The sequence below is a fragment of the Amblyomma americanum genome, chromosome 8 (genome assembly GCF_052857255.1).
Source record: "Amblyomma americanum isolate KBUSLIRL-KWMA chromosome 8, ASM5285725v1, whole genome shotgun sequence".
NCBI classification, from domain to species: domain Eukaryota; kingdom Metazoa; phylum Arthropoda; class Arachnida; order Ixodida; family Ixodidae; genus Amblyomma; species Amblyomma americanum.
Window position 1 is genome coordinate 114,248,731 of NC_135504.1, and position 72,089 is coordinate 114,320,819.

A 72,089-nucleotide genomic window follows, 5' to 3' on the forward strand; every position below is an offset into this window, starting at 1 on the left:
AAAATCCGGCTTTCGCACACTATTTCTTGATTAGCAATGCTAAACGGTCAGCAAGTGTTCAGAATTTTTCAGTTTCTTAATTTAGGAAATGCATATTGTATTTCTCAGCCACTCCAGATAGCGTGTATTGTGATTTCAAAACATAGGGGTAGTCCCATTTCTAGACTACTCTACTCAGTAGATCTTTCCTAGCAGGCGCCGACTCCCAGGTATTCTCGTCCAGATATTCAGCTCGATCCTCGCAATGGCGCATGTCAAGCGGTGACGATTGGCACAGAACTTTCCCGGACATGACAGGGTGTTTTCTAAACACCTTAGTCTGCCAACGCCATAGAGCGAGTGCGGGTGATATCGCTTTAATTTTTGGGTATCGAAATGGAAGAAACACCCAACGCAACTTCTGCGTGACACCAGGCAGAATATTCGCGTTGACTATCACCACCTTCCTCTGTGCAATATTACACGAAATCAGTTCAAACTTTGGGAGCGAAAACCTCGCAACACGCATGGGTTGGGAGAATTGTGCGAAATGGTGTAGTCTAGAAATGCTACCACCTCTAAGTCCCCGATATAAAAATTCAGTATAATACCAGGGTCTAACTATCATAATAATTAGGTATTTACTTAGAGGTTGATTCGGGCCTTTATCTCCTCACTTTGTGGCCACCTCGTTGCAGAAACTGGTGCAAAATTTTGTTTCGTGAAATAGTCGTACTTCATTTCAAAACACGTCAAAAGCTTAATTTTACACAACTTGTATTTATTTAAAAAAGGTCTGGTCAAGGTAATTTTACACAACTGCGTGTGCGATTGCAGTTATATAGCCACCTGACTTTGCTGTGAGCTTCTATTCGTCCGGCGCAGTTGGCCTTGTCCGGCTTTTGTTTCTTGAGTGGTTTTCACGATCATGCTTACCGCACATATCAATGAATGTGACGGCATCTGGTTAATGAACAATGCATAGTACGTTATCCTCAGCCCCCGCGGTAATTAAATATGAAAATTAGTCGAATAAGTAGCTTTACCGGGGAAGGAAACGTAACATGGATGAAGGACCAGTTGATAGAGAGCTAGCAAAGAACAACAATAGCTTGCAACATAATAATAATTGGTTTTGGGGGAAAGGAAACGGCTCAGTATCTGTCTCATTATCGTTAGACACCTGAATCGCGCTGTAAGGGAAGGGATAAAGGAGGGAGTGAAAGAAGAAAGGAAGAAAGAGGTGCCGTAGTGGAGGGCTCCGGAATAATTTCGACCACCAGGGGATCTTTGACGCGCACTGACATCGCACAGTACAAGGGCGTCTTAGCGTGTTGCCTCCAAAAAAACGCTAAGGCTCCCGTGTGCTGTGCGATGTCAGTGCACGTTAAATATCCCCAGGTGGTCGTAATTATTCCGGTGACCTCCACTACGGCACCTCTTTCTTCCTTTCATGCAACATCTAAATGGTTTTTACTGTGTGCAGCTCGCTGCGATGGATGTTAAAGAGGGTTACTTTTTGTGCTCCCTAGACTGATTCATTACTGCCGTTCGTTACTCGTTACTCCAGATCAGTAGGGCGCTCGACTACTGATCCGGAGTTCCCGGGTTCGAACCCGACCGCGGCGGCTGCGTTTTTATGGAGGCAAAACGCTACGGCGCCCATGTGCTGTGCTATGTCAGTGCAAGTTAAAGATCCCCAGTTGGTCGAAATTATTCCGGAGTCATCCACTACGGGAACCTCTTTCTTCCTTTGTTATTTCGCTCCCTCCTTTATCCCTTCCCTTACGGCGCGGTTCAGGTGTCCAATGATATATGAGACATACTGCGTCATTTCCTCTAACCAAAAACCTATTATTCTTACTGCCGTTCAACTGAAAAAAATACGTGGCTTCTTTTTATCCCAAAAGCTAAGTTGATAGCAGGCCCGCCAGGACTAAGGATCACTGGTAGAGTTGTGAAGCCACACTTAGCTCAGCTGTTTAGTAATGCAGTGGCTGGATTGCAACAATGAAAACGGAACAAGAAAAGAAGACAGAAGTACAGATTTGTAAAAAAGGATAGAAAGAAAAGGCAGAAGAAATGAAGTACCGCAAGAAAATGAAAAGTTGGAGAGGACACGTTCCGCCTGAAGAGTACGACGCGATAACATAGCGGGTGAATTCCCATATATGCAGAATGTCATTCTATACTTTACATCCCAAGATCCCCGTGGGTCCTCATACGCCTCCTGACGCAGTGCTCTTCCCGAGCGACCAATCATTAATTTAACTGCCGCCTGCTACGGTGGCCGGGTTGCTCTCTATCCGATGGGCAGGTTGTGTTGACGCCGCACGGTTGCGTGTCCTAGGTAGACCACCTGTCTCAGGCTTCTATGTAGGCACCACCTGCCAGAGTCATGCTCGCGATTTTTTGCTGACAACGCCGACCGCGCTGATGTCGGATTTTCTGGGTAGCGGGGAATTTAATGCGGTCGCGTTTGAGGTATAAAGCGAGGAAAGATAGAAGGCAGGAGAAGGAAGGAATGAAGTTGGAAAGAATGAAGGAAAGAAGTAAGTAAGGAAGAAAGGAAGAAAGCAATATCAAGGAAGATAGCCTGGAAGGTTATGGAAGGAAGGGCAAGGAATAGGAAAAGGAAGGAAAGAAGTGATTTCTAGGTACAATCTAAGCCAAACGGCCGAGAAGCGATGGAGAGGACGAAAAAAAAACACAACACACTCTGCGTATCGGCGCAGCACAGCCGAGGTTTCTGTAGACAGAAATCTCGATGTAATAGAAGCAGTCAGTTGATTGCCGCGGCGTCTACTAGGCTGCCACTAAACGTAAAATAACCTAACGTTGCTTACGACACACCACCAAAATAATTTGCGCGAGTACAACAAAAGGCTGGTTCCACCTGCAAGTAAAACTTTCGCCAACAAAACAAATGAAACGAATTGACGCTCATGTAATCATCTGCACTTGAATAAACGCAGTCAAGTTCTTTCGTGCCCGGTTGAGAAAATTCTGATTAGCCGTAGATGGTTCTAAATGACCATAGTAAGCAAACAATACACTGAAGACGCAGCTCCACCGGTCGCAATTTTAGTTGCTTCATTCATTCTTCTGTCAGTTAATTAAAACATGAGCCCGTGGTGAAGACTTGGACAGAGTGCTCCGTTTCTCTGTTTTTTTGCATAGCGAATTTTAACAGCCGCACACTGCAAGCTTTTGTGGGGAAAGTTTTAATGACGAACAGGGCTTAGGCGGAATGTTGCACGCGTTTATCATCAGGCAAGGAAACTTACATGTCACCAGACGTAATTCATTAGTTCTGGAAATTTAGGAATGAAAAAAAATGCATCTAAGATCCGCGTTTGTTAATTCACACTTTTTTAAAACCAATTTCTTTGTAATTGTTCTAAAACTGGCCCTCTGTCCACGGTACTCTCTAGAAAGATTCGTATCCTGCACCTAGAAACGGAATCTGAAAACTGCGTTCTGCTTTGATGATAAAACTATACCTAAAGTTTGGGTTTGGAACAAAAAGCAAGCTGAACTCTATTTCTACGGCTCCAATTGGCTATTTAAATGAACTAATTTCATGAATCCGGTTATATGCCTTCAAAATAAAGCAGTTTGAATTTTAAAGTCTTCTTGCAAATAATTTATCTGTCAAGAAATACTGCGCACGTATCAGGCACTCAAAGATAAGAATGGGAAAGCAAACTGTAGGTTGACACAAACAATTGTTCCACTACATTACGAATAAAATATTCAGGGGCGGTTATCTGTTGAATAGGTGCTTGAGTGCAAACGAAGGAAAACACACAGGTGGTTGAATACTAGGATACGGTAATTTGTGCATCAGCACAATGATTTTAAACTTTCTTCTCCACCAATTCGCTTTTAATATTATTCTTAATTATTGATTTATTTCATCACCCATAGGGCCCGAGGGTAATACAGAAGGAGATGTGTTACAGGACAGAAGGTGGAGCACAAAATACAGCAGGGAATATATCAATCGAAATATAAATGCAGCTCAGAGAAAAAAAAATGAAGAAAGGTTACCTCAAGCCATTAACACCAGTTAACAGCAAATAGCACACAATACAAAAAACGCTAATAAGCAAGCATTGCATAACAATTTAAGAGAAGAGAAAAATAAAAATGGCAAAGATATGACGCACCAAGAACACTAACAATAGCTTATAGAAGAAAAAGAGTAACCTTTTTAAAAATATTGCCTGGATTCAGAGGCGTGCACCCCCCCGCATGCAATATAGATGCAAGGTTTTAGAATTTCTAAAACGCAGGTACTCTTGACGCTGTGGCCCAATAAATTCTGGCTACATCGCGCCAAAATACGAGCGCTTGTGAGAAGCTCGCAGGCAAAGCAACCTCTCCAGTGCAGTAACTCGACGTAATAGCCAAAATTTCGGCTACTGACCCCAAAGACGGGATTTCGATCGCGGCCGTGGCGTCGAATTACAATGAAGGCGGAATTCAAAACGCCCGTGTACTGTGTGAAGTCAGCGCACGTTAAAGAACACCAGGTGGTCGATATTTCTGGAACCCTTCACTACGGCATCCCTCATAGCCTGAGTCTCTATGGAACGTTAAAGACCATAAGCCATAAACCACAAACCATAAAATAGCCAAAATTCGCCGACGGTAACCGTGTTTTCGAGAGTCTAAAAACTAATGTGGATATTACTTACGGCTACACGCTTCTTAATATTTAAGGAGCTTAACAGTAACAGATTAGAGTTAACTGTTAAATATTAGTTAACCAGCCCGCTATTAAGCACGTCTTTTCTCTATTCTCATGCACTACACCGTAGAGAATGCTATGTAGAAAAAAAGCGCGCTTTAAACTCAAGTACAGCATTTTTAAAATTGTGTAAAAAGTCATGGGAAACTCACTGCATACTTTTCTCGACAGAAATATTGTTCAACTGCAATTCACGATCTGAGAGACCCTGCCAAATGCGCTCCACCCTTTCCTTTTTCTAGTTATTCCCCCCTCGTGACTTCAATCTGTGGTCACTACCTGCCCTAAGTAGACGTATTCTCTTATCACTGCCAGCACTTCTCTACCCGTTGCAAACTGCAGTTCCCTTTCGAGACTGTTGAACATTTTTTTTATTTTCTGGATAATAATTTTTAACCCGCTGCTCTACTCTGCCTCTATAACTTATTGACTATGCTTTGCAGCTCATCTGCTGAGTGACTAACAAGGAAAGGTCATCAGCGAATCGCAGACTACTGAGGTATTCTACATTAACTCTTATCCAAACTATTTCCAATTAAGACCTCGGAATACCTGCAGTAAACAGGCGGTGAATAACATTAGCGAGAATGTGTCTCCTTGCCTGACGCACTTCCTTGTTGGAATTTAACTGCTGACTTTACGGAGGACAATGGTAGCTGTGCAGTTGCTATATACATATATCTTCCAGTATTTTGACATAAGGCTCTTCTACACCCTGATTTCGCAATGCCTGTATGACTGGTGAGCTTTACACTGTGTCAAATGCTCTCACGTAATCAATGAAGTCTATATGTAGGGGTTGGTTATAATCTGCTCATTTTTTCTTTCAACTGATCGATAGTGTGAATGTAGTCTATTGTTGAGTATCCTTCGCGAACGCTTGCCTGATCATTTGGTTGATTGCTGTCTAATATTGCTCCGCCTCTGTTAGCGATTACCTTACTAAATACCTTATAGGCAACGGACAGTAAACTTATCGGTCTGTAATTTTTCAAGCCTTCTCCTTTCTTAAGGGTTAAGATGATGTTATCGGTCTCCCAACATTCTGGCACACTCGGGGTCACAAGGCACTGAGTGGGCAGGGTGGCTAGTTTTTGTAGCACAAACTCCACTCCTTCAAGAGATCTGCCGATAACCGATCCTCACCAGCTGCTTTCCCCCTTTGAATTGCTCCTAATAAGGCTTTCTTTATTTCGTGTTTCGTTACTTGCTGGATATTCCATTGCTATGTGATTCACCCTATCTCATCTAAGTGCTGATACTGCCTTTCTCATTCACCGCCCATCCATAACTACTCAAGGGTTTCATAGGAACATCGGATCTCCGTTACCATGTGCGGCCACCAGCTTGTGCTTGTTCACCGTTCGCAGGAAATTTCATCTGGCGCTTGATTTCGTACCAAGCGGTCTGGCAATACTTTATCTATTCCGATTAAAATTCTCACTCTATCTCTTTGCTGGATCCTCGCGACAGCGATGCATAGCCTTCGCTTAGGACGCGAGGCCTGCCAGATTAACCCTTCATGTTCACCCCGCTTCGGCTTCAGCGGTACGCACGGCGAGAGCTTGTCTCCAACGGCGCTGCGCTTCTGCACCGGCAGCATGTTTATAAGCCAGCGCAGAGAGGACACTACTCGTTATTGCGCCAGCTGCCTCAATCATTGTGCACCAAAAACTTACGTAATTTTTTTCACAAACCTAGCTGCTTGGAAGAAGGTCTCCGAGAAAGGCATGCTTGTTTCCTTTGTCATAGACCATTCGTACAGCTCAGCGCTAGTGGGCAGTGGGGGCTGTAGTGACCCAGCACAGGATGCGAACTTACGAGGCCCCCACATACTGAATGAACACTAGTGCCTTGCGCCCCGTGATAACTTTTCAAAACCAAAGCGAACGATCCCGAGAAAGGCATGTTTGTGTTCGTAGAGATTTTGCTTACGTGAAACAGATCGTGACCGGTGTGAAGAGGGTGGAGAGCCCGCACGGGTCCTTTCTCTCTCCTCTCCCGTCTCTCCCCTTCCACTTCTTTCTTCCTGCTTCGTCTCTCACGGTTGCAACGTCATCGCTTCCGACGCTCAGCTCGTAAAAGTGCCGACGAACCCGGGTGCTGTAAAGTGCGAAGAAGGTTTAGCATAGTTAACTTAAGTGCATCGCGCTTGGTTCTTGCCGATGTGTCGACGCTCGCCCAATAGATAAGGAACTTAGCGTTTAGCTGGACACAAAGATATTCGTTGCTTTCTTCCAGGAGAGTTACAAAAAGGTGCTACTACAAAGTGGTTTGGCATCGTTTTTCAACCTTAATTATCTTCGTCGGAAGACGCAGTTATAATGTGACTTCAGAGAAATAACGGAAAAATTGGGTTAATATTTAATTATCATCTATTCTGAAAAAAAAAATTACGAACGAGACACTTGCGGCTCAGTTGTATCTGCGTAATGAATCTCCCGTCGTTTCTTGGTGAACAGCTATGAGATGTTGAAAAGAGGGCACGAAGGCACCGTCGTTTCCATGTTCATTTGGAAGTACAGTAGCTTTAAATTTCTCGCCGCACCTAGAGCTTGAGGAACATCCTATGGAACAAGAAAATTGTTCATATCTGCTGAACGGAATGAACAGCAAAAAAAATCAATATAAGCTACAAAGTTTTTTTTCTGATTTCAGAAAGCGTCTAAGTAAAATATAAGCTTAGTCTCTAGAGTGGAACAATCGAAACAGCAAAAGTTCGTGGGGCGGACAGCTGCTTCTGCTAAACGAACGTCAGTATCAAAAAGGAAATAAGCTAAAGAAAACAAGTCGCATGTGCACGGAATGCATATGTCTGTAAACAAGTCAAAATGAGTCAGTGCGCGAAAAGAACACCAGATTTCTAAGCTAAGCAGATCATAGAATAAACGATACAACGTTGCTTAAACAAACACCACGTGCCGGGTACCGCACAGGCAAAGTATCTACAAAAAATATTGGATGAACCCATATGCGGACACAAACTACATCCACGCATAACCACTTACTATTCGTCAGTCTTCAGAGCCGCCGTGTAGACGGGAATATTTTACCGCTCTGTTTCAGACGTTTCTCTTGGTGAATGTATAGGATAAGACGCGCCGCAAAACGTGAACCGGTCGTGCAGACGTCCTTCCTTCCCGTGCTGCTGGCAATCCCAATCTGAGATCCGGCCACTTCAGTGTTCAGAACTGTTTGTTTTTTTTGTGGGGGGGGGGGGAGAAATGAAATGGCGCAGTATCTGTCTCATATATCGTTGGACACCTGAACCGCACCGTAAGGGAAGGGATAAAGGAGGGAGAGAAAGAAGAAAGGAAGAGAGATGTGCCGTAGTGGAGGGCTGCGGAATAATTTCGACCACCTGGGGATCTTTAACGGGCACGGACATCGCACAGCACACGGGCGCCTTAGCGTTTTTCCTACATAAAAACGCAGCCGCCGCGGTCGGGTTCGAACCCGGGATCTCCGGATCAGTAGCCGAGCGCCCTAACCACTGAGCCACCGCGGCGGGTTGTTCAGAACTGAAGTCCCAGGATTTGCGGTGCGCTGCGCCCGCGAGACTGCTTGGGTGGACGCCAATACTATAATCGACAGCGAAGACGACACCGTTCCTCATCCACTGCTTCGGATGATGGAAAGGTCCTTCATCTGGCAGCCGAGCACCAGCGCGGGTATTCGACGCCAACTTCAGCTGCTTTCCCAAAAGGCTACGTGGCCACTTTGTGCAGTCATTTCCACAACTAAACCTAAATCTTGCCCCATTTTCTCAACTCACAGTAATTAAACCACTCTGATAAATAATTGTAACACGTCTTAACAAACTAGTGGATACCCTTACATATAATCACACAGTTAGACGAATTAAAAATTGGCAGTGGCTTAACTTGGCTAACCCTGGAATTCGGAGAAAAGCAAGCACGCTTGCTAAGCGCCTGAGGCTCGTCCATGGCAGCTCTGTTACACGCTCGCGACAGCCGTTCTATATATACCCACACGACCACGTGGCTATGACCTGGTATCAGATGGTCTCATGACACCCCCTTCGAATGTCATCACGTGGTTTCACATCACGCCATCGGATGTTCTCAAGATGAAAGATCAACCCAAAGTTCACCCATTTTTAACGGTGAAAGGCCATCTAAAGGTCATGGATCAAGGTCAGTGGTCCAGGGTTCGGCACTATAACTGTACCACATATGGTCATACACAGCTAATGTGGTTAGGGTGATGGTCGTTCAAGGTCTTTCTCCGGACTATGCAACAACGGCTTTAACAAGCGTAGTAGAGCTTTTCACTTCAAAACAGTGAGCGATGATGTCTTGCTGCTTAGTTACTGGGCTGACGTGCAGAGCTTAGGATTAGCTTATGGAAACTTGCTTACACTGCTAATTCGGTATCTAACAGAAGATAGTGAGCAAAGGTTTCTTCTCGTTGTTTTCTTCATTTTCGTTAGTGCCTATTAACTGCGGTGCACTGAGGCAAGTCAGATAATGTACTGCGCTGTACACACACTCAACGTGAGATAGTAACAACACACGTGCTCGCGACATTTCCAGCTGAGCTCGTCTTGAGAAATGAACTGCAACTAGTTCGCCACGCTTCCCCGCGCTGCCACACGGTCCGCTCTGTAAACTGTCGTCCAGGGACCCCTTACCACGCTCTGGTAAGCAGCGAACCCCGAGAAACTCGCGGCGGGAAATGCCAGGTCTGAGGCAGACGCAATCACGCCGCGGCAAGCTTCGCCTAAGGTGGTGTACGTAGCAGGATTCAATTAGGCAAAGCACAGCAGACGCCGAAATTCGGATTCCCACTGGCGCTTGTGTCCTTAGCCTGGGCAATGGTGGGACTCCTATAATAACCCTCTCTCTTGGGGGCTGTATCGCTTGGAAACACACCGAGTGGAAGGCGGGCCTATTTGTGCCTGTCAGGTTTCCGTAATGTGCACACCGTGTGACCCGTATAAAGATCACAGTCTCTCTGTTTCGATCCTGATGGTGAAATGGTGCTGGTAGACCCGCGGAATCGTTTCTCGTGGAAGTAACTACAAAGCACGTGTCGCGAACATGTTTTCTTCGCCTGCATTCTTCCATGATTCCGCCCCATTAGCTGAGCGTGATCCCTGCAACATCACACGCGACATCTAATTGCGAAGCATGGCATGCAGGAGTCTTAGTCACAGTTTTCCTATTTTTGGTACCCGCGACATCACCCAAGGGTGGGAGGGTGTACATTCACGGCGAGAGATATGGTAAAAAAGCGAGGCGCGTCCTCATCAGAGCCCAAAAAACACCAAGACACTAAGAAAGAACGACACAGGCAAGAGCGCCAGATGAGGTTAAATGTGGTACAGCAAGCTAGAAAGTTAAGCCAGTTGGTACTCGATTTTTTTGCATCGTCAAACAGCACACAGGAAACGCCAGCAACTGAGAAGCTCTTGCCGGTGTCGTTTTTTTTAGTGTTCTGGTGTTTTTTTGTGCTCTCTTTCAGGGTGGGCAAAATGAAGTACCAAGTGGCCCAACGTTATACTTTACTGAACTTCATGTCACTCCTTTTCAACGATATTGTCCTTTTCGTTCTTTCTTAGTGTCCTGGAGTTTTTTGTGAGCTATTTGACGATGGAAAAAAAATGAAGTACCAACTGGCCCAATGTTCTACCTTGCTATCGCTGGCGTTCCTGACTGCTTTTCTGTTGACGTGGCTCAGCTACCCAGGCTGCGGGGCAGTGGCTAAGTACCTGGCGGTGTTGCGTTAGCTTGCTAAATTTCTCCTTCTTTTTGTCTGTGCCTGTTTGCTCTTGTTCTGGGGTGATTGGGTGCGGGACGAGAGCTTAATGTCGACTTCTTCTCCTGGCCAGGGGTTTTCCCCTTGGTCGGCATCTCTTCCTAAAGACCAGCTCCCACTTGATCTCTTTTTCCGCAGCGGTGTTTCAAGCATTCCAGTCGCATTAGTGCCTTCCGATGGAGGCGCTATCCGACTGAACAACCCGGAGGCAGTGCAGGCAGCCCTTCAGTCCACATCGAAGCACTTTATGCACATTACCGATGTCCGGCAGTTCGGCAGGGGTGGTGTTTTGTGCCGGTCGTCGGATAAAGACTGTATTGAAGATCTTCTAAAGTGCACGACCTTCGCCAGCCACCCGGTGAGCGCATTCATTCCGCCTCATCTAGCATGTTCCAAGGGCTTGGTCCGAGGGGTCGACTCTCGATTGAGCCCTGCGCAGACGCTTGAGAACCTCTCGCCTGCGGGAGTGATTGCTGTCCATCGCTGCAGCAGGCTGGTTGACGGAGTAAAAATTCCTACTGAGTCCGTCATTGCCACATTTGCAGGATTATTTTGCCCTTCAGAGATTAAGGTGTGGCCATTGGTTTTTCGTGTAGATGCCTTTAACTCTCGGCCCCTTCAATGTCAAAACTGCTGGCGATTTGGCCACAGCGGCAAAGCCTGCAAATCGGCCTTACGCTGCTGTGCCTGTGGGGAACGTCATTGCAGAGAGGAATGTCCTGAACAGCAAGAGAAGTGTTGTTTGTGTAGCGGTGCTCATCCTGCTGATTCGCCTGACTGTCCTGCACGAGCACAAGAAGTTCAGGTGCTCGAGCTTATAGACAAGCGCAGATGCACGCGGAGAGAGGCTTTTGCCGCAGTCAAGGAGAGAGCCTCAGCCTACTCTAGTGTGGCCGCCAAATGCCCACCCATAATGGATTCTAGTTTGTCCCAGGCTATTACAGCGGCAGTTGAGAAAGCTGTGGCAAATGCAATGGATCGCATTATGGAAACCGTGTCCATGTGCATTTCGCAGGTCATAGCTGCTCAGATGACCAATCTTCTGCAGGCGTCCACCACTCCGCTCTTGTCTTCTTTGGCTTCGGAAGCTACCCCTCCTTCTGTAGTAATCGATTCCGCTCCACAGGGCCAAAAACAATGTGAGCAACAAAAGACCTCTCAGCCCTCTCCTTCGAATAGCGTTATGGATGCATCCTCTATGGATTGTATTGATATGGAGTGTGATCTCCGCGCCCAGAAACGAAGTGGGTCTCCTCTGAATATTGCAGGTCCATCTTGCCCCCAGTCAAAGACAAAGAAAAGTCACACAAGTCAAAACGCTAAGACCAGTATTCTAGAAAAGGCAGTCGCGGCTGCGGCACTTCCGCCAAGATAGGGTTCTTAAGTGTCCTCCAGTGGAATTGTCGATCATTATTCTCAGCTTCAATAGATTTAAACTGCCTATGCAATCAGCTTCTACCAGATTTAGTTGCTTTACAGGAAACATGGCTAACTCCAAATTTCAATTATCATCTCAAGGATTACCATCCGTTCCGGCTTGACCGGTCATCACGAGGGGGAGGGTTGTTATTGCTCATATCTAAAAAGTTTTGCCACAGGGCATGCATTTCTTTTCAATATGCGGACAATGAATGTGAAATCCTTGCGGTTGACCTCAGTGTCCCAGGTCAACAGCCCTTTACGGTAGCTAATGCATATTTCCCGTCTGGTGTGCGTGACACTCGGCCCCTTGACTCACTCATGTCTAGTAGCCGATCTCAGGTTCTATTACTTGGCGACTTCAATTCGCACCATGTGACTTGGGGGTTTAAAACAGACAGCTTTGGTTCTAGGCTATTTGATTGGGCTTCTGGCAACAACTTGATCTGCAACAATTCCGGATTGCCTACGTTTGTTCGCAGTCAATGCCGCTCTGCCCTGGATTTAACTTTTTCCTCCCCAGGAGTCTCCGTTATGTCTTGGGCGCCTGTTGACTGTGCAACAAACAGTGATCATCTACCGATTAGTTTCAAGTTTGCGTGTAAATTAACTCTTCCTGAGCGACATCAGCGCACGTTAATAAATTACAATTGCTTTAAAGACACTCTAAAATCAGCCCTCCAAATCACTTCAGACACTCGCGCTCAGATAAGTGCCGAAAGCAAGGCTGCACATCTATGTTCAGTACTGGACCATGCAAGGCAAAAGTCTGAATTTTTGGTTAAGAGAACAAAGGGTGCAATCGCGAACAATTGGTGGAATTCTGAGTGCACGCGTGCATATAGACGACGGAAAGCAGCTTGGAAGAAACTTCTCATCAATCAATGCCCAAAAAATTGGCTGGATTATAAGTATGTTGCAGCAACATTTAAGCGCACTGTCGCCCGTGCAAAGGAGGAGTATAATACAAATCATTATGATTTCCTTTCCCAATCGGGAAGTAAACGAGCCTTGTTTAGTTTCATGAGGCGCAACAAGGTGATTCCTCCGACTGCCAACATTGAATCCCTCGTTCAGTCCCCTGCTGACATCGCAAAGGCCTTAGAAGATATTGCGTGTGGCCTAGAGCTTCGCTTTACATCTGCTTTACCTTCTACTATATTCACATGCACCTCAAGTGATTTCACTGAGGTCTCTATGCCTGAGCTGTCGCAAATTGTTCTGCGCTTATCCCCAGCGGCTCCTGGCCCCGATAAGGTCACTTCATCTATGCTCAAAATTTTGTTCAATGAATCTCCTGCAGACCTGTTGGCTCTAATTAACCATTCTATTAAAGGTCCTTGGATACCGCATGAGTGGCGTCTTGCTGAAATAGTTCCATTGCTTAAAAAGCAAGGGGAGGGCTTAACTTTAGACAATATACGCCCTATTTCGTTAACATCGAACCTAGTGAAATTGGTGGAAAGGGTCCTTCTCGGCCATGTCATGTCATTCATTTCAGAAAATGCTGTATTGAATCCATGTCAAATTGGTTTCAGGCCGGGTTGTTCAATTTGGTGTGCTCATACTGATCTTGAGAGTCGTATTAAATTAGCTCGCAATAGAAAACAGTTTGCTGCGCTTGTCACCTTGGATATCAGTAAAGCATACGACAGCGTGGAGCACTCGACTCTATTACTAAGATTACAGGAACTCAACTTCCCAAGCTATTTTGTAGCCTGGATTTCTGTTTTTTTAGAAAATAGAGAATTTTACTGCTGCCAAAATGGTATTTCCTCAAGGAGATTTCCACAGACAAGAGGTGTTCCGCAAGGATCAGTTCTCTCCCCTGTTCTTTTTAACATTTTTCTAAGCTCAATTCCATGCATTCAAAATGTGAAAACTTATGTGTACGCCGACGATATTGCATTTTTTGCATCAGCAGGTGACATTCACACTCTTTATCGAACCCTGCAAAATTACCTCAATGTTCTTGACAACTGGCTAGGAAGAATTCATCTGTCCCTTAATGTGAAGAAATGCGCATTGTTAGTATTTCCAGTTTCTGTTCCTGTAAACATCTGCCTGGTCTATAGAAATAACATAATACCTCAAGTTCAGACGGTGAAGTATCTCGGTGTAATATACGACTCTACTCTCTCCTGGCGGCCACAGATTGAGCAAGTTTCTGCAAAAGGATTTCGGGCCATTGGCATCCTGCGCAGGCTTTGTAGTGCTAGGTCAGGCATGAGAAGGCATACGCTTCTGATGATTTATAAAATGTACGTCCGCCCAATTTTGGAGTTCGGGTGTGTTTTATTCTCAGGAGCTCCTGCCTATAAACTTCGCCCTCTTGTGCTTTTGGAGCGTGAGGCGTTGCGCCTTTGTCTGGGGCTTCCAAAATATGTCGCCAATGCTGTTCTGCACCTTGAGGCGCGAATGCCTTCGTTATCAGCTAGGTTTCGCCTTTTAACAGTTCAAACATTTTTAAAATTGTGCGACTCCCCTCTTCACGCTTCCAGTATAATATTTCTTAGTCAACCTTCCGCCTTTTTTAGTGCTGCCTGGTCTCGATTTCATACCCCGCAGATATGTTACGTGCATCCCTCCTTGATCGCATAAATATCCATTTCACTGATGTCCGCCAAATATATAACAACTCCTCATCTGTCCAGATTGAATTCGATGACATTTTCCCATCGAATGCAAAGCTGCAGCCCTTCCCGCTTCTTCAGGGTCTATTGCTGGACCACCTAAGGTCCTTTCCCTCTCATGTTCTTATTGCTACCGATGCCTCGCAGGATCGCGAAAAGGCAGGTGTGGGAATTTTTTCACCTTCACTGGATTGGTCTTTTTCTCTCCGTCTTCCTGACTTCACTCCAATTTTTCTGGCTGAATTATTAGCAGTAATCTTAGCCTTACGAAAATTAGAATCTACCGTTTCCCAGGTCGTGGTTATGACAGACTCTCTGTCCATTTGCTCTTCCTTATCCTCGCCCACTGACTCTGGGCCATTACGCCTCTTTAAGTTCCTGATTCCGCTGCATCTAAATTCGGTAAGGTTGCTTTGGGTACCAGGTCACATGGGCTTTCACTTAAATGAGGTTGCAGATTCCTTAGCAAGAGCCTCTCTCAGCGGCCCAATTGTTGCTGTCCTACCATCGTGTGCATATACAGCTGCGGTGAGGTTTCGCAGCTACACAATATTTCAGGAATTTGCTGCCTCGGCTCTTACATCGTCTCCCGAATATCAGCATCTTCTGCATCCTTGGAGTAGCAAAGACTGGCGCTCACGCAGACTAGAGGTCTCTTTCACGCGCTTGCGTTGCCGGGTTCCCGTTCTAAATTTCTACCTTCACAGATCTGGCCTGGCAGCTTCCCCACTGTGCCCTTTTTGTGCCGAACCTGAGACAATAGATCACTTCCTGCTGTTCTGCCGCCGCTTTTCTCATTTGAGGAAGCGTCTTTTGCAAATTCCATTTCATCAACTGGGCTTGCCTGTGTCTTCCGCGGTTGTTCTTTCCATTGGCGCTTCTTTGCTTGGACGAAGCGACAGTAGTGTGCGCTCTGCTGTGCAAAATTTTCTTCAAGAAACGCAGCGACTCCCATTCTAATTTCTTTTTCCTGATCTCTGTCAGTAAGATATTGCAACATTACAGGCATTGTGTACTATTATGCACATTAGGCAATTGTCCCGTCTTCGATCTCCAAGTTAACTGAACCCCTTTCCTTCCCTCTTCCAATCTATCAGACTACATACTATTTCCACTGCTTTTCCCGTCAAAAATTTCCTGTATCCAGTAATTAACCGCCTGTGTCTTGGCCACTCCCCCGTAGTGGGTATGTGCCAGCAACGTCTGAGGCCTTCCTTCCTTCCTTCCTTCCTTGCTGAGCACCATCAGAGCTTATTCCTCTGCTCACTAGGGCGCGATAATGTGGCTCTGCAAACGGCATGAAAACTTCCAACTAGGTTTGCTTTATAAGTATGTTACCACGTCTGCTGCCACAACAAAAGCAAGTCGAACTAATGGCTTCGATGAGCTGTTTAACCTACGCCGAAGCACAAGCACACGCTCCAGCAAAAATCCCTACACAAGTTTCACAAGTAGACGCCCTATTCTGAGCTTGCTTCTATCGAATTTGCCTGACACACGCGTTTTACCCGATTCTCGTGACTCGAACGGAAATTGAAGCGCATTCTGCTTTCAACTTTCGCTAAGTTTCGAACGAGGGCTGGCAACGTGGGAAGATCACCGGAAAGACGAGCTACGCGCATCGCAAACAAGAAGACCGACAACGTGGAAAAATTTCCCGCCTACGCTCGATGCCTGATCCTTCTCAAATGCTGCTTCTTTCCTAAGCGTAGGTGTATACGCTTCGCGTCTTGGTCTTTTCTGCTACTCCGGCCCGTGAGCCGCGAGCGAGAAAAAGACGCCGTATTTGCGGCGTGTGCCACGTATTCCCGCCAACGTCGTTTCAGCCGAAATCCCTGTACATAGCGGCAACCGCTATTGCTGTCCCTTTTCTGGTTATTGTTGTTGTTGCCTCTGAAGCAATTGCGCATATCGACGGTGGGGGATTGGCCAGGGTTAGGTGCAGATCCAAACAAGGCAAAAATTCATCCAGACTTTCTTGAGGTTTTCAAACGTCCTTTCTTTACCTTTCACCAACGCGTTTTTCGAGGAGGCAACGCATTTGGCTGGTGCAAGTTGGCATTTCGTGGCTGCTGTTGCCAGACATTTAGCTTCAATCACGTGCTAGGAGCAAGACTGAAATTTGAGCACCATTTTTTGTTAAGTTTCATGATCGAATAATCTATAGGTGTAGAAAAATGCTCTTTCGCCTTCGCCGCGTGAGGAGTTGGTAGCAGCAGCCGAGTCTTCTAAGGCAAGGGCTAGGGCAGGAATTTCAGACTGCGCTTGAAAACTGTAACGGAGTAGAGGCGGCACAACTTCATCCTGTCGTTGAAGGTGTGTGCAGCGTATAATCTCGCTTTCTCATAATTAGTGGCCTCAGATTAGACAAGTGATATTATGGTGTTACTGCAGTAAGCCGCAGTGGAGTATGTTGCAAATATATCGCTTAGAAGGACAATTTACAAAGCTTGCAGAAACAGGTGTATACATTATTAACTCGTATCACAAGAGTTATAAAATACATGTACAACTCTCTGTTTGACTTTAGATTGCGCTCGTGGGTCTAGTGTAGGAAACTACAACGTAAGGAATCTACCATAAGCTAATCGTGTTGCAGAAAAAGGTGGTGCGCTGCAGCCAACACTAGAAATGGTAGTGGCTGGAATTTCGGAGAGCACCTTTAAACAAAACATCATTCGTTACAAGCGGACCATTGCTAGAATTGCTGGAACTAATAGATGAACAAACCCTCCATACAAACGAAAAGAATAAATTTTTTTTTCCTGTGACATCAGGCTCATCGAGCCATTGTTACTTGAAGGAACTAAGGGAGAAAAACAATTGGGAATCAGAAAAACTCAGTTACTATAAAGTACAGAAAAACTTAATCCGTGATGCACCGTGGCTTTAAAAGCAAGCAAAAATGTTCTTGGAATTATTGTGGTGTATAGGAGATAATTTACAAATGTATTTCAAGAATATACATATGATCATGTAAAATCTTCTTTGTTTTAGTCTTTCGAAGAATGTGTAATTTTTGGTGTAATTCATTTATCGATTACACTTTCTGCGTACAAAAAAAAGAAAGAAATACTTGTTAATGGGCGTTCCTTTAGTAGAGATACATATTTATGATTGTCTTTACGGACATTCTGGAATGATCGTGTAGTCTTGTCTAATTTTATGTAAATTATCTTGGTGTCGTTCTTTATGTGTGTGTGAACACGAATATTGAACCAATAAAGTATTTTCATTTTCCGCGGCGAGTCTAATGGCTACAGTAGCCTTTGTTTGTGAAGGATACTGCATTGTGCTTGTATCCCTTTGCTCACGTACCGTCAAGGAAACGAAATAACAGTGCGTATGTTCTTGTTGCACAGTCCTATGCGGAATGATGACAAAAGACATCTGTCTCAGACCGTTGAAAACTGTGAGCAAGCACAGCCGCTTTACACAGCAACCTTTGCGTTTTCTCAAATCAATCCGACTCGATCTTAGGAGGGCTCGAAATCATTGAGGTAAAAACAATCTGAATGCAAAGACACATGCGTGAGCAGCACATCCCTTGCACTGCTTGCAAAGGAAAGGAATTTTTTGATCGCGGAAGTTGGGCGTACAAAGCAACACGTGACGGGACTGTCTGTTGACTGTTTTATCTGCGCTGTATATATTGAGCATCACTTCATGAATAAAATTCAACTGTCAGTTCAGCGCAGTGTGCGTGAGTGTGTGTGTCTCCTTTCCGTCGGTGTGGTTCAAGCGCTGGTTTTTATCAAATTATGAATCTTTTGCGAATATGAAAACCAGAAGATTGGTTGACAAATGTAAAAACATGGTGTGGTAGCGTTATTTTTTTCTTTGTCCTTAGCGCGGTCGCATTGAAAAGAGCGGAACTGAAGAACGCGTTCGTTAGAAGGCACCGCAAATACACAAAGGCCTCTTTTAAGAGGAACATTGAGGCTCGGAAGCTCCGTTCCCACTCTGAGCTCTGAGTTTAACGAATATGTTAGTGGTTGAACCACAGCTGCAGACTTTTGCAGCCATTTCTCTCCGGTCCTAACATCGTCCCGGGCTGCATTTTCACGATGGGGAACGGCAAGTACGCGCTCGTAGACAGCGGCCTTAGGCCACCTGTACTTCGTCGTTGTGTTATGCTCAACACCGTCGAAAGCCGACAGGTGCTCAGTCGTAAATTTTGTAGGAGATTGTCTGCGGCCAACAGCCCCTTGCTCAGTCCGCGCAGGATTTTGGAACCTCTAGCGCCATCCGGGAGCTGAGGCTGAGGCAGCCTTTATGGTTATTGCGTTGTAGATCCCTTCATCTGAATTTATATTCGCTGTTTTTACACTTGTGTACGCGGCTTCAGCTTGTTCGTTGTTTTAGGGTTGGTCGCTCCGAGAGGGCTGTAAGTATAATGTTAAGCAAGATTTATGAGAGGTGTATGCGAATGTACGCTCTTATTACGGCGCCTCCAGAATACTCTTTTACTCAGTTTGAGGAGGGACAGAAAAAGAAAGTGTGATTTCAGCAGCAACGGGAGTAGTGCAGAAGAAAAGTATGCTTTGCCACGAATGGGCGCGGCTATGCCACCTCGTTTAGCAATTTATGAACAGTGCTCAAATTGTGATTGTAGCCCTATTGATATTTGAAACATGGAGGAAATATTTAATAATAATAATTGGTTTTTGGGGAAAGGAAATGGTGCGGTATCTGTCTAATATATCGTTAGACACTTGAACCGCGCCGTAAGGGAAGGGATAATGGAGGGAGTGAAAGAAGAAAGAAAGAAAGAAAGAGTTGCCGTAGTGGAGGACTCCGGAATAATTTCGACCACCTGGGGATTTTTAGCGTGCACTGAATTCGCACAGCACACGGGCGCCTTAGCGTTTTGCCTCCATAAAAAGGCGGCCGCCGCTTACACCTTTTATTTTTGCTGATTGATGTGCAGAAAACCAGGTGGAAAAGGTGAAGGTTCTGAAATGGGGATAACAGAGATAAGCCAGATCAAAATGTTAATAAAGTTCCGTGCTTCGTGTGTCGCAGAGGAAAACTAGAACAGGGTGTGGCGAAGCAACTTTCTTAGCGGACCCGATTTGCTATCGGACCACAGCTCACTTTCACAACAGGAAGCTAACGCTTTACCTCATTTGAAACAGTGAGCTATCTCAGGAGGAAAATGAGTGGCTTGACAGCGTCTCAAAAGAAAAATATCGATATTCCTTGCAGTACACTGAGAATAGGTTAGACAGCAGTGACGTGCTGGTTTTTATGTGTGGAGTCTATTCGTAGACAACAAGAAAATAGGGTAAAGTTTCTTGGTAGGACGTCTAGGATGGCAGCGTATTTCGCTTCAAGGGCCATTTCCGCCGACTGACATAAGCTGTGATTAACAATTAAGTTCTGGACTAAGCCCTGAGTCGCCGCCGTGCCATAATCCTACCAAGCTGGCAGCTTCTCAGAGCTGGGCCCTCCGACAGTGTGCACTACCAAGACTTAATCCAGGCATACAGCACTAAGGTGTTATCTGATGAGGCGAGAACTCTGACTCGCCGTGAGCCAATTCGGGTTGTGTGGTGCAGACCCATCCCTGTCTCTGTATCTATTTGATCTGTTAAATCAAGCGTACAGCACTGTTCGCCCCAAAGTTGGAGGTATAGCTGTGGGAGCTCATGCCGGTATGCACCACAAAACAGCTTCGCTGTGTATTATGCATGAAAAAGGCGCGCCTAGGCCTCGACGCCTGCATCATCAACGTACACATGAGCTAAACGGAACGTCAAACCTTTGTAAAAATTGACAGCCAAGGGGGTTATATTCTAAGCCATGTAGCGGGACACTTGTAGCGTACGTGGTTGTCCTAATCCTGAAATAGGGGATGGCCAAAGTTCCTTTTAACTTCTACAGATTTGGAGCTCTGGGGATACACAACAAACCATGCAGCACGGTCCAGACGCAAATGTCGTTGGTCTCTTAGCATTCTACAAAGGATGTACAGTCCTGATCAAAAGTATTAAGGCCTGAGGCTTTTTCCTTCCGCCGCATAACACAGCCATTACGGCACTATTTAGGACCGAATGATCATGAAATGCCAGCAGAAGGTTTCTTCTTGCGGTAGAGAAGCTTGCTGCTCGACTTGTGTTTTGAATAATCCGCTACACAAAGCATTCTAGGAATATTTATTTCGCTGCAGCTGAACCTTGGGACCTTATGACTTTTGACCAAGACTCCCCAGGCTGACAAAGGACGCAAGGATTGCTGCTATACGACAGAAAGGTAGAAAAAAAAGTGACTAAAATCAGCAGCTTTTTTTTAGCCTTTTGCAATTGCGTAAAACTGTCAACTGTCCGCCAAAAAACATTTCGGCTCGAAGATCAAAATGAATGACAAAAATATTTTTTTCTGCAAAGAAAACTGCTATCTACCCTACATATCCTATTGAAAAACAAATGATCATGTAAACAAAATCTGCATCCAAATTTGTTCTTGCTTTCAATTTGTTTTTTTTGTCTTCAACATTTTAGAACAGTTTATTACAGGCAATAACAATGAGGCACAGATTCCTAAGACTAACTACTTCGCAGAAAACTACCTCTGAATGTGCTCTGAACCCATACCACGCGAGGTTACAAGATGCTATATAAACTATGACATTCCTACGTGTAATCAGAAATTAAAAAGACAGAAGAAATCTATATTTCAGCTATTTTCCGCACGTGCTTCAATAAGAGAGTAGTTTCGGAGGAGCAAGCCTGCCGCAGGCCATAATTTTAAAATATTATGGCCTGCCCCAGGTCATAATTTAAAAGTATTAAAGACGGCCACCGACACTGCCACTTCATTAAAAGATTCTAATTTAAAGCTTTATAGGTTAGTTATGTTCTTGTTTCACCCTTTCTGTTCTCCAAAAGCTATAAAAATAAATTACTGAATTTATATTTCTATTCATCGGATTACTACATGGGCCATGGAAAATATTTTTAATTTAAGAATCTACTGTCGATTGCGTTATCGTAGAATAGCTGAAAGAGCAAACTTTATATCAGAAATGCATTTAACATGTACATTTTCTCCTCGCAATGCCCGTGAATTTCGTCTTTTCATTTGTATACACCTTTTAAATGTTCGAGAAATGAAAGAATCTGTAAAGGATTTCAGCTCTCACCGGTTACCGGATTGCACTCTTTCTTTTCACAGCCAGAACGTTGTGTGAAGCTTTAAAGAACTCGGCTATCTCAGCGATTTACATGTTCTTTCTAGCTGGAATCCCTAATTTTCAAAAGTAGTGTTCTTACTGTAGCAAGATGCCTTCTTAGCAGCGAATGTTGGCCACCACCTCCACCTATAGTTTTCGCTAGTGCGACTGGCGACGCAACAGATCCAACGGAGATTTCGAAAAAAAAGAAGGTAACTGCACTTGGCGGAACCATTGGTGTGACTTAATAAAAAGTCGTTAAAATTTGCCTGTATTTAGCCTCACTTACTTAGTGAATGCTTAAAAACAATGGTACCTCTCCATCTTACGTCCAAGCAGAGCGCTTAACGTAAGATAGCGGGACTGTTTGATAGATGGTGAGCTGAAATTCGCACATTGCAGCTAGTTTCTTAATGTCTAGGATTGAGGAATTTCAGAAATAGCGATTTGTTTTGAAATAAAATTAATGTATAACTATATTCTTGCATGTATCATGGCGAAACTTAAAGTGCGATGCAATCTGAGTTAGAATAATGTTTTTATGTTTTGCCAAACTTGATGCCAATATGCAAAATTTCTTTGTTCCACCTCAGCTCTTTAAAACTGCATTGGGAAGCTTATGTGTGGCACTGGCAAATCAGTGATTCAAATTCATGAGCATTATTCAAGCTTCAGATGAGTTTGTGACTGCCTGCCTGCCCCGCAACCTTGTTTTGTCCTTCAGCGTACCGTACTTGCCAATGTGCAGTCGCTGTTCCTGATAAGAATTCTCCACTTCTTCCTGCCCTAAACTGTCTGCACTGAGAGCTTCGTGGCCCTATTGCATACATGGCCACTCTGTCATGAAGTTACTACCGGCAGAGTAGACCTCTCCTAGTAAGAATGGCCGCGAAGCGCTGATAGCGTGAATAGCGTGACAAAATATTTCTGCAAACGCAATTACTACTAAGAAAGTCGCTCTTACTGTCTGCACTGTTCTCTTCGAGTACCGATATCTTGGGGGCGGTTTAACGTCCCTAAACGGCACCGACTATGAGGGACGTCGTAGTGTAGGCCTCCGGATAATTCCGACCACCTGGGGTTCTTTAACGTGTGCTGACATCGCACAGTACACGGACCTCTAGCATTTTGCCTCCATTGAAATGAAACAGCCGCGGCAAGGATCGAACCCACGTCTTTCGGGTTAGCAGCCGAGCGCCGCAACCATTCAGGCACCGCTGCGGTAGAATTTTTTGTGTCACGTGAGATCTCCATTGAAAAAGCATATAAGACGGCTGAATTGTTCCTAACTTTGTTTGCAGGGCACGAAGTTTGAAGTGAAACCTCGAAAAGTTTGATGGCTCATCACAACAGTGATGAACGAAGGAGATCTCGTGCCAGAAGACATTAGTGAGCACGGACACAAAACCGTATAAAAGCGAAGTCGACCACGGAAAATGAACAGCTTATAGAATACGGCCCCTGCTTTAACAATAGCACCGTTCTCTGAGCTCCTCAAAAAGAAGGGAAATAAGCTGCAAACCAGCTTCTTCATCGCAAACTAATAAAAACCAATACCTTGCAAATTGCGAAGCTTTTGAGGCCATGCATAGTTTGCATTCCAAGTGACGGGATCAAATCAGTTCGAGTACGCTGACATTCGCGGAAATAGAGGAGTTTTATCGATATTCTCTATCTTGGTTGAAGGCTAAATAACTAATGCAGGAAATGGCGCACTATCTGTTTCACATCCCGGCGGACAACTGAAACGCGCCGTAAGGGAAGGAATAAATGAAGGACAGAGAGAAGAAAGGAAGAAAGGTGAGTAGTGGAATTTAGTCCACCTGGGGATCTTTAACGTTCATCGACATCGAACAGCACACAGGCTCTTTGCGTTTCGCCTCCATCGAAACACCGCCACCGCGGCAGGGTTCGAACCCGGGCACTCCGGATATGCAGCCGAGCGCCCTATCCACTGGGCCACCGCGGAGGGTGCAAACTGATAAGCCGCCAGCGTTAAGTTGCCGCCGAAAGGCGGCGCTGCCCCCAACAGAGGACTCGCGTACTTTCCAACGCTCACCTGAGCGCCTTTCGCGTAGTGGCCTTTCCTCTGCAGACAGCAGACGGCGCCTCCATCGTACTTCGGCGAAAACCAGGCGCTGGCGGCTTGAAAATCAAAATCGGTCCACAACATCATGACTACTGCCAGGACGGCTTAATCGCAGTGGCTGAGTAAGCATGACGCATAGGGAAACTAAATTTGGTCGTCACCATTGCTACCTGGGCCGATAGCTAGGAAGCGCAAAAGCGGTGTTCTGATGGCGGCAGCAAGGTGGCTTCAGTAAGCTGCGCGCCGTACGTAAGACATCAGCTACTTCGTGACTTTGGCAGTGGTTATGGAGACAACACAGCAACCTATGCAAGCAAGTCAATCTGTGGCCTTTGAAAATCGTCTTGGAGGTGAGCCACTATATTTCAGTTGTCCTCCTTCTAGATGTATATGCGTAGTTTATACCACACCTTAAACGGTAATTGCATGAGGCTATGCTCCTCGCGACGCGACCTACGATGGTGCTCGTGTGCCGCTGGCACACGCCACGAAGCGAAGAGCCCTGGCTATATAGAAAAGCGCGTTTTCATTGTAGCATTCGTTGCTGCCGCTTCAAAACTCAGTCGCTTCGCGTTATCAAGAATGTATGAGCCCACTAGTAATCCAATCAGGATTGATGAAATCAGTGATGAAAATCCCTCCTTGTTAATATACAAGCCTAGTGGCGCTCACTATATTTTAAAGTGCCGGTACTATTAATAACTGATCAAGATATAGGCCACAAAATATTTTCTCTTTCTGCTAGCCGCCACTCTGGCTCACTGTTCTCAGCTGCTGGCCCTACAGAAGCGGGTTCGATCCTGGCCGCGAGGTCAACGGCCGTGTTCTGCAGTGCAGTGGCGGTAAGGGGCAACCATGGCTCGAGGTACAGCGCGGAATTTCGAAAATTTTGATTACGAAAGCAATACTGCTCGAGGTCTCCGCTCTTGGTCGTCGTCCCGGAGAATCCACCATTGACTTTTAGCGTGACCTATGTGTGACGTCTTACCAGCTGTGGAAAACCGGGGTCCCAATTCGGCTCGTCGCGATCGTTCCAGCGAATCCTCCAACTGCAGCTGCGCGCCGCGAGGGGCGCTCGTTGTACGTGACGTCATGCCAGCTGTGGAAAAGCGACCCCCCAACTCGGCTCGTCGCGATCGTCCCAGCGAATCCTCCACGCGCCGCTGCCGTGGGGGGAGGCGCTCGCTTTGGGTGACGTCATGGCAGCTGTGGAAAAGCGGGGCCCCAACTCGGCTCGTCGCAGTCGTCCCAGCGAATCCTCCACGGTATGTCGGATGATGTGTATAAGGTGAAGCTGCAACGATGTGCTGCAGCTAAGAAGCGGCGGGGTGCGGAAGAAACGGATGAAGAGCGAGAACAACGTTTAGCTAAACGGCGTGCATATTGTAGTCGTTATGAAGTGCGCGAAAGAGACGCAACAACGACATTACGAAGCGAGCAAGAGACAACGCGCTCAAGAGACTCCAGAAGAACGCGCCGCAAGACTCGAGAAGCCTCGTAATGGAGATGCGGCTAGAAGTGACACCTCCCTTAGTGACTCTTCAACTGAGGAAGAGACCGCTTTGAATTCTCGAGAGCGTCGGAATGAGACGCTGCGTAGACGACGTGCCGAGGAAACGAAGCTTTCGCAATTCGACTTGGGTTAACCAGAGCTAAACCACAGACAATTTTTTCTCGCCTAAAACAAAAAGGCTCCGGTAAAAACGCTGAGCAGAATTTCAATCCAACTAGCTATCAATTGAGCTACAATCTATAATTTTACTAGGAACGCCTCTGTACGAAATTTATGACCGAAAACGCTGCACAGCACACTCTTTTTTTAGTTCAACATTTTTTTTCTGAAATATCCCGCTTTGTAGCATACTTAAAAACATTTAAAGGAATAGTAGAGAAGCGGCAAAACATGTGATGTTGCTCGCCAATGTCGCGAAAGGGTATAAAAAATTGGAAAAACGATGTTTTTCGGGTAAAATATTTACATTAAGCAACAAAGAAACTGCGCTAGAAACGTATTGCCCGTGAAATAAAACGCACAATGCTAATAAATTTTCAAGCGCAAAAGTAAAATATTTCAATTTTGAAAATTGTTTATAGAGACCGACTTTTGCACTGCTCTGAGAAATTCGAAGGGCGGTTACATGACCATGAAATTCTTCCCGCCAATGTAATTATGGTTAATTAATTTAGCGGGTACAATAAAGAGCCACAAATTTTATCAAAAAGATTAGCGGGGTGTCGAGCAGAAACTCTGGTACGTTTGGCATGGAATGACCCAAAGGCTAAACGCGTGACTGTTCGCCGTTTGTGTTGTCTCTGCAGACTCATGCGCTAATATTTCTTGCGTAGTGTAGGCGGTGATAACGGGAATGTTAGTTATTCATGCCCTCGTAGACTTTTTTTTCCCACCACGCCCACATTTTTGCTGAGAAAGACACCGCGCATTATCGCTATTCCTCCAGAGCTTCTTTTATCTCGTACCGTGGGGCGGATGCGAAGGGCTTCGCGCTGGCGGCAAGTTTCTTACCCGCTTATGGCTGGCGGGATGATGGAGACACCGTCATATTCTCCTGTGCGGGGCATGGAATTGTCTTCGCCTCCTACACATCGTTGCAGTCAGAACCAAAGGACGATCCATGTTTCATGAACGATTGTTGATGTTCTAGCTGTGCTGAGGTGTGATGCACTGATCTTATGAGAGGCATGCTTGCCGGTCCGAAACGAGAGCAGGTGAACCGTAAGGCACAAAAAAGCAAAAAACAAACAAAGAACGGCAGAGGATGAACCTCTTGCCAGGGCAGGAAGAACGTTCTCTGCCATTCGGCACAGTGAAAATGGCGCTCCCTTGTTTGACCTGAATTTGTCGCCCGGCAGAAAAGCTCGGAATATTGGTGCAGGGAACTCTGCAGCCTCGGAACATAGTTGCAAGGAACGCTGCGAGCGAAGCTCGTTTACGCAGTAGAGCACATGGACCAGGTGTACGTAAATGACATTCTCTGCAGCTCGTTTGCTTGTCAATTGTCCTGCCCCCTCCCCCCCCCCCCCCCCCCGTCCCCTACCCCTTTCCCTTGTTTCGCTTAGCTTTTTGGCGCTTGCAGTACTGCTGCGTTTCGCTGTTAGGCACGGCTTTGTGATTTAGGTGTTCGCCTCGGCAGCAGCACTTTGGCTAAGGCGAAAAGATAGAACGCATTCGTGCCCGAGAGTTCTGTTCATGTTAAACAACGCAAACGCTCCGAAATTATTTCGGAGCACAGCATGAAATGGTGTATAAGCTCTAATATCATGTGGCCAAGATGTAAATTATTCTGAAAAGGTCGTGATATGTTCCACATCTTCCATTAAAAGAAGGTGAGGCTACTGTGGATGGCGTATATTTCTGGTGTTTATTTTAGAATTCTTGTAACACCGAAATAGCCGAATAGGAAGCGCACTTAGCCTGTAGTAATGCCGTTCAAGTTTTTGATTTCTGACTAGAAACGGCGCGCAAAAGCACTGGAAAAGAAGACAGAAAGAAACACTGAGAATACATTTACTACTTTTTTAGCAGTTCTTGGGATAAATTCTGCAGTTTGTAGTGTGTCCAAATGTCTTTCTTGTTATCTGCGCGTTTAAAATTTCTTTTGTTACATGCCCGTATAAACTTTCAGCCCAATCCGTCTAATTACTCATGCGAAAAAAGCGACACTCAGCATGAAGCGTCTACATGGTGTCATGCACCTCTTGCGTATGTGGTCCTCGGTCTGACAGGAATGCGGACCGACAAGGGACGATGATTGCTTTGTGTTCGTCACCAGAATTTTTGCTCTTGGCTTGCGAAACCGGAGAACGACTGTGCGGGCAATGTGAGGCAAGCACTGTTTCTTTAAGCGATTCCTATTACAGTTGGTAATTAGACGTGGTCCCATTAGACTTGCATGCAGCAATGCCGACGCGGTAAACACGTGCTGTATACGACACTGTCAGGTTTCGCACACCTTTAATAACCAGGAACAACGCTTACAGCGTTTTCCTAAAACACAGTTAATAATATTATTAATAATACTTCGTTTTGGGGGAAAGGAAATTGAGCAGTATCTATATCATATATCGTTGGACACCTGAAGCGCTCCGTAAAAGAAGGGATAAAGGAGGGAGTAAAAGAATAAACCAAGGAAGATGTGCTGTACTGGAGGGCTCCGGAATAATTTCGACCACCTGGGGATATTTAACGCACACTGACATCGCAGAGCACACGGCCACCTTAGCTCACCGGTTTCGCTTCCGGGCCCTTATGTGCGGCTGTTTTTGAATCGTTCGCCTTCCAAGCCTCTTGAAATTGAAAGGCAATCACGCCCTCATCCGTTGTGACCGCGAGGCTTTGAAGGATGTTCATGGGCACCTCTACAGGACTCAGAAGCAAATTTCTTGGGCTAAATTTTTTTTGGTTTTGTAAATCTTTGCGCACACACAAGAGAGGACATGAAAGGGGACGCACAGACGCAAACCTCAAGTGGATTTTATTGTAATTGCAATAAATATTTATGTTTTTATAATAAGGATTACCGGTAAGATATCACAAATACAACGACCGCAGTGTCACACGTGCCTAAAGCCTAACGCTGACCTGTCATACATTTTTCCCATCCAAAAACTTCAATTTTGTATCCAATAAAGCTACCGATTGAGCGCTCACGAAACCCAGGCCATATCTAAGAATTTCCCTCCCCTCGATAATCTCCGTTTGAGTTGCTATGTATAGTGTATGCATGTAGTGTTCACAGCACGTCCGGATCACCACTGCTGGGAATCGCGGGGCCGCATAGGAGCGCCAGGAAGAAAAGAAGCATGCTTCAGGGGCAGATCAGACAGTGCCATGTTTGTGCACACAGCACGCACCGCGTATCATGATTCTTCTCCTCTTTCAGATTTCCCGGCCTGCACCAAGGCGCCGCCTGGGTGCACGCCGATCAAAGCGACTTATCGATGAGGCGCAGGAGGGCGCCCGATCTGGCTTTCGTGGTGAATGAATCTGCGGTGGAAGTTAGCAAAAAAAGAGATTGTAAGACTGGCGGCTCAAAAGCAGAGAGGCGACATAATTTAAGAGGTGTAGGATAAAAACTGTATTGAAAGAAAATGGCTAATTTACAGAACGATTTTTAACACTGTTAAAAAAATACAAAGGAAAAAAAATGAGAAACAAAAATAAAACATCCAAGCCTAGCGGCAACTGCAACCACCCCTTTTCGAAGGGGATTCTTCTATCTTGCATCCATCCATCGAGGTCAGGTACTACGCAGTCTTGCCGTTAAAACCTGTTGAAAGTAAATCTAATTTGTCAGTACAATATGTAATGACAATGACATGCAGTATTTCTGGTGCTTTGATTCTTAAGTTTTACCAAGTGAAACTAGGTTACTGCAAGAACAGTAGGGTGGAAGCCTCAGTTGTCAGATAAGGCGCCCTAGAACGCAATCACCTCCTTAGAAGCATCGGCCTCATACAAAATAAAATATGAAACAACTCTTTCTTGGCGTTGCACGTATTGCGTCACTGCTTGCTCTGCCTCGAAGTTTGCCACCCTCGAGCGTACCTACCTTGGGCACACATATGAGGCAGGCAACCTTTAACGCGATAGTATATAAGGCGTGCTGTCTGGCGTCCACCATGTCACGTGATGTTAGGTAACATCGCAATATTTGCTCTCCATAACGTGTGCTCATGCGCGTTCTCTGGCCGCTGAAGAAGAGGGTACATGCTGTAATGAAGTTTGATTCAGTGGGCACCCTTACTTAAGTGTGTATTCTGTATGCCTTTTGTAATTTTGAATGCATTCTAACGATGCGCTGCAGAAGGAAACAGTTTTGAGTACTCATCAATTGCACGTTCACATGGGACTGAAGTTTAAAACTGAGGGCATCATTCTTAGTTTTTATTTGCAAATCATGATGTTCGAGTTTAGATGAAATTTTGTTTTAGCGGTGGAATACTCACAACGATTTGAATATGAATAGAAAGCTGAAGGTGTGAGCATATCGTGGACTGGTTAGGTTTACTGCGCTACATAGATACCAGTATTTATATTTTGGAAAAGATAATCGTGCTTTTAACCACAAATAACGCTCTGGCTTTTCCTTACTGATATGTAATAACATTTTGTTAAGAGCTGATAGGTAGCGTTTGTCCATCATTGAGCGCCCCGTGGATTTTCTTATAAGGCATGTAGTGGTGTTCTTTCAGCACGGGGATATAAGTTTTAAGTTTCACAGGGGCGTGGAGGAGATATATTCTTACTTTCATGAGATAAGGAACGCTGACGGCATGACGAGCCAAATCATGGGACGCATAAGCAAAAGCCCTAGTTTCTTATCTTCATGCGAAGGGCGTGCATTGCTATTATTATAGCTAGAGTTACGACTCTATACACTACTATACATTTATTGATTTCCAGTAAACACGAAGTCACAAAACATACCCGTAATTTTTGGGCCAGCCACGGCTTTAATTATATTTCGAATGAAGTAGTGAGAGTGGAAAATCACCAAAATGTACGTTCATAAACAGTACGACGGTATAATAAAGGCCATTGTAAGCACGCCAATAACAGGTCGGTTACAACTGCGATTTATGCGAACTGAAAACTAGTGTTTCTATCAGTTTATATTTAAAGAGTTTCGTCTGATTTCGAAAAAAAAAACTGCTCAACTTGTCACGCATCTCACCACCGAATGATAAGCAGTCTTTCACCTGATATTCGGCCGCCACGGCTACGCATGCGCTTCCCTGTTGTTACCAAGTTTTCTTTATGTTTTTGTCGCGCCTTCAGGACTGGCGCTAAAGAAAGTGTGAAAGCTAGCAGGCGTGACGTTATGCCCTAGAAAACATAGATATCTTGTGCTTATCTACTACAGGACACACAAAAGAATGGTCGCACGCCACTTCCTCCACCATTTATTTCAACAATACTCCTTAAATCAGATATGTAAAAAGGGCTATGTAAGTATATGGAGGAGCTCGGAAGAATTCCCGCCCTGCATGCGCAACATTGCGTACATGCGGCTGAGCGATGAAGGCGCGTCAGCTCAGTGCTGCATGAAAGCTTGCCTTGACTCTTGTTTGGCGAAGTGCTTAGCCAGCTTTTGTTTTTTCCATTTCTAGCATAGCGGGAATGGGCCATTTGCCCGGCCACCTGTGAATGCGGTGCCAGTTGAGTTTTGGACGCGACTTCTTTTTCTGTAGCGTTCGAGACAAATGGGCTCAGGCGGCGACAACGCTCTCAGGCCATTGCCTTTCTGGCGGGGATTGGTTTCCCCCTCAAGGAATTTATGCTTCGCTTTCTAAAGTCGCTCACTTTGCACTATGACTTCAAATGGCCATTTTGCTACGAAAATAGCAGGAAAGGGATGGCTTCTATTTATATCTTTAAGCACTTGTGCGTTGACCAGTTCATCGTCCGAGGCATCACTGCAGCGTCAAACTGCGGAAGTCAGTGTGCGACATTGAAAGAGGGTCGCAGGGATATAAACTTGCGAAAGGCCACCAGTACACACGGACTCATTACCCCGACTGCATTGTTTGCATAATTCACCCTAAACTAAACAAGCGGATAACGGTGGCTTTCTAGGATTCACGTTTATTGCTTATGCCCTCTATTTCTGTGCTATGATAGCCGACGGCTGGAAATCTAAAATTTTCGTCACAGTAGTAATGCAGGCAAAACACTTGATGTTAGTTATGTAGACGCCTCAAACTACCTCCTGTTTGTTATTTAGGTAATATACGAAAACAGCCAAATAATTGAAGGAGTGTACGATGGGGGGCTAGTTGGTAATCCATGAACTAAGAACAAAAACCACGCAAAGGACGATACACAGGGAAGAAGTAGACAGGACGAGCGCGGATTTGAGTTGCAAATCCGCGCTCGTCCTGTCTACTTCTTCCCTGTGTATCGTCCTTTGGCGTGGTTTTTGTTCTTAGTACAGCCAAATAAAGCGTGGACAATCCAAATTTTCCTCAAATGAGCCGTTTTCCCCGCTCTCTTATAGCCGCTATCTCGTGACAGCCGATTACGTCAAAAGCCCACACCACCACATCTATATTTATTTAAATTTCAAAAAACTACCACGAATTGTTCTAAGATAGCAGGAAAGTAAAATTAGTCTTGATATGTACCCTGCATGAAGTAGGATACTGACATATTTTGCATATGAGAAAGGAATACAAAATACTGAACGCTTGACTGAACTATTTGATTAGGCATTCAATTTACTTGGCCACAAGACGAATGTAATTATATGCGCTGTATTTTCAACAGTTTATTTTTAAAAACAGGCAGTGTAGAAAAACAGCTTTTCAGAATGTGTATACAAGGCAATGCGTCATATAGGGAATCGAGCTATGTTAGCACAAACAAAGGAATGCAAACGAAACTGAAGTTACTGACGTTATCTCTCCAAGTTTTGTAATGTTCAGTCACCAAAGGCACTCGCAAAAATACCTCGTTCCGCCACTTTACAGTGGGCTGTTTAGAGAGTCGTCATACCTACTCTTCTTTGGTTCAGGCAATTATTTATGCTTTTAAAAACTCGGATTGTTGACAATATTTTCTTCAAATACGGAGACCGAAGCATTGCCCCCACCTTGAATTGTTCCTCTGAATTTACAGGATTGAAATAAAAATCTATTTCACACCTGGGCCTCCATGGGCTCAGTGGTTATGGCGCTCGGCTGCTGACCCAAAAGACGCGGGTTCTACCCCAAGTTCGGTTCTACACCGATTAAGCGACGAATTGCCAAACCCATGAGGGGTGTATGTCTTCTGGTGCGGAACTGCTGACTCGTCGTTTCTTGTGCACGCCTGTGGGCAGCATTCCACCGCCTTTCCCTTCAAGAAAATATCCCACGTTTACTGTGTCTATTGTTCGTTTGAGCTAGTCACAATGCAGAGCAGAACTACAGACCTGACAGAAGCGTTACGAATCATTTTTTTTCCAAACTCCAGCACACTGAGAAACAAAATTTTGTGATTGCCATCGAAAACCAGCACTTGAAGTCCCAGAGGCGGCTGAGTGGTGGTGGCTTTGGGACCAAAAGCAAAACTTGTTGGCTTCAGTCCCAACTGCGCCGACAGCAATCTTGCATATAACTTCGTAGCAGTTTAAGGATTCTGAACAGGCTGACATTCGCTAGACCACACTGCTATTCAGCAGAAAAACGTTTCCAGAACATGAAAGCATGCATAGTCTTACCTTTCCAGATTGCTTCCCTGAAAGGGTACCAAGGTACCAGGCTTTCCTGATCCAAAAATGAGGGTTATTTTTCGAAGGGTTACAAAAATATAGCCCCCCCCCCCCCCCCCCCTCCATTGCGAAAATAGCGCCAGTCATACTGGATCAGAATACGTAATTACGGTCAGTGATTTTAGTGACCCCAAATATAACATGTGCGGGGTAAGTTCAACAATCTTGTGCTGAAGAACATTACTAATGGTAGTGCAGTTCACCTCAAAAATAGGAAGCTAGCTAAGGAACTATGTTTGTCGAAAGGCGAAGAAACTTGCTCCTGAGTGCCGTCGGAGTGGGAGCTACTCGACAACGCGTTTAATATTACATTGCCTTTTCGCCGCGGAAAGAAAGCCCTAAAAAACAGAAAAATCAACAAGTAAAAGACAAGAAAAACGAAAACGAATGGCATAAGTCAAGAAAACTGTGAATGTATTTTTTCCATGTCTATATAAAGTACCCACAAAGCTGCAAAAGTGCCAAATTCAATTTACTAGCGCGCGAAGACCTTATACCTCGGCACTGGAATAAAACGTTTTCTCCGACACTGAAGACGGGCCTGTATCAGTGCACACTCTAAACAGTTAGAAATATAGCGGCAGTGAAGTGATTTCAGGTTAAGGAAATATGGTCATTTGGTGACCTCTCTTTCTCTTGTTTATGGCTCGGTATAGCGATGAACGACTTCCCACAAACAAAAGCTTCTACGAGCTGTGCTATCTGCATTCGCTTCTACGTTCTGCTTCTGACTATGCAAATTCAGCCTAATATAGTTGGTGAACGCTCTGCGCACTATGCGCTGGTCGCACTAACTTCATAACTTATTCATCACGTATCCGGTGCCAATGTATATGGCGTGTGTGCGGTGACCGGTTTTCCACTCCTAAATTCATTGCTACTCTGGCTTTAGCGACACAACCGTTTTTATTAAACACATCTGCCAATGGTTTATGGCTTATGCTTTCTGGGGATTTAACGTCCCAAAGCGAATCAGGCTATAAGAGATGCCCAAGTGAAGGGCTCCCGAAATTTCGACCACCCGGGGTTCTTTAGCGTGCACTGACATCGAACAGTACACGGGTCTCTAGAATTTCGTCCCGAACAAAATTCGACCACCGTGGCCGGGATCGAACCCGCGTCTTTCGGGTCAGCAGCCAAGCGCCGTAACCACTGAGCCACCACGGCGGCCACTCACATCTGCCTCTCTATAGGTAAAACCCAACATTTCCGTTTGCCACATAAGTAAGGCAAAGGAATGCTAAAAAGAACATTAATATTTGCACCTTTTGTGGCTTTGGCTTGCCTTGCTGCTTAAACAAATGAAATTTTAGCAGCCCAGGTACGAGGTTCAGTATGTGTACTGCAAGGTATAGCACGCCCGGTCTGCCTATATAACGTGGCACGTCAACTGCAGTGAACGATTTCAAACCAGAGACTGTCCTTTGAACTGAAACGATTACAGTGATAACGAAACTTTCGGAGCAAGTGCTAAAATCTCAATAAAAGCAATATACACAATATCGACATTTCCCAGAATTGATATATAAGATAACGCAAATAATTACGCGATTCTACAAAAAATGAACAACTCAGTATAGAACAATATAAACACTCAGGGTTTCCCCTATGCGGAGCAAAACGTATCCTAAATCCAGTTGTCTTAGTGGGAAGCCAGAATTAAAGATTGCTATTTTTTCTCGCCGCAGCTTTTTCGATTTGCACATGATATGCACACCCGAGAGAGAAGAGGATTTTAGTGTTATATACTTGTTAATGTATATTGAATTGGTTTTTGGGGAGGGAAATGGCGCAGTATCTGACACATTTCGGCGGAAAGCTGAACCGCGCCGTAAGGTGAGGTGTAAAGGAGGGACTGAGAGAAGAAAGGAAGAAAAAGGCGACGTACTGGAGAAGGGGGAGGAGAGAGAAGATGAAAGGCAGGGAGGTTAACCGGAAGAATAATCGGTTTGCTACTCTGCACGGGGGGAAAGGGGTGAAGGGAGAAAAAAATAAGAGAAAGGAGAACAGCAGAAAATTGAAGTCACTATGAAAAGTCAGCGCTCGTAAAAGTCACACAGCCTATTGTGCAGGCCAGGAGTTCGCAAGGAACGGAGCAGTGCCTTGGAGGCCTGCAGCGCCGACGATCACCGCGGCCCGTGACCGAGAATCTTCACTTCCGTCAGTGGGCGTGGATCTAGACGCTCTAGCGCATAGCAAAGAGACTGCCTTCTGGCGCTGTATTCAGGGCAGTCACAAAGATTGTGGGATATAGTCTCGCCATACCCGGAGATGGCACATGCAGGGCTATCAGCCATACCGATTAAGAACGAGTAAAGGTTGGTGAAAGCTACACCAAGCCACAGGCGACACAGCAATGTTTCTTCACGTTGTGATATGCCGGATGGAATCCGGAGCTTCAGATCTGGGTCCAAAGATTTTAAACGTAAATTGAAAAACTGGCCGGAATTCCACGCGGCAAGCCTGATGTCCCGCGCAAGTGTGCGAAGGCTGCCCGCAGCGTCTGATCTCGACATGGGGATCGACACAAAATCGCCGTCGTGATGAGCAGTTCGCGCTACCTCCTCCGCGCGGTAATTGCTTGCTATGCCGCTGTGCCCGGGCAGTCATTGGTTGATAAGTTGATAATGTCGTGCCCTTTATTTATGACACAGTGATGTAGTTGTCGGATTTCCGATACCAGTTGTTCATGGGCTCCCCGGTGAAGAGCAGCTTGTAAGAATTGGGGGACAGCTTTGGAATCGGTGAAAATAGACCACTGCTGAGGGCGCTGCTGATTTATGTGTTCAATGGCGATACGAACAGCGGTTAATTCTGCACCCGTTGAAGAAGTCTGGTCAGCTATCTTAACTCTAATTTCCGTAGTCCTTGCTGGGATGGCCACGCAGCCTGAAAAACTTGTCGGGTTCATTGAGCCGTCAGTGTAGACGTGCACTCGGTTTGCATGGTGCTCATGGAAATATTCAAGAGCGACTTGTTTTAGTTTTTTTGGCGAAAAATCGATTTTCTTCTTGATGCCATGTATTGAAAGAAGCACACGGGGATTGTGCAGGCTCCAAAGTGGCGAGGACGGTCTAGAGGCGGGTATAAACTGGGTCGGCAGAATGGCGCCTTGTGCATCAATGGTGTTTGTAAACTATGTGCGCGGCCTGGAAATAGGAAGACTGGCAAAATGGTGAGAGGGAACCCGGGATATGTGTTGAAAACGTGCCCTCAGTGCGTCAACTATCAGGTAGGTAGGGATTGGATGCACCTGGGCGATGAGTACAGATGCGGCCGTAGAGGCAATAGAGGCAGATGAATTCCTAGTGAAGGACTCCGGAATAATATCGACCAGCTGGGGATCCTGAACGTGCACTGACATCGCACAGCACATGGGCGCCTTTTGCGTTTCGCCTCCATCGAAACGTGGCCGCCGCTGTCCGGTTCGAATCCGGTTACACTGGATCAGTAGCCGAGCGCCTTAAGCACTGAGCTACCGCGGCGGATAATTACATATATGTGCCGAAGAGCAGTAGTACATAACATACATAGCCACTGTGGCTATGAGAAGTTTACGTAAAAGGATTTTACTACACCACGTTGCAAATGCACTTCTTACTTGAAACTGTAGCCAATGGTGAATGAGTTTCTAGGCTCCAACACAAAGTGGGCGAGATGCATTCCAGCTGCTGCGTTTCCTGAAAATGCAGAACAATATAAGCTATCTTAAACCATTGCATTTTAAGTTGAGAAACTATAGTCGCCATTGCTGTATAATGAACCCACCTTCATTCCGTGGTCTATAGTGTACATGAAGATATGTCAGAATGTAACATAATATTTATTGGGAAAGCCCACATTAACAATTAAAATGCGAAGAACACCAGCTAAGTAAGATTAGCTAAGGCTGCTCCAAAGATATTCAGCGTACATCTTTTCTATATTACATCTGCAGTCTTGTATACACGTGCTTCTTTTCTGGTTTTCTTTCTTGTCCAAGTGCGTGGAAGGTTTCCTCGAATTCTTTCGCCATAGGTAAAGAAAATGCGTGTAATGCCTAAATCATATTAGGCTAAATCATAATTAGGCCATATTAGGCCCTAAATCATACTCCTTGATATTTTGAGCCAGATGTTTGCATCAGCAGCTATATTGAAAGTCGCCACCCAAATGAGGGCAACCTCTTACCACAGCCATTGACAGTCGTTTAGAAACAGGTTCTGTGCAGGTAACAGGTAGATAAACTTTGAAGCTGAAGCTAAGAGACAAACGGACAGAAAGGCTAGAAAACATCGGTTAAATATATTACGATCGTCTTCTGTGCAACACCTGAACACATTGGAGTCTAGCAGAGTTTCTGGAGCTCTTGCGTTCGCGATGTTGTCTCACAAGTGTTAAACTTAGATCGAAGCTTCTCCGTGTTTGATCGTTTATGAATAAAAATTGACGCATAATAAGAACTTAACAAGAATATGGAAACAAACCCCGCATACATATAAGTAAATAGCCTCATCTTCACCACCAAAAATGCCTCGAGGTCATGGTACATGCAACCACGAGAGAAGCGAAGAAAACGAGGTCCCCAGTTCACTACTGCGGGTACCGTATTTTGAGAACATCTAGTTCCCGGACTTGGCTTTACGATAGTGAATCCGCGGCGATGTCGAGAGTGCAACGTGCTGCTGGTGGCAACGGCTCACAGACAAGCTCCCAGGACCCCACCAAGCTTGGAAACGAGGCGCCGTCACCTATGTGTCTTCTGAGACTGAAACAAGAGCTCGCTAATATGAAAGCCAAGCCTATGCAGGGAGTATCCATTTCCCCGGACGACAACGACGCCTCCACGATTCACGCTCTCATGATCGGTCCACCTGACACGCCGTACGAAGGAGGGTTCTTCAATTTTGTGTTCAAATGTACCCGCGACTACCCAACAAAGCCACCACGCGTGCACCTGTCGACGCCGGGCGCAGAGGGAGTGCAGCTCAACGCTCACATCAACGACGCCGGGTTAGTTTGCCTGAAAATGCTTGGCACTTATCGTGGAGACAGCTGGAACTGTTCCTACACCGTTAGCACTGTGCTCCTCGCCATCCAAGGCGTTCTTAACAAGGACTGCGGTATTGAGAATGCCAAGCGTGAGCATGCAGTTGCCCGACACAGGGCTTACGTAGAGCACGAGACAATCAGAGTGGTCGTGTGTGATGCAGTAGAAGACTGCCTTAAGGATGACTCCAAGTACCCGACTTCTTTCAAGCACGTTGTGCTGGAGAAGTTTCTAGAGTTTTATAGCAAGTATGAAGATTTGGTAAAAAACAGGCTGCCTGCGAATGGCTGTGAAATGAAGTCATATTTGGGTGCCATCATGGGCACTTATGAATACCAGAGGCTGTTGGCCCGACTACAGGAGTTACGAAAGCAAGTGAAGGAATCAATCCAAGTAGTGACGGCCACAGTGACCAATGACCTTGTGGAGGCAGCAGTTTGACATCTTTGCGCAACGTATTGGGTACCAGTGACTGAAGTCAAAAGAACTTCTTGCAAGCTGTTCGAGAACAAGGACCAAGCGTAATATTGAGAAATAGTTCATAGAAGAGAAAAACAATCAATGAGCAGCCGTTTATAATCCACCTTTCGCCGTCGTCACATTGTCATGCCTCGGTCTTTCTGTACTTTAGTCTTTTTTTTTCTTTTTGGATTTTGACGAAGGCCTTCAATCCTTGCTTACTTGCACCGAAGAAAGAGGTACTTTGACGACCTGTGCGATGATTTTCCTCCGTAAACATGAATGTCCAGAATGCCTGCAGTTTGTCGCTCTCGACTGGCTTAAGAATTAACAAGTTTCTTACAATACGTGAAATGAACTTCAAGATCTAGTTTACTGTTGGTTACGTACCGAAGGCGTTTTTATTGTTTAGGACTGTAGGCCTCAAAAGGGACGCAATCAAATGAAGTGTAGCATGCGCTTTTACGCGCACAAAGAAAGGTTTTTTTAGCAAGTATAAAGCCACTGCTGCTTCCTGGACCCATAATATAGCTTGGTTTTCCGAGGGACACGAAGTGCTCATTGATACAGAGAAGTTCCTGAAGCGACTGTGAAGTTCAGCACCAACAAACAGTGCAGTGCTGAGGCCACACCCTCTGCCTCTTGTGCTATAGAAACCTTTATTTCTGCCGTGTGGGTATAATATACACCTTGGAATTGACAGAAAAATACGCTCACAAAATTTCATCATCGTCATTAGAAATTAAGTATAGTTTTATTATGAATTAGTGTGCATATGGGCCGACGAGCGGAAAGAACCAATATTTCTGTCACTGTTTTTCAGCGCGTGGCCTTCGGAACTACGACAACGTCCAAGTTCCTTTAGCGGTACAGGATATTCTTTGAGAAGTTGGGTGTCATTGAGACATTAAATTACTGCAGCGCTGTTAGAAGCCTCAGAAATCAAATAACAACAAATAAAGCCGCCAAATCTGTCGATATACGGTAGCAACGTGCACGTCAGTGTTTTAACGGCTCGTACATCAACGCATTACGTTGAAAACGAGCATCAGAGACTCTTCCGCTGTTTTAGCCAATCGCCGAGCGCTTGAAAGGATGAGCTCTTCAAAAGGTTGAGATTAAAATACGGCACAGTTCTCACTTCTACCCGCAGTATGAGCATCTTCATTTCAACGCCTACTAATATGACTCCGTTAACAAGTTTGGCTCGAGCCTTGGTTTGTACCTTCGTAGCCTGTGGAGATTGATGCCTCAAGGTTAACTGGCGTATTCATATAAAGGGCGGCGGCATTGCATAGCAGCAGGGTGGGTAAATTCTGTTCAGGGGGAGGGTGCGGTTTAGACTTCGGTTGATCAGTTATGGATACACCATAGCCACCTTGTTCAACTCTGTCAACACATAGATTTGTTCGCCCAGTGGAAAATTGTTTGCCCAGTGGAAGCTCGCATTCCAGGATCTTCACTGCGTCGACTCTGTATACATCATGGTGGTGAGCCTGGACCTCCTGTGCTGCAAATCAGGGTTAGTTTCTAAAAGAAGTGTAGTGAAGCGCTGTGACCTTACACAGCCCGCCGCGCCACCAGCGGCCGGCATTGGCACCGCCACATTTTGCTCCTTGACGCTTGACGATGATGTAGAATGAGCTTTGCTATGTGTGCCAATGAGCTACACGTGGAACCGCACGTGGAAGGCTCTGTAAAACAGCTCGCGTTTAAAAAAAAAAATCTCTTCAGCAAAATGAAACACAACGTATCCTTTCAGTTAGCAGTGTCAGCAGATCGATGTGATTGCCAGTGCTTATGGCCGATATGAGGGGGCTAAATATTCTTTGTTGAATACTAACCGTGACAACTAGGGAGCATTGATCTAACGCACCATACCCTGCAACTCATGATCGAAGACTCTTCTTTTATTACTAAAGTTCGTTGAAAGAAGACGCATTGATCGCTATTCTGTCAGAAGTGTTCTTTCACGGAAGAAGCTGCGTTGATGGGTAACTGCGCAAGTGACATTCTATTCGGTCCAAGGCAAGACAGTGGCTTGCCTTTGTGTCTAAAATCGCTCCTACTAGACGTAAAATTTGGCCGAAAATTGAAATTGTCTTACAACAGTGCCTGCAATTAAACATACACTGCCGTGTTTGTTGGAAAATAGAAAACAATTTGCCAAATGAAAGAAAGCCGTTCAAGAGGCGAAATGCAGATGAAATTGTAAGGGTGTTTCCACTGAAGACTCTAGAGCATTGCTGTTTTGAATTGTTTTCACATCAGGAATACACGGTACCACCCGCAAGGGGCAGATCACGAAATATAAAAAGAAACGAGATAAAATAAACGAACCTATTAGGCTAATATTTGTGCGGAATCCGAAAAAAATAAAAAAGGATGGAATGAACACGTTAAAAGTTTAAGGATTCTGATAAGATCTGACCGCTAGTGATTAGCAGGTAATTTTCCATTTCTCGCACTCCAGAATATTTATTGGCAAAAAGTGAGAGAAACCCCTCGGACTGCCATGATTACGGCAAGAGAAAGAAACAAAAGTGCACAGGTGTGTTCTGCTTGCATAGGTCCGGAAGCATTCTCCGAAATATGCGCATAAGATACAACAGAAACGAGCATAAACATCGCGGCAACGATCGCTTGTTTTCTTATTTTTGAACGCATTCATTACGTGGAGTTAAATTCAGGTTGCTTGTTTCAGTGGAGAAGGCGTCCTTGCAGGCAGAGGTCGAAGGGCTCGCGATATCAGTTGATTTTTATAGCGTCATCGCCTAGAGGCATGTTGAGCGCATATCGTATGCAATTACGTCATCGTGACGTTACCTGGGTTAAAGACCTCCTAGTTGGCAACAAAACTCACAATTGTTGAGGGATGATACTCTCAACGATGATGTGACTAGTGACTAATTTGCTGGATCTCGTCTATGGTACCTGAACGATCCGCACATTTTTTAGAGCCTTAACTCGTTTACCTTCGTTTCTAATCCAACTCAGTCGAACATTCTGCCTTAATAGCACTGAAGCTCGCACACAGATTCGCGTCCGACAATGGGCATGATTAAAAAAAAAAGGAAATCGCCACTTGAGATGGACCCCAATCACCAGTGGTGCGAATCTAGCAGCTTTCTCGACGGATTCCTCCGAGAACCTTTTTTTAAGCGACATTAATTGCTTACCGCATAAAAGGGGTATGCAGTGTTGGTTAAAAGAAAACGATGGTTAAATGCTTTTTAAAGGATGGCCGGTGTGATAAAGTCAAGGAGTGAGCGATGATGTGGCCTCTGCGTTGAAGCGGTATATGACGAAGGATTGTTCGGATAGAGACCCGGCGCTTTTTTGTGCCGCATTATCCTCAGCTTCAGAGCCTGGCTCACCCACATCAGGGTTAGATATCAGCTTCAGTATTCCAGGATTGATAGACTGGACACCCGAGGCGGGGATTATGTATCGAAATTGAAACCACTTTCGGATTACGGCAGGAGGGAGGGCAACCCCGACCCGGATCTTCCGAAGCGCACCCTCCTCTGCACGGGTAAGACCGCGGGGGAGCGTTACCGCACACGGAGGGATGAAAGCACGTGTGCGGAGCTGGAGGTGCTGCTTTCTTGTTATGAGGAAGGTGGCGTGATCCAGATTTAGGAGCCGAGGTAATGATGTGGTGTCACTGGGCGTATCGTGGCATCTGCACGGCTTTGGGAGCTCAGGAGGCCCTGTAGGATTCTGTCAGGAGGCCCCGTGGGCAATTAATTATCGTCTTGTTCGGTCACCCCGCAGGCCAGATGTCATTCTGCACGTCCACGCGCTCGGAGGTAGTTGCTACAGTGTTTGATGAACAAAAACAACAAACTTCATTAGCCATACACTTCAGTTTGAAACACCACCGGTGTAAGGAGCTTGATGATTCCCATATAAGCAAGCCTGCGCAGAATTTGCAACTAAACGAGATCGTGACACAAGGGAGCAGAGGACTACATCTGTTCAGCGATGTTTACTCTATACGTACGCACGCGAACGCGAATAAGCAGCCGAACGCGTCGTAAACGCAAGAGTGTTACAGCGGACGAGTGCTGCGATAAACACATATTGTACAGCATGAGCGAGATAAATTAAAGAGAGTGCGGCTATCGGAAGTTATGGCATTCCGACTCTGCAAAGCATTTTATTTTGGACCCTAGGATTGGCAGCAAAGTAGGCCGTTAGTTCATATTTTTTTGCCGTCATCAAGATTGCGAACATGGAGTACCGGGTGTGGTCGGAGGAAGAAGCACCTGCTTGCGTTTTCTGTTTGATTTCCAATTTCTGCTTAGACGTTCATGTCACACTTATTTAACACCCTAGGAAAATGTCACAACGGCGACATTGTCTTCACGACAGAGGTGGCTTTTCATTCACCGATTAGTAACGTTGGGAAAAAGCAGGAAGCGATGTACTCCACTTCCCGATGGGGGTTCCAGCAAAAGGAAGGGAGTGCAAAAAAAAAAGAAAATTTATTGAGAAAATCAACCCATTAAGTAAATGTATCTGCGAAAACAAATACTGTGTACATACCTCGTCAAATTCGCTCAAATATGCCGAAGTAACGTTAGTGCATGAATAGATCCTCCTACAGATATTATTTGATTCTATCTGCTTGGACGCATGCTTATGTAAGTAACGGGGCGCTCATGCATATTCGCGAGTGTACGTTTTGCGTCTACAGTGAATAAGCATTCACGCGCAAATGATTCCAGCGCCTGAGTACGTGCCTTAATTTCAAGAACCACTATCATTTCATATAAGAGCAACTGCAAAGAAAATACAAGGGCTATTCGTTACATTTCACGACTGAAAACGGCGCGAAAAACGGGACAAGATAGACAGAAGCAACACACACAGCATCGGTGCTGTGTGTGTTGCTTCTCTCTATTTTGTCCTGTTTTTCGCGCTGTTTTCAGTCTTGAATCATGAACTAACTGGCCCAACAATCCTCATTTTGCAGTTATATTTCCCTCTGTTGGCATGGAAGGGATGTGGAAGCTGAGGCGTAGTAAAGCACTGTGAATTTTTTCTGAGCAGAGCCATCAGCCCTTCAATGCTGGCAAATCTTTAATAGTCGATAGTGCACCGAGCAATTTCTTTGCTGACTTTAATTATTCTTTAAGATAATTCATAGCGCCCGGTAAGACTTTTGTCTACAAAGAAAGAAGCTTGCAAGTTAAGATGATGACGGGGGTGATATGTAGTCCGCAGCGACCTGCTTTTTCCAGTACTTTCTAACCGCTAAGACACAAAGGCTCACCACACGGGCTGACGCTCAAGTGTTACGGAACCGGAATATATGTCTTAACCAGAAGCGCAAGAGCCCAGAAACACATCTTTGCTTCTCCGAGGTGGTTCAAAGTCTGGCCTAGGGGGTCACTATGAGCCTGAGGCAGCTTTTCCTCGCCCTCTACAACGGCCTCTTTATCTTTGCAAGGGCTCGATGTTGTCTGCGCAGTATTTTGGAAGCACAGTGAAGAAGATATTCAATGCTAGGTCCAATTTGTCCACCACTAGTGCTTCTCATCCAGTCGTTTTCATCACTTCGCACACGTTTTCGCAAATAAAATTCAGAGCATTCTGGCGGAGAATGGTAGCGTTCAGCTTATCGGCGACGATTAGACTTGACGCCGCACTTTCGGATTTAAGTTTTGGTATGAAGGCATATTCACACATGTCCCGAAAAAGCGGCAAGCCGTACTTGTCGGCCGCTACAATGAGCGCGCCAGCCATATTGTCGGCGTTCGGCGATCGTCCAGTGTACATGAAGCGGAGAATTTCTTCAAACAACTCGCGTTCGGTGTCTGGCACAAATATTTCGCCTTTCAGATTTTCGAGCATAACGTACTCGAACATGGCTCTAAAAACTGGTGGCCGGGATTCCAGTACCGCCTTGTGCGCACGATATGCGCCATCGCCTACATTCACAGCAACGTCAGCGCAGCTGCCACTATCCAGAAGCCAGCCCAAGTCTTCCCAGAGAAGGCAGTCAGTGACACTGACGCTCGTTCTCTGATGATCTTTTTGCACGGCAGCGTAGTGAATGAAGGTGAGATCACAGCGTATTGTGAGCGTGTCTTCAAGCAAAATCTCCGCAGCTTGATTCTACACAGTGCTTTTCGTTATGGTACCCAAAAATATTCGACTTCCTGGACCACTGGTAAATTGTATTACTGTGGTGCTCCTCTTGAGGGCGTCATTGTTACTCACATCGACTACGCACAACGTCACTTCCACCCTCACTTTCTTGCTCTCCTCGTAGTGCAGGTAAAAAAACAAGAATTGTCATACACAATCTGTGTGGTTTCCCTCGCCTTCAGTCTGAAGTGCGAGGTACCACGCCCCGTATACGACTGAAATTTACAGCTGACTATTTCTTGTCCGGGCCGTTGCTAGCAGTAGGAAAAATTTTCGATTACCCCTACGAAGGACGTGTTCGCCATGTTCTTCTTGGCCATTAGGTCGTTTTCTTACTAGTCCATGGCGAATCACTTGGCAGCTGAGCGCAGCGGAGGTCCCTCACCGGAGCCGCATGGGGATAAGTAGCTTGAGTCTGGACCAGATCTGTCAAACGCGATAAAACAACCTCGGCTTGGCGACTTAAAGCCATGGAAACTGCCGCCGCACCTCATCGGTGCTTACACTTCTCTTCAGCTTTTTCACTGATGGTAATGATGATGACCTCAGGCCTAATGGCACATTCCCACGGCGTGGATTGGCCAGGGTGCATTGCTGATACAAACGTACTCATGGGCAAGGAGTGGAGTAATTGCATAATTTTGTGATGTAGATTGGAATATGGATAAAAAGGAAGGAAGAAACTGAAATAGAAAAGCAGTGAATTTTCATTCTAGCAGAGGAATCTACCTGTTGCTATTATATATTCGTGAATACAATCGCACGCTGGTCGCAAGGCATATCCCTTGGCGCTTGCCCCAAAGTAGAGGAGAATCGGAATAGATAAAGGCACAGTCGAGCGAAGGGGATCTCCAAGCAAATTCTACGGAGAGAAGCAAACCGCCGGCAAAAGAGGAAAAAGTGATCTATGAACTCAATTTCGCCACAAGACTCGCAGAATTTGGTCTTGGATAACCCCGATCGACGTAAATAAAGATTTAGTCGCGGTATTGTGCAGCGCAGAAGGGTCAAGAACACCTCACATTGCTCCGAACTGCACATCCGCACGCTGCAAAGTGTTGAAAATCCACTGCAGCAATGAGAGGCTCTTGGCTCAAGTAATGAAGACTCTGGAATCGTTGAAAACGTGCATGCTATTGTCATGTAGATGGTATTTTCACCGATGCAGCAACACGTGCACGAAATTTCTTGTTTTCTTTTTTCCTAGCGGAAATTTACCCTGCCCGTGGGCTTTTTAATATTTCAGTCTTATTAAAACCAATGTGTTGTTAAGAACCCAGGAACAAAATACCGGCTGGGGAAAACTACCGTACGCTTAACATTCTCACCTTCAATCATTTGCCCAGCACAAACCGAATCTCTCTCTTTGCACCCAGTCGCGCGTAGAATATACATGAGGATTCCTTCTTGGGATAGTACAGAATGTTCAGAAAGCGGTTACCACACCAACATGCTCTGTTCGTACTGGCGCTGCTATCCTCTCCCCTTTTGCTTACTCTTTGCGCGCGTAGAGGAACGGATGACTCCCCATTCCCAACGACGTCAAGGTACTTCAAGGCACGTAAAGACATTTCAAAACTATTTGAGAAAACATTAGGACCCACTCCCATGAATGGGCAGCCAGGAGAACGGCTGGATCGTGGGCATAAAATAAATCTGTGCACACCTCTTTGGTCAGCCATTCCTTTACACGAGGAAGAACAGGCAGCAATAGCCGCCATTCGAAATAAAATAACAAGTTATAAAGGCTAGCGTGGATGTAGGGATGTGTCCGGAGAGAAGCATTTAGATAAGCATTTAGACGCGAAGAAATAGCGTCGGGAAAAGTTCAAAACCGGCTTTGTATGACCGGTCATAGTACCAGAAGGTATAGAGGAGCCGAAAGGTTGTTCCAGTTTTTTAACGAACGCAATTTTTCATTTACTACTGCACTTCTCCTTGGGGATCAACAAGAATGGTAGGGTTTTAACGTACTTAAATCGAGTAGTAAAAATTTTAACACATTTGCAACCAAATACTTTAATTTGAAACCCAGCGCTACGGAGCTGGCTCGGCTCCTTATTCAGGTGTGACGGGGGGTAGTAGCTAGCGTCTTTAACTTTAATATGCTAGCTACTGCCCCCCCCCCCCCCCCCCGTCCCCCCTGAAGAAGAAGCAGAGCCGGCTCCGAAGCGTTGGGTTTCATATTAAAGGCTTAGGTTGCAGATGTGTTAGAGTTTTTTGTAAGTCTTCAAACCCAGCCAGACAGGCAAATGTGTGAAAATGTTTAGTTTTCAGTCCAAATCGAGTAGACATGCGAAAGCATGTTTAGCCTGGTTAGCTGATGGTTTTGCTTTCCTAAGTCGTCGGCACGTCTGGAGACGTTATTAGACTCAGGTTAAGCTCATATCTAAGTTGAACAGGTCTGATCTTTTCGCGCCGCAGACGGAAGTGTATGAGCATGACGGTGTGCAATGCACAGCGCGAGAGAGTTGCAGTTTAACGCTAGGCGTGATCGGCTGAGGCGGTCGCATATTGCTCTCAGGCATTGCCTAGCGAATGTGATCTGTTCGAGCCGCCGCGGCTTCGAAACCCATTCGCAGGAATATTTATCTTATTTCTTCAGGTTGGCCACAGTCACCCTTAGGGTTAAGCTTCACACAAGCTTCGAGGGTAAGTTTGACATGTGAAGTAGTGCTTTCACACTTAAAGTGAGATTAAGCATAAAGATATAGGTCTTCGTTAGCAGCGCTGCTGTATCGGGGGTTCTCTTGTCCTTATAAAATCCGCCCTGCTTTGAGTCCACTCTAAATGTGAGGCAAGTAAAGAGACATGAAAGCAATGCGAGCTCCTTATCTTCATTGCCGCCTTCGTCCTGCACTCGGTAACTCATTTCAAGACGTATCGTCAGCTGCAAACGTTTGCGGCGTCTGCGATGCGTGGTGTCTAGGCTCACCCACTGTACTGCCGCTCCAGGCGTGCCGTTAGCTTCGACACCGCGCTTTGTGACGGCAGATGGCGCAGTAATGCAGTTTTGCTTCACTCCGCCACGCATCGCAGACCGCGCGAACGTTTGCGGCTGAAAATACGCGCTCATCCTTCCGCTCAATGGCGCATTAATGGCTGAGGTCGCGTTCGCGCCACTGCTTCCAAGATTATGCTCTGAAGGGTTATTGACAAGCCTGCTGCTTTTATGTATGCTAGCGTAAGTATTAACCCGAAGGACTTCCTTATCACTGGCATCTTCACACCATTTTTGCGTAGTTGTAAGCCTTTCTGTGCAGTCATTTGCGCGCTTGCTTCTCTTGCATGGACCTTTTCGGTGATTGCGTGCTGCTTATGATCTTTTAATGCTCTTCTTAGGGTGCGAAATACCCACTATTTGCATTTTTTTTTATTAATTTAAACCATCCGGTTTGCTGTATTTTTATCTACGTCACAAAGAGTTTCATCATACCTGTTTCATGGCTCACCAAAAGGTAAGCACTGAGGAATCGGCGACACGCTTTGTTTGACACTTCTTTCTGATTTTATGATAATCGAAATGCAGGCGCTAGGAACCACTTCATCTAGGATCTACTGAGGTGGCGAAAAATTTATCTTTATTAATTTATTCGTTCTTCGCAAAATTTCCTACCAAACTCTCTTCTTTATGTCCATGTAAACTCGATAGAGGCAAAATAGAAGATAGGCACGCATTTTGCTATAGACCACACCGATGGATTTATTCTTACGTTAGACCGCAATGCACGCGTCCTGAAGGTGCTCCAACTATGGCCTTTTTCTATCCATCGCGTGTGTGAACGCCTGTACTTCCGAAATAACCTCACGACGGCGCCATCACTATGCCGCTATGCTACAAGAGGCATTTACGGCTGCCCTCCTTACTTCCTGTTGTGTGCCCGCGGTGATTGAATCAAACTGTACAACAATAACTGATGGGCACGTTGGTCTGACATGATTTCCAGTGAAACAGCGCAACGGCACAACGCCAGAGTACAAGAAAGGACGATACACAGCGCTGACTAACAGCAGAATGTTTTATTCAGTGAGCCATGCTTATAAAGGCGCTAGGGACACTGAAAAAACAGAAAAACTGAAAAAAAACCCACACAGAACCGTGACAGATATCCCTCCAACCAGACACGTATATGATAACACAAGGCTAACACGTGTGCAAAAATTCATGTTCTTTCTGCAAGATAGCGACAGAAGGGGTACTTACGCACCTCTGACCCATCTTCAAGATCTCAGACGCTTCGATAAGTTCTCTAGTCAGCTGATCTTTGTGTCTATCAACAATTCTGCTTTTGTCATACAGAGGCTGGCACGAACAATCACGACAGTGAACACCAATGTGGCGGGCAGCGTTTTTGACATCATTTTTGTGCTCCCTCAGCCTATCGTTCAAACAACGACCAGTTTGTCCAACATATGCACCACCACAACTCAAAGGGATCGAATAAACCAGATTCTCTACGCACTTCACAAATTTTACCTCATGCTTTTTTGTGCAGATGGGTTCACCTTCATTTGACTTTTTGGGGCCATTTACACGCGCGCACAGACTTCTCAATTTCACAGGAGCTGAAAAGACAACATCTACTCCGGCTCTCTTACCAATTCTTTTCAAATTATGCGATACAACATGAATGTAGGGTATCACAGACACATTTTTTCTTCTGGTACTATGGTCGACAGCGGCAGAAAGTTTTAACTTTTTCAGCATCCCCTCCGCTACAGCTGCTAAGACGTTGAGGGGGTATCCTGCAGTAACGAGCCTCTGAACCTGATAATAAAAACTATTGGCAGTCCTGTGGGTGCAAGATTTTTTCATGGCGTTACTGAAGCAAGACGCTATAATGCCCCTTTTTACGAGCTTCGAATGAGAGGAACTGTACGGAAGCAACGGCTTTTTGCTCCTAGGTTCAAAAGACCAGCACATATGTGCAACAGTGAAGTACAGGGTCAAGTCAAGAAATTTTATGCAGTAATCAACAGGTACTTCGTGTGTCACTTCAAGAGGCGCGAGGACTTCAGAAAAAATTGAAAGAATGGCATTATCTTCTTGATCAAAATTCACCGCATCGGATTTTATCAGAATCAGGTAGCCATCTACAATACGGAAAACTTTTTCAGCATTTGAGCTAATGAGACGATTTTCAAGGGTCCTGTCTAGCATGGCTAAGTAAAAATCGCTGAGCAATGGAGCAATGCACGCTCCTATGCATATTCCTTTCTTTTGGGGGATGCGGTTCACTCGGTTTTTAATGAGCGCGGTACTGCCTGCCTTGTAAAAGCCAAAACGAAGGCAAAAAAATTGTGCAAGAAGCTCAATTTAGAAGCCCTGTGCTCCTCGATAGATAAGTGCAAAAAAATGAGCCTGAGCATGTTTTTTACAGCAAAAACTCATAAATTAGGTATGCCTTTACGAGTAATTATTTCGGAGAATGGCGCGTGGCAAAAGTGTTTGGGGAAGTTTTTACAAAAGAACTTAGCTCTCTTAACTATTGACGACCCTTATCAGGTGAAAAAATCGGACGATGTAATTGACTTTTTTAAGAATAACCAGGACAAACGGTTGCGTGCCTTCTCAATTAACGTCAAAGACTTGTATTATTCTATCCCACATGAAGAACTGCTAGAGTGCATGAATGAAGTAATTGACAGGTACGGAGCTGTTGCTTTTCAGAATGCCTCCGGCATCTCCGTACAAAACTTCTTGACCCTCTTACAAACATACCTTGATTCCACTTACGCTGAATTTGACGGGCGTGTTTTTATTCAAAAGAAAGGAATATGCATAGGAGCGTGCATTGCTCCATTGCTCAGCGATTTTTACTTAGCCATGCTAGACAGGACCCTTGCAAATCGTCCCATTAGCTCAAATGCTGAAAAAGTTCTCTGTTTTGTAGATGACTACCTGATTCTGATAAAATCCGATGCGGTGAATTTTGATCAAGAAGTTAATGCCATTCTTTCGGTTTTTTCTGAAGTCATCGCGCCTCTTGAAGTGACACACGAAGTACCTGTTGATGACTGCATAAAATTTTTTGAATTGATCCTGTACTTCACTGTTGCACATATGTGCTGGTCTTTTGAACCTAGGAGCAAAAAGCCATTGCTTCCGTACAGTTCCTCTCATTCGAAGCTCGTAAAGAGGGGCATTATAGCGTCTTGCTTCAGTAACGCCATGAAAAAATCTTGCACCCACAGGACTGCCAATAGTTTTTATTATCAGCTTCAGAGGCTCGTTACTGCAGGATACCCCCTCAACGTCTTAGCAGCTGTAGCGGAGGGGATGCTGAAAAAGTTAAAACTTTCTGCCGCTGTCGACCATAGTACCAGAAGAAAAAATGTGTCTGTGATACCCTACATTCATGTTGTATCGCATAATTTGAAAAGAATTGGTAAGAGAGCCGGAGTAGATGTTGTCTTTTCAGCTCCTGTGAAATTGAGAAGTCTGTGTGCGCGTGTAAATGGCCCCAAAAAGTCAAATGAAGGTGAACCCATCTGCACAAAAAAGCATGAGGTAAAATTTGTGAAGTGCGTAGAGAATCTGGTTTATTCGATCCCTTTGAGTTGTGGTGGTGCATATGTTGGACAAACTGGTCGTTGTTTGAACGATAGGCTGAGGGAGCACAAAAATGATGTCAGAAACGCTGCCCGCCACATTGCTGTTCACTGTTGTGATTGTTCGTGCCAGCCTCTGTATGACAAAAGCAGAATTGTTGATAGACACAAAGATCAGCTGACTAGAGAACTTATCGAAGCGTCTGAGATCTTGAAGATGGGTCAGAGGTGCGTAAGCACCCCTTCTGTCGCTATCTTGCAGAAAGAACATGAATTTTTGCACACGTGTTAGCCTTGTGTTATCATATACGTGCCTGGTTGGAGGGATATCTGTCACGGTTCTGTGTGGGTTTTTTTCTGTTTTTCTGTTTTTTCAGTGTCCCTAGCGCCTTTATAAGCATGGCTCACTGAATAAAACATTCTGTTGTTAGTCAGCGCTGTGTATCGTCCTATCTTGTGCTCTGGCCTTATGCCGTTGCGCTGTTTCACTGGAGATTGAATCACATTACATTGTCCTAACTATGGCGTAATTTTTTTTTCCTTTCCATCCAGAAGCACTCCTCCCGGAGGCACAACAAAAAAGCAAGCGTAAGATCCGGCGTGTAAAATTTTCCTGCTGTCTTCAAACGGCGTAAAAAGACGCCACATCACGCAAAAGTTTGGTTAATAATTTCTGTTCATCAACACTCCATTTTTGTCCTGCCTTCCACCCATCCCGTTTATTATCAAGTTTGACTGTCTACTTGTTCTGTGGGTGCAAGATAGCACCGTATTTCTTGTGTTCTCATTTATTGCGGTTAAAACAAAAGGACGTCTTTAGCGTGTTGCCATTTCATTGGTGCTTGGTTGCCATTTGAAGACAGGCGCCTATAATACATCGCCCGTATGCTTCAATAAAATTTGTTATTAGGCGCCCATCCATGTCGTTTTTGTCTTTATTACTTGTGTGTTTCGTGCAGTGAAGTGCATATGAAATTTGGTTGTCGTTGCTGCTGACGCAGTAAACATGGCACATGCTCACGCATGTTGATCGGCCAAGTTTTGGTGGCTAATACACAAGAAAATCACATAGGTGATTGTGGGGAAAAGAATGAATTGAGGCGGAGAATGAGAATAGTAAAATGACTGAAACTAGAAAAAAATTGTAGGAAAATAAAAATAAATAAATTACCGTTGAAGCAACAGAAGTAGAAAAAATACGTATTTTTAGAAATGCAGAAAAATTTCGAGTACAGTTTAAGTAACCTTTCAGTTCCAGTCATGTAGTCGCGAAAGTATCCGCCAAGCCTACTTATCGCGAATCCCTTGGCGCTCGCACCGAACGAGAGAAGTGCTGGGACTGACTGAGGGAGCCCTAGCCTCGAAAGAGGAACGTGCAGATAAGTATTTCTCTCAAACGCGAACCACGGGCAAGAGAGCAGAAAAAGTTCTATACTTTCAACTTCCCCGCATGCGTCACAAAGTTCCCTTGTAGCGAACCCAGATCAGCATAAATACATAATTAAGTGGGGGATTCTGCAGCGCAGAAGCATCACTGACGCCTCATAGACTTGACTTACATGTCCCGACATTCTAAGGGTATTTTAATTGCTGAAATTATACGGTATTGTGCAACGGATCACTGAAGCTGGCGGAGATAAGGTAAAAGGTTTCAAGACTCATCTTCCTTTTTTCGTCGTCTTGACTGCGTCGTTCTCTTTTTTCTGATGATACTGCGCTCAGACAAAAAGGACAAAAACCGAAAAAAGTTAATTTGATCTAGTGCGGCGCCTAGCCGCTTGTCAAATTGCGGTTAGATCGTCATTTCATAACATGTATAGGAACGTGGATGGTTACACACCGCAGAAATTGTGGAATATTTTAAGTGTTTTCTGACAAACGTGAAGTAATGTTTTACTGCATTTCGTTCGGCTCGAAAAGGTGTTCCCGAAGTCCTCGCTATACACGTAGAGATTAGTCTCTCAGCGGAAAATAGGATACTTCGGGCACATAAATGATCGCTTGAGTGCTACTCTTCAGGATTAGCCAAAAAATGGGTGATGAAATCCGTATTTAGGACAAACAGTGAGAGACATGAAAAATATCTCGCATTTATAAAAACCTTAGATATAGTTAAGAGTTAAGCCAGAATCCTGGTGGCGCAAATAGACGTATGCTATAGCCACTATAGAGGAATCCATATATCTCAGGGAAACATGAGTACCAGAATAGACACGAAGGTTTCCGGTATTTTGGAAAGCAAATGCCAGCCTTGGTAAGACTCTAATCTTGAATTATTTCTTCACGAAGATTTGGAATCTCTCACCTAGATAAATTGCCTGTTTCGTATAAGCGGGGTATAGCTATGAAGTACGGGATATTGCTTCTAACAAATGAAAGGTTCCGTTATTAATGGACGTTTTGTTTATCATAACAGGGTCGGGATTGCCGAAGTCGGCAAATAAAAGCTAAGTCGTCGAGAAAGAGCCTTGAGTCGATGAAACCGTGACACTCCAACCAAAGCCTCATGTAGTTCATCCGCTAACTCAGTGACGGCAAAAGAAATCGAAATAATGATGTTTGCTTCAGGAGTAGCCGCTAAGAAAAGCGAGTCTGACAAGTAGTCTTTGACGGGTGATTGTCGAAAGAAAAGTCAGCACTTGGGTACACAAGTGCACGTGTCACGATAGAAATTGACCAAACTCCCCCATGTTCTAACCAACCGCTTTTGTAGTGTTTCAACGATGTAGAAATTTCACAGTGCAAAAATGTTGCACATAGCTTGCTTTTGAAAACGAAAATTTGCACTTTTACGTGGCTAGTTACCTCCAGATTATATGGGTGCCTCTGCTAAAGGGTTCTTGAGACATAATAAACGCGTGTTAGCCACGTATGTGTCCCTATAAAACCTGGGAAGTGGAGCCCAGTGAACTTAACAATGGAGAGCGTTTCCTGAAGGCCAAGGTGCTATACCACGCAGACTCTCGCGTCAAAAACGTTCGTTAGCGAAGCAGCAAACAGCGCTTGAAGAAATAAATGTCGTTGCGCTGCCTAAATAACGCAATCCAAATTATTTCGACAGCGCAGCGTGCGAAATTTCATACTCCGTAGAAGATAAAAAAAACGCTACAGAAGTAAAAAAAAAAGAACTCTGATCGGCTGCCCTTTGAATAGAATAAGAGAATGTTCTGCTGGCGAACTGCAAAACTTTTGCTACGAGAATTTGGCTGCTAATGTACGATTACGAAATGGACCTGTGCTGCTACTTGCAGTCGGCATGCACTGAATCACCGGACTTTCTTTTCATTCGACGAATTTAGCTCATGAATTGTAAGCCGCTCGTTCACGAATGAAATCCTTTTTTTGTGTGTATGTGCCAAACTCCTCTAGCGTAGAGAAATAAAAAGCCAACCACGTAGGACATGATTACTTCTACACGCTACGTAATGCTATTACCACTGCATACAAGCAGACAGGCAATCAGATTCTCAAGATCCAAAGAGCATTGAACGCACCATTAACTTTCGGAGCCATACAACAGATTTACGTCATTCGATGCTGTACTAGTACAAACCATCCTCTCAGATTTTTGTCGACTTACACTGAATTCGCAGACGACGGACTCAGCCTTTTGTTTCCGCCCAACAGCGCTTCTTTTCTCTGCTCAGCATCCCCTCTTCAAAACGTTTTGCTGGTTCTATTAAAGGGTCTGTTGTTTTTATTCTCCTCCGGAATTTCGCCTTGAGTCTCGCCTGCTTTAACCCGGAAAACATCGCCTTCCTTTTTTGTGCGCCCGGAGGCGCCTATTTTACCAGAAAAGAGGTCACTTGGAGGAGGGCTTGTACACTCCATGTAGCCGATCCCAATTCTCGAGAGCGCCACTTATGGCTTCCGGTAAACCATGTAACATATGAAAGAGTTCTTCCTCCCCTAACCTGGGACACCTTGGTGGAAAACTTTGCTGTCTAAATAAAATCTCGCTGCGTCAGGTGTTTCAGGCGTACGGAATTGCGCTAAAAAAGAAACAGTGACGACGACTGAAACAAGGCACAAACAGAGCGGAAGCCTAAGTTTGGAAGCATTCAACGAAATAATAATAATAATTGGTTCTTGGGGATAGGAAATGGCGCAGTATCTGTCTCATATATCGTTGGACACCTGAATCGCGCCGTAAGGGAAGGTATAAAGGAGGGAGTGAAAGAAGAAAGGAAGAAGAGGTGCTGTAGTGGAGGGCTCCGGAATTAATTCGACCACCTGGGGATCTTTTAACGTGCACTGACATCGCACAGCACGCGGGCGCCTTAGCGTTTTACCTCGATATAAAATCAGCCGCCACGGTCGGGTTCGAACCCGGGAACTCCAGATCAGTGCCCGAGTGCGCTAACCACTGAGCCACCGCGGCGGGTTCAGCGAAATGCTCCAAAATCGGCTTTCATCACTACTGAATAAAGAGAGCAGCTAAGCTTTCCACAAGGTTTCTACACTAGCACAAAAATTTAGGCTGCCTAGGCCAGTTTACAACTGTGCCTTCGGGGAGAAAAGAAATTTGTGGATACGAAGAATAACCATCTTTTTTATTTAGTTCCATGCTCGTAATTGAGACGTCACAATCGTACAAAATGTTGATCGTACATAAAAGCGCAGAAAAAAAGGCGCACAGGCATTAAAGACATCAAGGGCTCGTTCGTTTCTTGATTTCGCTCTTTTCGCATCCCAAATCTCCGTATTTACAAAATCCTTCTTGTGATGGTGAAGGCCGAGGTCTCGACCACGATGAACGGAGACGAGGCTTACTGGTCGGGTGATTCTTTGTGTTCTTCTGCCGGGCTACTTTTGTGTATGCTTATCTTTTACTTACATTCTTTCACGACGCATTGTTTTTTATACGCCTTTTGTTCGCCGTGAATAATGGATTCAGTTATTTGACCTTAACTGTTTATGTACTAATTAATGTTGGTATCATTTTTCTATGAACTGTTACATATATTTTTTATTCACCGCCCTTAGTGAATGCCTCCTAAAGGTCTTTAATGTATTCGGAATTAAAACAAAATTAAACAACCGTTTATTCGACGCATACAAGGGCGCACTATCTTATTCAGCTTATCTTATCGTATACTATCTTAAAGTATGCAGCCCAAAGGATTTGATTCTAAGCTGTTTAGCTGGGCCCTCTAGCCCGTCTAGCAGTCGGAAGCTTGGGAAAATTAAGGACGCAAAGCGTTTCCTCTTTCGAGAGGCTAGAGTCGCTGAGCATGCGTAACGAGCCAGGCTGCCGGTCTCTCAAGTAAACCTCTCGGGCTGTATACTTTTGTCGGGGTGTGTACATATCTACAAAGACAACACTCAAGACAAGCCACGGAACTGAAACCGAAAGAGAAACAAAATCAACTATACAACACTTGTTGTGAGATTTGTGTACACCAAGTACAACCAAGGAAGTTCTTCGTCCCCCAACACATACAAAAAAAAATTGCATGATGCGTGGCTTTCAAGCACAGCCGTAACCTCATCCGCAAGTGATGGAGCTGAAGTTCGCGTTTCTTCGGCCAGACTTCGAGTTCTGTTTAAGTGATTGCGTTTGATAGAGGAGAGCCGGACCAGATGCGGACGTTGAAAGGCAACCACGACAACATAAACGTCTGAACGCCCGAGAAACACTAGACGACAACTGGCGCCGACCTGCGACGACGAAAGAGAAAACTTTGTATTTTTGCGAACACGGAAGCCAGGATCCCATAAACTCGATGCTATCCTCTAACGTCTCCCGCTCGGTGCTTGAAATCTTCCCCACCGCAGAAGCCTGCTCCGTACAACTCAAGCATTTCAAGCTTACAATTTTTTTTGCACAAGCCTGAACTGAAAAGAGAGAGGAGGGTGTTTTTTATCGTATCGCATCCACATATTTGAGCCGAGATCAGAGGAACCGTTTCTGCTCACCCAGCTGCAAGGGAAAGCGGGATGTTCTGTCTCATAATCTTGAACGCTTTTTTTATTCCCTGTTTATTTTTATAATACTGATGTAAGCCTGCACTTCCAGAAAAGCGGCAGCTTGCGGTAACTTTTGCGGGAGGACGTGCATGTGAGTACCGTATGCTTCTGCGTTTCTTAATAGCTTTTTTAATATCCTGTCAAAGAGGAAGGTCGTACCTCCAAAAGAAAGCTGAACTGAGAGCAGTGCGGCTATGGGTCGGTTACTTCGGTTATGAATGTGGAGACGCACAGCTCGTAGTCCGAGGCTGGTTGACCGCCACCATTGCATATCTTCGAAGCTAGCGGTAAAGCGCTTTATGTAAAAAAAAATATTCACGCAAAGGTTCCTAATGTCTTTTATATCTTTCTCGGAGCCACTGCAGACGGATTTATCACGTCCTTTCTGGAGCCTGATGCGACCCGATTTGCCTTGAGTTATCCTAACATCGGGCTACTACCTCTGTAATGTGTGAGGTTATTCCAGGTGCTTTCGGCGCCTAATCATGAAACTTTTTCGTCCACTTTAAACCGAATGTGGCTAAGGTCAGCGGGGAATGTATTCTTCAAGACAGCCCAGAACGCCTGTTTCTGTAACCACCACCAAATTCTTCAATTCTTCTTGGGCTCAAATCAGCCCAATAAAGGGTTCATATCAGCGTCACGTGAGCCTTCTGGTCTCTTGTTTGCGATGTTGTGACCACAAGGAGGCAACATAGTTTTCAACTTGTTTTTGTCATTCGCGGGCCATGCGCTTTAAATTCGTGCAAGATTTACTTGTTCATTGAGGCATAATGTTCAAAGGTAGTGTTGCAAATGGGAGTTAACAATTCATACCGAAGTTATTTTATCAATGATGAAAAACTCTGGAACGAGAGGAGTTTTTCCGGAACTACAAAGTTTCTGCACGGGCTGTGCAGCTTTATTTTTTTAGCTTTATGACAGTGCACGCTAGGATGGTATTGAGAATTCGCGGTCATGTTTTCAAAGAAAAAAAAAGTGTGCCAACAATGCCAACATTCTTGGCCGATCCACCTGTTCGGGCCTGTGCTATTGTATGAAGACAGCAACAACAACAACGCCTTGAAGGAGGACGAGGTTGATATAGCGGACGGTGCCTGATGTACTACCTTGCGGAGAGGGCGGCGTCCGCCAGTAATGGTTATTTAGCGAAGGGATTCAATTTATGCCTGCCTATTCCATAGAAAAGCTTATGCTTATGTTTGAAAAACGCATTTTTCTTTATGCGGGAAATGGTGCAAATATGCTGGGAGTTTCGCAGAAAGATTTCACACACTTTTTGGGTGTCGTCAAAAAATTCGTGATGTGCCTGCTTCAGTCTCCGGCAGGCAGAGAACACCGGGTGTCGTGATGTTGTATTTGCTCCTAACATAGAAACGCAGGTAGAGCAATTTTGATTTGTCGTTTAGTTCTCCTTCTGTTGCTATATTATACTAATGATCCTATTCAATCTGGCGCCGAATCGACTGAAGGCATTTAGAAAAAAAAATATTGCCAACAAGATAGTAAATGGAATTACTACGACTGAGATTGAAAAAGAAAATCCTAATTTTTCGCCAGTTAGACAATAATGCATATGAAGAGCACTTGTGCCCGGAAAGAGAGGTGCGCGGAAAAACTAAGCAATATTTTCTAATACCAACTTTTTACTGTCCCCAAACTTGCATTAGGAATAATCGGGAAGTATAATGTTCGAAATTACAGAAAAGTGATAAACATAATTACACTACAGTTTCCGATCCCACAATCGCAAAGAAAGAACTGCGCGGCGACACCTCCAGATTTACGGTGCCATGTTTTTAGCCACGTTTTGCCGCAAGTTTTATGTCGCTTAAGACGAAAGTGAACTTTAGTTGCATGCTTTGCCAGCGGGACACTGTTTCGTCGCAGGCTTCGAAATAGCAAGAGAAAAGGGCTCCATATTCTTCCACCAAAACTTAGCCGCTGGCATGGGCCAAACTGATTGATTATAGCAGGCGAGGGAAAGGAAAGAAGGCACGACTTTATCTCAATAATATTGATCAGGGGAAACAAAAGTAAAAAAAAAATTGAAAAGAAGCGTTATATTATTGTGGGTTCCACAGAGCAATACAACCGGAATATGCTAATTTGAAACGTTCCTTCTGAAGGTACTATTGCCCAGGAGCAAATACCTGTCCTCTCAAGAGTATGCGCTGTGAGTATGCTACGCTCTTCCCATTATGGCACAAAATTTTATGCATGTGTTGTCGAACAGGACGATTTGCTGTTGACGTTACCAGCGTCGCATCGCAAAAGTGACTTCGGCGTGGGACGCGCTATTTCGCTACCATTTTGCTAACATCCAAGAATTTAGATTGCTACAGTGAAGTAAAACTTATTATAGATGCCATACATTCCAGGTAGTTTGCTTTCCCGCTGGCGATGTGCGTACAACAAAAATAAAAGTTGTCACGTCAGTGCCTGGGACAGAAGCCGGATATTCGCTTGATTGCATAAAGGAATGTTCTGATATTTTTGTACTGCTTACGCAGCTTAATCATTTTTAAGCTTTATTTTCTAAACAAAGCTTGAAAAAAACGGACGGCAGCGACGGGGGTGATCAGACGCCCCCTTATCTGCTTTGTTTTCGCCTTACAGATTTCAACGACGAACCCTGCTGCGCTGGCCTCAAGACAGCACTAAGTGTGACGTCACAGACTTTTGCGCCCCCGCGCTTCTACCGGCCGAGCTGTAAACGGGTCACACGGACGGCAGCGACGGTGGTGATCGGACGCCCCCTTATCTGCTTTGTTTTCGCCTTACAGGTTGGTGAAAAACCTACTTTTCTACTTGCCATTTTTTCTTTCACCACCGCTGCTGCTGCCGTGTTGCTCGCTGCTGCCTAGTTGCTTGCCGCTGCTTTGTTGCTCGCTGCTGCCTTGTTGCTCGCTGCTGCCTTGTTTTCTACCGTGCTATCAGTTGTAGTGTTAGGAGAAAGGTTTTCCGAATTTAAGCCTGTATGCTGCACAAGCTATACCAAGGCTACCATGCCGGAGACATGCCCTTCCTGCGAAGAATGTCTGCCAAATGACGGACTCGCCATCAAGTGCGCCGAATATGAGTACACCTACCATCTTGGCAATCGCTCTGGTGTTTCTGCGTCAACATATAAGGGAAAAGGCGAGAAAGGTCGCAAAACGTGGCGATGTCCAGACTGTCGCAAAACAAAGCAGGAAGCTCGGACACACCCAGTACGCAACCTGACCTTGCTGGCTGTTTAGCAGGCATATGTCAAAAACTTGATGCTCTTGCTGGCCTGCCTGGCCAAGTCGATGAAGTGAAGAAGTCTATTGAACTAATGTCAAAAAATACGATGATATACTTGAGCAACAGGTAAAACATGAGAAAGAGATCGGTACCTTAAAGAAACGTGTCAGTGCAGTTGAGACCAGAGTCGACGCTGATGATGTTGAGTCATTGAAAATGACTGTAAACGACCTTGAGTGGCGAAACAGAAAGCTGAACCTTGAGGTGCACGGCATACCGGTGACAAATGATGAGAATCTGATGGAAAAGGTAAATGACGTAGCAAAATCTGTGGATTTGCCAGAGCTTACTTTGAATGACGTCGATGCTGTGCACAGACTTCCTTCAAAGCCAGGAAAGGTGCCTGGGATTATTGTACGGTTTTCAAAGCTCTCAACTCGTGACATGTGGTTTCAGAAGCGTACAGCTTTAAGAGATGCTCACTCGGATGTATCTGTCAGCGAAAACATGACGCGTCAAAGCCGTGAGCTGTTGCGCTATGCAAAGGCTTGGGCAGGTGAAAATGATTACCAGTAAGCTTGGCGCCGGAAAGGGAAGTGTTCGTTAGAAGAAAACAACATGATCCTGCGATTGTCATTCATTGTCCAGCAGATTTGGACCAGTTGTAAAGCCAGTAATGTGTGGAAATACGCAGCACTCTTTTCCAATGGCTCTTTCTACTGATCTAGTTAATCTTTCTGACATCAATAGTTTCATTAAGCCTGATAATCTTCATTGTTGCTCTTGCATTCATGTTAATCTCAGATCTGGTCGAAATAAGCAAGAAGAATTTGACTGTTTTTTCAGAGAAGTGGAAACTTGTTTCAATGTCGTTATGTTTTCTGAAACGTGGTTTACGTGTGAAGGTGACGTCTATGTGATTCCGACATACAAGTGTTTCTATATGAACCGATCTATAAGAAGGGGAGGTGGTGTTTCAATGTTAGTTTCGAATCTAATGGAATCAGAAATGTTGCCTGAATTTTGTTGTATTACACCCCATTACGAAGTCCTGGCAGTCAAGTCTGGCACAAGGATATTTTGTGTCTGCTATCGTGCACCGTGTAGCAGTTCTGCTGAGCTATATTTATATCTTGATTCATTCCTAGAATTTGTTAACATGAACCAATATGAGTTAATTTTAGGTGGCGATTTTAACATTGACATGCTGGCCAACAATAACACAACAATCGAGTTCAATACTTTACTTAACGTTCACTCCTGTGTAAATGTCATTATGTCACCTACACGGATTACGACAGAATCAGAAACACTTTTAGATCTTTTCATAACAAACTCCAAATTAGAAAGCTTGAAATCAGGCACCATTGCTTATGTTCTGAGTGATCACATGCCAATATTCATATCTGTTAATCTCGCTCCGAATTCTCAACGACAACCCGACCAAATGTCATTTTATCGCGTTATAAATCATCACACGTTATGCGAGTTCAAGGAACGCTTATCTATTGTTAACTGGGAACATGTTTTTGAGGAAAGCGACCCTGACGAAGCATACGAAAATTTTTTAGAGATTCTTACTGACATTTATAATGCTTCCTTTCCGCTGAAGAAATTCTCCCAGTCAAAGAAAAGTAAGAAACCAAGGGTCGACGAGGACGTGTTGCAGTTGATAAGAAAACGAGATAAAATTTACAGACTGTTTTTACAAAGTAGATGTCCTGAAGCGCTGAAAACATTAAAAAAATTTCGGAACTTCGTTACAAAGCAACTTCGCGTCGCTAAAAAGCAATATATTTATAACCGATTTAATTCAACTGGTGGACAGTCTGAAAAAGTTCGGAAGGTTTTAAAATCTATCTTCAGTAATTCTTCCGAACTGACCACAAAAATTATTCATGAAGGGATTGAATTAAAAGGTTCTATCTAGCAGATGCCTTTAATGACTATTTCCTTTCCTTTGCTGACACGTCAAGCGGCGACGTAAATCTGTCCTACATGAGTGCCCGAAATGGTGAAACAATATTTCTAACACCGGTTACAGTAAATGAAGTAATTACAGACTTTTTAGCGCTTAATAATAGTAAAGTCACAGATGCGTCAGGTTTTCAGATACAGCCCATAAAATTTACCATCGACATTCTTGCACCTTGCCTTACCCATATCTTAAACCTATCCTTGGTTTCCGGCGTTTTTCCGCGTCTTATGCAAAGGGCAAAAGTGACAGTAGTGTATAAAAAAGGAAACCAAAATGAAATGGGAACCTATCGCCCGATATCAATCTTACCTGTGTTTTCTAAAGGCCTCGAAAAAGTTATTCTTAAACGGCTATCCTGCTTCACTGAAAGATGTAAAATTATTACTCAATATGGGTTTCGTAAAAATAGATCGACTGAGTTAGCTCTCCTTGCTCAGAAAGAATTCATACTAAAACATTTTGAAGCAAAAAACATGGTACTTGGATTATTTTTAGATTTTTCAAAGGCGTTTGACCTTGTTAATCACTCTGTGCTGCTCAAAAAATTAGATCACTAGGGCATTAGAGGCATAGCCCATATGCTGATTTCCTCATACTTGCGACATAGATCTCAGTTTGTTAGTATTGCCGGTGAATGCTCCCAGTTGAAAGCGGTAGCTTCTGGTGTTCCACAAGGGAGCATTTTGGGTCCGTTTCTTTTTGTTCTCTATATCAATGATATTGTTTGCATCGATAGCACTGCTAAGTACATAATTTACGCAGATGACACTAGACTGTTTTTTTCGGGTGCTTCAACGGTTGATCTCGCAAATGAAGCTAATAAAACCTTAAAAGAAATAAATACTTGGACTGCTGATAATCACTTAAGAATTAACGTTAGTAAAACTGCAGCCGTTATGTTTCACCCACGTCACAAACATTTTGAACTTCCTCTAATTGAATTAAACAATACCAGAATAGAATTTGTGCAGACTGTGAAAACTCTAGGCGTTTACTTTGCAGCAGATATGTCGTGGAATGACCATATTAATTACGTCGTTAAGAAACTTTCCAGAACAGTTGGTATCATGCGCCGCCATTGCTTTAATTTTCCTACGTCAGTCATCATGTTACTTTATCACTCTTTGTTCTCTTCCATAGCCAACTACGGATGTATGGTGTGGGCAACAACAGCCGAAAATATTAACAAACTCACAGTCTTACAAAAACGTATTATACGCATTGCATGTAAAGTGCCGTATTTCTTCCACATTGCGAGCCTTTTCCACCGACACAACGTTATTCCAATGAAATCCATGTATAATTATAGGCTGTGCCATAAATATAAACTCGTCATAATGAAAAATGATGACTCCTTACTTACACTTGCTGGGTTAGAGCAAAGCAGAACTGTGTATGATACCCGCGCAGCAGAGCTTTGGAATGTTAAGAAATGCCGCACAAACTATGGTAAACAAATGTTGCAGCATACTTTACCGACACTTCTGAACCAGTTGTACTGCCACAAGAATCTAGATGTCTCCAATATTTCTCTGAAAGAATTGCCCCAATTGTTCCTGTAGTTCTTTTTTCTTGCTATTACCATTTTGAGTGGATGTGTCAATTTTGCTGTCCCTTATTTTCTCCTCTCTGCGTTTGCCTTTATAGGCTCTTGGACCTAAAGTAGTTCTTTTTTCCTTTACATGCAGAATGTACTGCGTACTGAACGTGCATGTGTCGTTCTATGTACTGAACATACGTGTTTTTTTTCCTTACATTTTGTTTGATGTCCTTTTCTGCCGCCGTCAATGCTGCACTGTAAGAGGAAGCCAGGACCTTTCAAGCTGTCTATACAGCTTTTTTCCTGGCTGTCCTCGCAACACCTAGTTGCGGAAATAAACCTTCAAACCTTCAACCTTCCCCCGCAGGGGGGCGCCTGCAGCCTGCAGGCGTCGCGACGGTGAGTGGTGACACCGCGGGTTCCCGAGCATCCGCAGGGACATCCCCACAAGGGGATGATGGTGAACAGTGCATCACCACGGACCCGAGCACCCGCGCCTCGCCGTGCGTGGCATCGCCGTGTCCGGGGAAAAGGGTATCCTGGTGGTTGAGCCGATGCCGAGCGTTTGGACCTTTAAGGCCCCTCGGCGGAGGCAACACGCCACTTTGGCCCCAGCTTCCTGTAGACGGCACCTCCGGCCTGACCCAACCGGGGGAAATCGGCAGTCGCCTTTTCCTGTCCTCCTCTACATCTTTTAGTTTCCTGTCTTCTTTCTGACTACTGTCCTGTCTCCTCGTCGTTTCTTGGTTTTTCATTTCTTCATGGGAGGCTAGGGTTAACCTTGTGTGGCGAACTACCCTGGGTTTCGTCATATTTGGTTATAGTTGAGGTGTACAGCTGGCGTGGGCAGGACTTGCGTGCAAGTTGCTGTCCCGTCCCCTCGTTGGGCTCCGTGGTGGGTGGCTGGCACCGTGGCTGAAAAACTAAATTTTTTATGGCTCCCCTCTATTCCAAACCTGATCGCTCTCTAAAAAGAGGGCGGAACGATGAAGATTTTTTTCAAAAAAGAAAAGTGTCATTCCCAAAATTTCACGTCATTCACAGCAAAGCTGAAGAACAACAAGCAAGACTGATTTCCCCATTCTTGGTAGCAAAGTGCCTGACAGATACCTTGGGGTTTGGGTATAAGGTATCAAAAATGGCTAGTGGCGACTTACTGCTCGAAATACGTGACACTGTCCAGCACTAGAAACTTGCAAACATTGTATCGATAGGCGAGATCCCTGTCTCCATCACGTCACACCGATCTTTGAACAGAGTCCGAGGCGTCATATTAGAAATTGATTTTGTTCACCTCTCTAAAAAGAAATGCTTGAAGGCCTTGCCAACCAAGATGTCATAAATGTTCAGCGGATAAAGATCCGGAAGGATAACAAGGAAATAGATACGAAACACAAGATCCTCACTTTCAACACCAGCACACTACCTGAAAGCATTGAAGTCGGGTACCTGAAAATAAATGTAAGGCCATATATACCCAACCCACGCAGATGTTTCAATTGCCAGAGGTTCGGCCACGGCTCACAGAGTTGTCGCGGCCGCAAAACTTGCGTGAAATGCTCCTCGAAGGACCACCAGTCAGATGAATGTGTTGCTGCCCCGCGGTGCACAAATTGTGAGGGAGACTCTGAAAACCACTGAAAACATTTCTTTCAAGGAAGCGAGAAGGCGATACGCCGAAACAAACGGATTCTCCTTCACTGCGAAAACAACCTTCGCCGATGTGGTGCGTGGGCGCGGCGCACCACACCAGGCTTCGGCACCTGTCCAGGCCGCACGCAGTGGGCCTATGGCAGGGCCATCCGCGCCCCCTGGTGGAGTAGCTGATACTACTCCGCCAACCCCAAAGCAGGCTGCGCAGATCCCCTGGTCAGCGGGCCTCAAGACCTCTTCCCACAGGTCGAGGTCTAACTCAAAAGTCAGCGTGCATCCTGCATGGTCGTCCAGCGCCTCTGCTGAGGCGATGGACACGACCCAGGGCAGCCCCGTGCCGTTCACATCGGATGAACGGCGGAGGTCTTTGGATCGATCAAAAAAATGTGAGGCTCCGAGTCAAGGGGCCAAATCAAAGTTAATCTAATTTTATCTGCACACACGCACACAACATTAAGATGGCTTTCATAATACACTGGAACTGCAGAGGTCTCGTAAATAAATATAACGACATAAAAGACATTTTAAACACAATTTCTCCTATTGCTTTATGTGTGCAGGAAACCAATCTAAGCCCTCAGCACACAAAGGTGCTAAAGAAGTATACTGTCTTCCGCCGTGACCGAGAGGGGGCGAGCAGACTCTCAGGAGGCGTAGGAATCATTGTGCAACCTGGCGTAGCATCTAGCGAGATCACACTCAAAACTAGGTTCGAAGCCGTAGCAGCCACCGTGATTGGTTACAAAACCATTAAAATTTGTAGCATCTATCTTCAACCACATCTCGAAGTAAGACAGCATGAATTAGAGAGCCTTTTACAACAGTTACCGGAGCCATACTTGATAGTTGGCGATTTTAATGCACACTCTTGTTTCTGGGGCAGTGAGAAAACCGATAGCAGAGGTCAGGTTATAGAGGATTTTATACTATCCAACAATATTTGTTTATTGAACACCTGTAAACCTACTTATTGCTCCCCTAGTTCAGGAAAAAATGAGTGTTTTAGATTTGTCTTTTAGCTCTCCTTCAGTTTTTAACAATTTTAAATGGGATGTCTTAGACAACCCGTACGGAAGCGATCATCTCCCTGTTAAAATCTGCCTGTCATCCCCACCATCAGTCACCCAGACAAAACCACGGTGTTGGAAGCTCAATTTAGCAGACTGGCAGCTGTTTAGAACAGCAGCCACGTTAGAAAATATTACGTTAGAAAATCTTAATGTAAATGAAATAAATGAAAAGTTCATAAATTGCATTCTTTCTGCCGCATGCTTGGCTATTCCCCAATCTTCAGGAATAGTACAACGCAACCATAAAATGTGGTGGACACGAGATTGCAAAGAAGGAAAAAAACAACAAAATAAAGCTTGGGGTATATTTCGCCGATACCCCACTCAGGAGAACCTTATAAACTTTAAAAAGCAAGAGCAAAAGCGCGGTACATACGTCGAAATGCCGAAAAATCATCCTGGCAGCGTTTCATTTCCTCGATAATGTGGGAGGCAGTACACAAATTGGATGGTCGCTACTCTCCATTCATAGTTCCTCTTCTGACCGCCCCCGGTGTGCAGACAAATATAAAAGAACAAGCAGACATATTTGGCGAACATTTTTCCACTGTATCTAGTTCCTCTAACTATACAGAATCATTTTTAAAATATAAAGACACAGCCGAAAAAGAAAGACTGCCGATAAAGGGCAGTGCTCACGAAGCATATAATAGCCCATTTACACTACAAAAAATTAACAGTGTACTTTCTTCGGGTAAACAAACTGCACCAGGACCAGATGAAGTCCATTACGAAATGCTTGCCCACTTGTCTGAACATGCTGTAGACTCACTTCTGAAATTTTTTAACAAAATATGGTTATAAGGAGAGATTCCAGAGGCATGGAAAAAAGCCATAATTGTACCGTTGTTGAAGCCGGGAAAAGTACCTACCTCCCCTGGCAATTACAGACCTATAGCCCTAAAAAGCGTACTTGCCAAATCTTTCGAAAGCGTCCTTAACATTAGAATAATGTTTATATTACAATCTCGTGATCTTGACATCCATCAGTGTGGCTTTAAAAAGGCGTGCTCTACAACCCACCATCTAGTCCGCCTAGAGAACACAGTCCGAGAAGCATTTATACACAAGCAACACTGCTTTGCGGTCTTTTTCGATTTAGAGAAAGCCTATGACACCACATGGAGGTTTGGCATACTGCGGGACCTTGGAGACCTCGGAATCCATGGTAGAATGCTAAAATGCTTGAGTGACTTTTTGACCAACCGTTCATTTCAAGTACGCCTGGGTGCCACTCTTTCTAAAACTTTCATTCAAGAGAACGGCGTGCCTCAGGGGTGCATTTTAAGCACCACGCTTTTTATAGTGAAAATGAATTCCCTAGCAAAAATAATCCCAAAGTCTATCATGTATTCTGTCTACGTCGACGATCTCCAGATTGCTTGCACATCCTCTAGCATTTCATCGTGTGAGAGGCAAATACAGATGACAGTAAATAAACTAACAACATGGGCAGACAGAAACGGTTTCAAGTTTTCCACGCAAAAGTCAGTAGCTGTTCTTTTTTCGCTTAGAAGAGGACTGCACACTGATCCCTCCTTGTATTTAAATGAAGTCCCACTGCCAATTAAAGATGAGCGCAAATTTCTAGGAATGACTTATGATAAAAAGCTCACATTCCTACCACACATAAACATACTCAAAAAGAAAACTTCTAAATCTCTGTATATACTAAAAGTACTTTCACGAAAACATTGGGGCTCTGATAGGACTTTTCTTTTACAGATTCATCGCTCTGTCGTACGTTCTACATTAGATTACGGATGCATAGTTTATGGGTCAGCGAGGCAATCGTACCTTAAACGGCTAGACCCAGTACACAATTTAGGCTTGCGTCTTTCCACCGGGGCATACAGGACGTCACCGATAAACAGTCTTTATGTGGAAGCCAACGAGCCGTCGCTTACAGAGAGAAGAACCATGCTCACTTGCTCGTACGTTTTAAAAATCTGTTCACTACCTAAACATATCTGTCACCAAATAGTCACAAAGTGCCCATCTAGAACACTATTTAACAACAAACCATTAGCAATAAGGCCACTTCTCTTGCGTTTCGAAGATGTCTGCAAATACCTCGGCGTAATGGATGCATTACCTGGCGTTGCTCGAAGACGTAGTCCACTGCCTCCATGGTTCAATTTTTCTGTAATCTGTGACCTCACTCTTGCACATTTCCGTAAACAGCGAACTCCACAGCAACATATATTACAAGAATTTCGTGCCCTTCAAGAAAAATACAGAAGTTTTACAGAATTTTATACTGATGGATCAAAAACAGATAGTTGCGTAGGAAGCGCAGTGGTGCGAGGTAATTCGGAGCAAATAGTAAGACTACCACAGTGTTCCTCCATCTTCACCGCGGAGTGCTACGCAGTATGGATGACCATAGAAAAAATACTAAGTGAGAGCCTCAAAAATGCTGTTATCTACACAGACTCCTTAAGTGTACTTAGAGCTCTCCATTCTAAAAATGCAAGCTCCCCTCTGCTCGGTGACATCATACACAACATAGTAACTGCCACAGCTCAAGGACAAAATATAAATCTGTGCTGGGTCCCGAGTCATGTGGGAATAAAAGGCAATGAGAGAGCAGATGTATGTGCTGGTAAAGCTCGTGGCAAGGAAATAATGAAAGTAAATATGCCGTTTAATGATTGCATGAAATTAGTAGCAAGCAAACTAAGAAAAAATGGCAGTTGGCTTGGAACAATGAGGTCAAAAATAAACTACACTTGGTAAAACCAGTTTTAGGTGAATTTAAGTCGTGTGTGCACCAAGAACGTTTCAAGGAAGTGATCTTATGCCGTCTCCGAATAGGCCACACGCACCTTACGCACAACTTCCTACTAACAAAACAAGACAAACCTGTTTTCCAACAATGTGGAGATGAACTTACGGTTAAGCATATTTTATTCTCTTGTGTGGAACTGGAAGAAATAAGAAAAACGTATTTTACTGAATTTTATAATAAATGCATTCCTTTTCATCCCGCGCTGCTTTTAGGAGACGATGCAATTGTTAATATATCATGTGTTTTTAGCTTTCTTAACGAAACGGGATTTCTCAAGAGACTCTAAATTTTTTACCCACTGGTTTGTTTGAATTTTAGTACACCTCAGCCAATTTCTCAGGCCTGAGAAGAAAGCTGAGGCATTTATTTTGATTGGTTGGGAGCCTCGATGTCCTTCCGCAGCCAAGGAAGGCTACTGAGGTTACCCGGCCCTATTTAAAGCATTTACTTGTAGCCATTTATAAAATTTGTGTATGTGTTCACTGGGTAATAATAATGTTTGAAAGCCTCTACAGCCGGGATGATTCTTACATTTCTATAATATTAAACAAAAGAATTTTCCTATACCTGGTTCTTGGCGCATGATAGCCTCAGTTGCCTATGTACCATAAAACACAACACAACACAACACAACACCTTCAACCTTCAAACCTTCAAATAAACATTTTTGAATAAACCGGCGTAAATCTTCAGTCTTCAAAGGTGCCTGGCAGACAAGCTGGTGTTCTGGCTTCTCACCGTTTTATGCTGTGCAAAGCACGAGGCATATTGAGAGACAGGTGGATTAATCGGAACCATGGGGCCGACAGCGTTTTGCTACGCGCCCGGTATGTGCACAGAGAAGCGACAGATGCAGAAACCAGCAGTAGTAAGTGATGCACACCGTGGATTGGTCCTTACTCACATAGTCCTACGCGCACACGGTGGCGTCACTGTTATGAAAAAAAAACTGGCTCTTTAGTGTTTATTTTAAATTCTACCAGAAAGCCGGCAATAGAAGACTGCGCTACTACATACGTACGAAGGCTTGGATGCTTCCGGCTGTCAGTGAATTTTGCGTTACACTGCTGCAGCAGTAGCTCGAATTTTGTAAAAAAGCGTCGATTGGGTTTTAGGTAAGGTACGAAAAGTGGCTTTAGAACGCATTGTCTAGTGGAATGTTTCTGTTCGGTTGGCATAACGAGGTTTCAATTTCACTTTATCGATCCATCATACCGCTAGCGTCATAAAACAAAATGCAAGAGAGCATCGATAAATTTTGGTGAAGAACTGATCAAACCACTCCTTGTCATTAAATCGATGTAAACTAAAAAGCTAGGTGAAGCTGTTGCAGGTGAGTTCCCTCCAGAAGTATATGTGTTTTGTGCGCCCAAATGCTCAGCAATACTATTTTCTTCCTGCAGTAATAGTGCACTATTGGCCGATTCTCTTGATTTGGAATTGCATTCAAGAAGGTGAAATCTTATGCGTCACTATAATTCCTTAACAACTTAATCCGTCATCGAGATCTTGATTAGCGCAGAATCCCGTATGGTAATAGGCACTCTGAACGGCCTACTCTACTTATTCGTGAGCCCATGAACGGCAGAAGATTGTGCGCAAAGAAGGAAATAGGCAGTTTTAGGATAGCGACCTCTAACACACTTAAGTGATAGCGTATGGTTAAAAATAGCCTGCTTCGTATACTGGGCAGTCGCCAAGCACTATTTAAATGAAGCCTCAATGCACGCAACAATTAAGCACGCTATTTTAAGCGCTTACGACATGGCGGGCGCGCAGCGCAGCACAGCCCACATTGGAGTGAATTCGCTGTTGTCCCAGCGTTTTTAAGTGCACTCACGGGCCATAAATGGGAAACCCGGATTTTGCTTCATTCCATCGTCCCTATAAAGAAATTTATGAGGAATAAATTTCCCTATTTTTTATTTTGAGTCATCATTATGCCACTCCTAGGTATAAAGAGGCGCGCCATATATTGAAAAATATGGATGCAGTACAAACAACCAGGTGGCCACACGTGGCTGAAGTTATCGCTGCGTGTCTATTTGCATAAGCTAAACTAAGAGTACGGGCGTGAGAAAGAGTGTAATGTCCTGCAAAATGCTTTCGTTTATCATACGTAAGCGGGCTGAATCTATAAAAAAATCTGCGTTATTATACGCCGTCTCGTAAACAGCGTCTTGCCGTTTAAAAATGGCTCGTTTCCTCTATTTCTTCACGCAAAGCGGCCCCCGGGCGTGCTTTATAGTATATCCGAGGAGCGCTATTCCCTCGCCATTAAAAATCGTTCGGGTGAGGTTCAGAACAACTCAAGTTCTGCAAGTTGGTGCATTCTCAATAAGGCTGCTATAATATAAGTGGTGCTTCTTTGAACCGCTTGCCGCCCCGAATATACGGGTCGAGATGAGCAGGTGATCGAAGGAATAATTCCTTGCGGCTGCACTTGCGTTACCAACGTACCTACGTTTTTCAAAGTTCGAAGTTTATTCTTGCAACTGGAAGTTGCGAGGAAAACCAGAAAAAAGCTGCAAAAACAGCTTGAAAGATCCCGAGTTCC

General features: G+C 44.7%; 1 protein-coding gene across 1 annotated transcript; it reads left to right on the forward strand.

The window, feature by feature from the left end:
* Positions 1-37,745: 37,745 nt before the first annotated feature.
* On the forward strand, positions 37,746-38,573 carry LOC144102679 (ubiquitin-conjugating enzyme E2 Z-like). The gene has a single exon (XM_077635882.1). It carries the CDS (start codon positions 37,746-37,748, stop codon positions 38,571-38,573), a length of 828 nt encoding a protein of 275 aa, XP_077492008.1.
* The last annotated feature ends 33,516 nt before the right edge of the window (positions 38,574-72,089 follow it).

What these genes read in the sequence shown, in the direction of transcription:
- LOC144102679 (XM_077635882.1), top strand. Translation starts at nt 37,746, where the DNA reads ATGTCGAGAGTGCAACGTGCTGCTGGTGGCAACGGCTCACAGACAAGC.